Here is a 54,932-nt window from a genome sequence, read left to right as displayed (position 1 = left end):
ACCTTTTTTTACTCTAAAGGAGGACAATCTATCCTACCAGCTCTGAAAATCTTCAACGCCAAAATTATACCACAACTGACATTTGGGTCCCAAGTGGGCTCCAACGATAAATTAACTGAACTTGAAATAGTTCAGAATAGTTTCTTAAGATCTATAATGGCAGTTCCCTCATGTGTTCCCAATTGTGTGTTGAGATTAGAGCTGGGTGTTCAATCTATCAAATCTAGAATATGGCTGTATAGGATCAATACTTGGTTAAAACTTATTTTTGAACCGATAGGCTTAGCTCCCCTTATTCTAAGAGATAACTGTAAATCCATCTGGGCCAATGTGATGCAAAATAAAGTTCTAAAAATAGGCTTTTCTATACAAGCAATTCATGCTATGGATCTTGAAGCCGCTCGGTCTAATATTAGACAGCAGCTAAGAGACATAGATGTTCAACATCAGCGAATGTTAATAAAAAATCAAAGATGCAATTTAAGTTTCCTGAGGCCAATGCCATATATATCAGATTTAGCCATTCCAAAATACCGAAATGCTTTCACCTGGATGAGGCTAAATGTGCTTCCTTGAGCCCTACTTGACGGTCGATTTAACAAAATTCCATATAAAGAGCGATTATGTCCGTGTGGGTCCAGAGAAATTGAAACCAATGCTCATGTTTTATTTCGCTGTTCTTTTTACCACTCTCAGAGACTTCGTTTAATCTCTCCCCTCCTAGACCCTTTTTGTTTAGATCAGAATCTTTTTGGTTGGACTATCTACTTGATAATCACTCGCCAGAGACGACTTCAGCAGTTGGTAAGTATAGTTTGGCTGTACTAAACCATAGGAAAGACAAGCTAATCAATTTTGATTAGCTTATATTCCGATTAGGAAGTTATATTAAAAAATTTTAATACTAGTTTTAAATTTTAAGTCGTACCAGTTTTAAATTAGTTACAGCCATCATAGCTATAAGATTTATGGCCTAAGCTCTATACGATTGGCTCATAGTGATTTATTCTTATTTCCATTTGACTAGTTTGTTCGTAATATATGCTTTATACCACATCGCAACGAGTTTTAGGCTGTATCTATCTAAATCTATCTGTATGTAAGCAAAATGTATAATTGCTAACAGATGTTGTTTGTATTTATTTTTGGCTGGTCTTATGACTGTAATGAAGTATTCTATTCTAGAGTCGTCTTATGCAAACTGAATCCAAGGTCTCCTGCATCCCTACTTGTAGACAGGCTTTGTTCCGATTGTGTTACTTTTTCTGTGTGTGGGAATGTTTTGAGAGTTGTTTTGAAAGGCTGATGTGATGCAGTCTGGAGGACGGCCTGACCACCTCATTTGCTGTTCGAGAGAACGAAAAGCAAGCCTCCATCTATCTGTCTATTCATTAAATACACATTGGTCTGTTTCCACATCAGCTGTGGTGGGAGGTCTACTTTTGACATCAAAATCAACATCCAAGAGAGGGATGTTAAATCAGCATCCTGCCACCTCCATTCCTCGCTGTGCTTGGTTGCCTTCAGCTGCTGTCTTCTACCCTGGATTGCTGTCTGTCAGTAAAAGGCAGACAGAGGGAAAGGATCTTAAAGCAAAGCCACCTCTACCATTAGGCAGAGTGAGGTTGTTTCACATGTAGGTGTGAATCCCCACATGCGTGTATACTCACTGGGAACTCAAACATCACCCCGAGAGTGTAGCAGAACCTCCTACTGGAATTAAACCTGCGTGTCACTCTTACGTGTGTATGAATCCACTCTTAACCCCAATAAAGCACACAAAGAGTAACATAACGTTTGGTTTATTGAAAGAGGAAAAGGGAAAATAGCATTTTCAATTACAATTAATATGAGCAGCATCTAACTTCACCCAATCATTCATTCCCTAATGTTACAGACAGCATGAGACAGAGACCTTAAGCCTAATTACATTCAAAGTGGTATATTAATGCACTATATAAATAAAGAATAAAAGAAGCTAAGAGTGATAAGGTGGTTGAGGGTGGGTTTTGCTCCCCTCCTCCCATACGTCGTCGTTATGAGGTGCCTTCCAGTTGATTATTTGGAAATCAAAAGTAGACACCAGTGACCAGCTGCCCACCTTATAGGTAAACAGGCCGGAGCGTGTTTGTTAAACAACCCATTCAAACTCTTTTCACACTTTAACATCCCTTATATTAACAAACCACATATGGCTAAATAATAAACAAATGTATATTTTTCACAGTTACAAACATATCTGCAAACATGGTTATTTTTCAGAAACTCACCACCAAATGCAGTATAAATCAGTTACAATTACAGTTGCAGCAAGGTATGGAGATATTTCCAGGAATTCAAGATATTCACAGATGTGCAAAAGGTAAAGGGTGCCTATGTTGACACCTGTAAAAGAAAAAGGAAAGTGTATTTTCATTACACACTCTTTCTAAGTCTTTGGTCCATGCCCTTCCTTTGTTTTTTCTCCTCGCTGTCAATATTTAGATATATCCTCCTTGTGAGGACAGGTACACTGGCATCTTATTCTTCTAACAAAGAAGATATAATTTGAGTTTGCTTCTAAAGTACTTGTCCTGGACCTGGCTCACCATCCCCAAAACACCAAGTCAAGGTTCTTACTTTCAGGTAACCGAGAGATTTATTCAACAGGGCTCAGGGCAGGATCAGCAACAGGGAGGCACAATACAAAAGTCTAAGAGCAGAGTCTGGAATTCAAGACTAGAAGGTAACAACAAAGATGTCCCAGCAAGTCGCCACACCCTGCCTGCCTAGCTTTAAAAGAACAAGGTGTGGCAAGCTCATTCACATGATTCTCATCCCATACAAGAAGACTGCACTTGCAAGCATGCAGTTCTACGAGGGGGCTGCAACTGCTCATGCTGATAAAGGTGCTGCTGAGTTCTTGGAGAGGGAATTGTGATCTGTGTTGGGATTTATGGGATAAAACAACTATGTAGTTCTATGTGTAAGAGAGTAAAAATGGCAAAAAAATGTCTAGGAGAGTAAAAATGGCAAAATTTGCAAGTACTCTTGGATGAAACAGATTATCTTGACCCGTTCCAGTCTGGGTTCAGGCCTGGTTATGGGACTGAATCGGCCTTGGTCACCCTGATGGATGACCTTTATCGGGAGAAGGACAGGAGTGCGACTCTGTTACCCTTACTTGATCTCTCAACGGCTTTTGATACCACTGACCATGGTATCCTTCTGGGCTGATTTGTTGAGATGGGTACTGGAGGCATTGTTTAACAGTGGTTCCGATCCTATCTCCAGGGTCATTTTCAGAGAATAGCATTGGGTGATTGTTTTCAGCCTCCTGGCAGTAGCACTTTGGGATGCTGCAGGGTACCATCTTGTCCCCCATGCTGTTTAACATCTGTATGAAGCCCTTGGGAGTGGTCATCAGGAGATTTGGGGCAAGGTGTCAGCGGTACGCTGATACCCAGCTCTATTTCTCTGTAACATCTGAATCAGGAAAGGCCATGCAAGTCCTGGACCAGTGCCTGGACTCGGTGGTGGGCTGGATGAGGGCCAATAAACTAAGTCTGAATCCTAGCAAGACGGAGATGCTGTGGGTTGGTGGTTCCTGAGTTCAGATAATTGGTCAGTTGCCTGCTTTGGATGGGGTGGTACTGTCTCTGAAAGAGCAGGTCCATAGTCTGGGGGTGCTCCTAGATCCATCTTTGTTGCTAGAGGCCCAGGTGACCTCAGTGGCTAAGAAAGCCTTTTACCAGCTTCAGCTGGTAAGACAGCTGCGGCCGTTTCTGGACTAGGAAAGCCTGACCACTGTTGTCCATGCACTGGTAACCTCCAGGCTGGATTACTGTAATGTGCTCTATGTGGGCCTGCCCTTGAGGTTGGTCCAGAAGTTGCAGCTGGTGCAACCAGAGATGTGGAAATGTGGGGAACCAAATTTAACATTGGAAAAATGAGAGACTGAGTGAAACCAAAATTGACAGATTTGCCCATCCCTACTCCAGATGCAGCTAGCAAGTTCTCTGTGGTCTTTTCTTATAGAATCTGTGTTCTCAGAAGAAAGGACACTGGGTCAAGTTCAGTGGCATAGTCCAATGTTTTCTCTATTCTTTTCTTTGTAATATTTTTGGCATATTAGGTTTCTTAGCTTGCCTTGGTACTTGAGACAAACTTTTTCCACATATTTCTCAAATTTTTACATTCTAACTGAACATCATAAATGGGGAACCAATACACACTTAATCTTCAGAAAAGCAATCTTGTGAAATGACCTTGAATCTCTGCTCTTCTCTCTATCAGTATGGGAATTTGGGGAGGGGATGGTAACACATACCCAGTGGGATGACCTCCACTTCTTGATGCTTAGCAGCCAAATTAGTCAAGTCCTGAAACATATATAAACCAGAGACTCAGGATGGAACATCGTTATAGAAGTAGGATTATTTGAAATAAGGATATAGGAAAGAAAAGGAAGACAGGAGAAAATTAGGTCCCACCTGGGTTTGCTTCGTTGCGTTGCCGTTACTCTGCAGAAGTGTCCTGCAGAAAGTATCTCAGCTTGAACTTGAGTTTTGTAAAGAGCCCTGTCCTTAGTGTGGAGTCCTAGGGGAGCATTCAAGATCATGCAACTATAGTTCATGCAGGAAAATGTATGTAGGGTAAATTCTGCAAAACACACCAACTCACTGATCCTGTCGTCGCAAACAAACAACTCATGTTAAAACAAGTGGTTTTTTTATTGGGCTATGTTCTCACCATGGGTTAATATAGATTAGTTTCCACTCTGACAAACTGTAAGGGTTTTTTCTCCCACTCCTGGTCCTATACCTACACTTTCATAAAAAGAGATACTGCAGTCCTAGAGACTTTGACATAGAGGAAATCTGCACTCAGCTCAATGTGATTGACTATATAGTGATGTCCATCCATTCCATGCCATGTATTTTATAATGTGTAATCTTGGCTATTCTTCTAATTTCCAATACCCAATAAGGTAATAACATCTCTCTTGAAATGTTCTTCAGATCAATCCATGGAGAAAATCAGGCTCCTTCTTACACATTCCTCCATATTTCTACAAAGAACAGGGGTTGTCAAGGGACATAAAGAGGTAACTCAACTGTTTTTAAGCAAATACCAATTCTGGCTGGTTGCTTTTCCCCACCAGCTCCAAGCCCAATGCCCCGATTTGACCCAGTCGCTAAGATGCTGTGCGCATTCAGCAGTGCCATCTCTCTTGCCAGACTGTGCCTGACTGACAAAGCCCTTTGCCAGCCCAATCCCAGTGCTGAATCGAGCCCTCAGCTCTTCCAGCCCAGCTTGCATGAGCTGCTTGGCTCTTGTAGCAGCTCACGTTCTGCACTTGCCATCCGTCAAAAGAAATGGGAAACCAACTGAGGTTTACTGCAGGGTCCCTGCAATTATTAGCGGGAAGCTGGATGAACAGGGCTTGCTGCCCAACAGCGGAGGGAAGTTGGCAGAGTGAGGCCGGCAGTAACTTAGAAGCCCCTACATTGTTTATTTATTTATTAAATTTATATCCCACTCTTCCTCCCTGAAAGAGCCCTGGGCAGCAAACAAAAACACTAAAAAAGACTTTAAATATCTTTAAAGACTTTGAAACATATTAAAACAAAACATTAAATGCCCATGCCTACCAAACAAAGCTGTGTGGCACCTAAAGACAGCTTATTGTAGCATCCAGTTCCTCCTCCAAAGGTTAGGTAAAGTGCTTGGCTCCTGTGTCTGTTCAGATCCTGTGTTTGAGAAACTGGCTAGTCCAGATTCAACATGACAAAAATAAAGGGAAACAGATTTGTTGGGGGCTCCCTTCATGCACTGCTTAGCAAGAGACTGGAGAAGTTTGGCTTGTTGTCCTGCGGGGGGGGGGGTGCCTGGCAAAAAATAGGAAAATATATTTCAAAGGGGGAGAGGAATGCTGTATGCAGGCCATTGATTTGCACTAACCTTCTGGGTGACCTTTGAACAGAGCGGGAATTTTCACTTCTGTTACCTCCAGCCGTAGCTTTTTAGAGCGGGCAATAAACAAGGTTCTTCCCCTCCTGATATCCACCGTGTTAGAGTTTTGGGTAGATATAAATTAGAAATAACTAGTCTGTTAAGTCTGGTAGCTGAAAGAATAAAGAAACTTAAGATTTATTACTACAAAGACATAAAGTCATACATGCTAAAGCAGCTATGCAGCTTCCACTCAGGGAACTATGACTAATTCACTGGGAACAAAGAGAGGAAGAGAAGGAAGGAAGGCGAGGAGCAAAGTCTGCAAAAACAACAAACACTTTGGAGAAAGAATCAGTGGAGGAAAGAATACATTGCCTTTCTGTCTATCATCCCCACTGGTTCAGGTCACTTGCAACATGCATTGGTGGTGCTTTACTCCCAACACACCATAACCATTACATTTTGAGATGGGCATCCAAAATGCTTTAAAACGGGTGGGGGGCCTCCCACCTGCAAGCCAACCTTGGCCAACCAGGGGTTCCGATCTGGTCGTGAGGCCATTCTCTCAAAACCACACCCATCTATCAATCAACTGATGTCACTCAGATGGGAGGGCAACTTCAGCTGATGGGCAGGAGTGGGGTTGAATTCTGCTTTGACTGCATGTGCCAATTCCATGCAGGGAGCAGTGTGTGCAGCCAGTGTAGCAGGATTAAACCCACTGCTCATCAGCTGATGAGTGGGAGTTAAATCCTGCTCATTTTGGCAGGATTCAATTCAAACCGCCTCCTGATCACAAAGGGGGTTGCATTGAAACCGCTGCTAAAATGAAGGGTTTTAGCAGTACCTTGCTGCCTGTGAGGAGCTGTGAAGTCCCAACTTTGGGATTTCAAAGCCCCAAATCACAGGACATTACTGTGACATCAGGTGATTGACAGGTGGGTGACCCTGACCACATGTTAAATTTGGCCTGTCCAAGCAATCCTGATGAGGGTTTGGCCTGTGGAGCCAAAAAGGTTTCCTACCCTTGCTTTAAAATGCACAGTATGAATACACAGCTCATACCCATGACAGACCCAAAGAAGCTGGAAATGTCAGGAGAGGGATTTGTTAAGAATTTTGACCCAAGTTGTCAGGGCTTGTGCTAACGATTATGGGCTGGTCTCTCAGTGCAAAAAATAAATGTTCCCACACTGCATTATGTAACCTTCATTTTGTTAGAGGATCGCTGAGTAGTAGCTCAAAAGAAGTGGTCATGGGTTGTCTCACTGGAAGAGAAAAGGGGAAGTGACACCTTTCCCACCTGCCTTTCCCTGCTATAACTGAGATCTGCACATAAAAAGAACAACTTGTGTATGTGTAAATAAAAACAAATATTTAAAAGAGCAATTAGACTCCAATGATCTCTCTTTTAAAGAAAACCATACCCACTGCCCCCTGAAAGTTCTTACTGTGTAAGGAATTCTATAATAATCAGTGTTTGGACAGTTCGTTTTTAAAAGAAATGAGTTCCCATTCCAGTTTATCCTGTCCAAAAATCAACTAATTCCAATTCACCTTGTCCTTTCACAAAATGAACTAGGTCAGTTCAAGTTCATCCACATGAACTTTTCCGTTCATGAACCGATCTTCCTTAACATATTTCCCCAGCATTCACAATATTACAAGCTGCTGTGCTGAAGTGTAGGGTCCAAAAGTAAATCAGGGCCACTGACAAATAATAACGTATCTGACAGAAGGAGAGCAGGTGAAGCTTTCGCCATAATTGTATTTGAGACATTGAGACATTTGACTTTGACACAGTACAGAAAGCAATTTGATGGTCTTATAATCTTATAAGCCATTATCCCCTGATGAAAGCCTGCAGATAATAGGCTGAAACGTGTTGGGTTTTATCTATAATAAAAGTTCCTATTTTCCAGCATCTTGGTCTTTGACCCCTTTTTTGGATTCTTGCTTAATTTGTGCCAGCCACAAAGATGTTCTGGGAGGAAGAGTGGGATATAAATGTAATTAATAGATCATAAACGTTAAAGGCACAAGGCATCATTCACTTTGTTCCTGTACTTGTCACTGCAAGCTGCTCCTGTTGGAAGAGAGTAAATTTCTCCAGCAGGGAAGATATAGGAAATGCTTCACATTGCTTCTGATTGCTTAGCAATAGTGATTAAGTGACTAAGCATCCGCAGCAAAAGCAGCACATTCATGTCTTGCTGATGAGCCTTATAACAGGGATTTCCAAACTATGGTCCATGAGCTTCATTCAGGTGATCCATTTTATTTATTTATTTACTTTTATTTATTTATTTATTGAATTTATTAGTCGTCCATCTGGCTGGCTGCCCAGCCACTCTGGGCGACGTACAACATAGGCATACAATACATAGGCATTAAAAATCTAAAAACAATGAAGATAAAATCTAACCCACCCCAAAAGCCTGCCTGAAGAGCCAGGTCTTCAAGGCCTGGCGGAGGCTCATCATAGAAGGGGCATGGCGGAGATCATTTGGGAGGGAGTTCCACAGGGTGGGGGCCACAATTCAAAAAGCCCTCTCTCTAGTCCTCACCAGTTTGGCTGTTTTGACTGATGGGATGGAGAGAAGGTCTTTTGAGGCTGATCTTGTTGGGCGGCAGAGCTGATGATGCTTGGAGGCGCTCCTTTACATATACACATTGCAAAGCCAAGTAAATAGAGTGTGTTTGTTCTGTGGTAAATACCCAACGTGGAAGCAGCCTGCATCTCCCAAGGCACTGCCTTCCCTATCAGCTGCAATATACTTCTTTTTTCTTGGCCAGGAACAGGAGGACTTGAAGAATGTTGACTGGGTCTGTGCAGTCAAGTTTATAAGTCTATAACCGGGGTCAGTCCCAAGCAGTAATGTAGTGGCAAGTTCAGACGTTCAGGGTCCCTTCATGATAGTCATAGCCACATCCTCCCCCTTTTTTTCCTTTTGCTGCTGGGTGAGGAATGAGATCCTTGTTAATGCCTTCCCTCACAACAGACGCCCATAGGAGCCAGTCAGCAAAAAAGGGGAGAATGTTAGCTACTGAAAAGAGTCTTCTCAGTGGCTGACTCACCTCCTTCCACTCAGATTGGCTCCAATCAGCAAGGAAGGACAAGGAAGCAAGTTAGAAGATTATTCTCAATGGCTAATATATTCCTCTTTCATGCTGATTGGCTTGTAGGATGTTGGAGACATAGAGACCCTGCTCCCAAAAAAAGTAAAGGGTCTAAGATCCCCCAAGACCTGGATGACTACATTCCTGGACCCAAGCCAACATGACCACCCGAGGAGCATTCAACAGAATTCAAATTGTAATACAATAAAAAACAATATAAGAAGTAAAAGAAACAATAAAAATACAATTAAAAATAAAAAAGGATCTAGCATAGCACATTACAGTTGCTACAACAAGCAGAAGAATCATAATGTGGTCCATTAACATTTTTCAAGTGATCCGTGGGGGGGAAAGGTTCAGGAACCACAGCCTTAGAACATTGCCTCCACATTTTGCTTTCTAACTTTCTTTATAGATGTCTGATGGACTGCTTTTTTAAAAATGAAATCTAAGAGTCCTGGACTCCTCTGGGGTGGGGGAGGGAATAATGCGAATAAGAACTAGAAATCATTCAAAGTTCTTCTTCAAAATGAAAAAGGTTCACCCAGCTGTTATAGAACTACTTTCAGTTCTAATCCAGAGATTTTTTACCTCATTCAGTCAACTTCATTCAACTGAACTAGTTCATTCCAAGCACTGATAATATTCGTATTAGCTAATAACCTCCTGGTATGATGTAGCTACACACTGTTTTTTGTGCGCCCAGTCAGGGCCGGCGCCAGGCATGAGTGGGCCCTTGGGCACCAGCCTGCCCCAGGCACCCAGCTCCTGCCTGTTCCACCTACCTCTCTCTTTTTTGCTGTTGCTGCATGTGCTGTGCGTGCTTGCATACACAGGGCTGCCATCAACCAAGATAACAACAGAGGCTTCTCTAAGAGGCTGATGTCCCCACCACCATAGTGGTAGATGGCATGCATGTGAGGTACGCTACATACACACACATGCCTGCCATCAACCAAGATGGCGGTAGGAGCATCAGCTCCTTTAAAAAGCCTCCACCGTCATCTTGGTTGATGGCAACCCTGTGTGCACAGCCTCAGAAGACAGGAGAAAGAGGTAGGTGGAGCGAGCGAATGGGTGGGTGGCCTGAAAGATCCTCCCTGCAATCCGTGGAAGGGGAGTGCTACTCCCCCACCCTACCGATGGGCCCTCCTGGGGCCCCTTTGGGCTGCGGGACCCTCAGCCAGGGCCCAACCTGGCCACCCTTTGGCACCGGCCCTGGGCCCAGTAGTGTCCTGTATTACAGCCCCACCACACAGACACACATTAGAGAAAATGCTGGCTGAAGGCTAAAGATAACTGGTTAATATTTTCTCATTGGGAAGGCAACACTTGTCCTGCTTCCCAGGTAGGAGGTTGAAAGCTAGATTTGTGAATGAAAAGAACAATAGAAACATTGTTTTTGGAACAGAAGAAGAGAGAGCCCGAGCCTCAGATATAAAAGAACTGAGCTGGGAGCTAATGGCATCTGTGGTTGCAAGGCTGCCTCTCTCTGGAGATCTGGTGTGGGAAGATGTTCCAACAGAGTGTGTTTGTTTCATAGTTAATCCCCAGCGTGGAAGCAGCCTCCATCTCTCACGGCACTGCCTTTGCCTATCAACCTCAATACACTATACAGGCATACCCCGCTTTAACGTATGCAATGGGACCGGAGAGTGTACTTTAAGTGAAAAATGTACTTAAAGTGAAGCAATTATCTTCACTTGTACTGCATGCAATCACCACTAGATGGCATGCCAATAAAGTGTCTGTTATTGCAAAGCGCGCATACTTTAAGCGGGGTATGGTGGAGTATGGAGCATGTACTTTCGGGCGGGATATAAGCTGAATAAATAAATAAGTGAAGCTACTTTAAGCGGGGTATGCCTGTATTTTTTTTCTTGGACAGTGTGTGCCAGGAACAGGAGGACTTGAAGTATGTTGGCTGGGCCTGTGCAGTCAAGTTCATAATGGAAGTCAGGGGCAGCTTCAGTCCCTGGTCAACATGACTGCCCAAGGAGCAGCCACTCCTGGTCATGGCAGGACTGGAAGCTTCCAGCATCCAGGTGATCAGCCTGGAGATGGTTCAGCAGCTCTTAGGCAAGACCAACTCACTGTAAGGGGTCTGTGGTGTGGGTATCACCCAAACATGGACATGCTTGCTCAGAAGTCATTCCTATTTGATCAATGGGACTTAAGCAAGAATGCTCAGGACTGCAGACCATCCAATGCATTTATACTTGGAAGGAATCCCCACTCTGGTCAATGGGGCTTAATCCCAGATCAGTCTCAATAGCATTATAGTCTTACTTGGGAGAGACCTTTCATTGAATTCAGTGGGGTTTACTTCTGATTAAATGTGCGTAGGATCTTTCGGGAAGGGAAGAAGGGCCACTATCTCCATTACCACAGCCTAGACATATGAAAACTATTTTCAGTTTTATGCTCAATATTACTAACATGCGTGAGGATCTTTCCTGTCCACACACTGCTTTGGATATCTTGGCATATTCAGATATGTGGCTGAAGGCACATAAAGTCTTAAGTCTTCATCTCTGCTTTAAGCAACTCTATTGGGCCGCTAATGCTACCTGGTGTTGATCATCTGCTGCAGATTTCAAAAAGAGCAAGTGACCAGTAGGGCTGGGGGAGAAATTTGATTCAGTTTGCATTTAAAGTCGAATCTATCAAATCCACACTTTCCAAAACAATATGAGAGCCGAAGCACAGCCATCCTTTGAAATTTGCACTTATCCGAGTTTTGCAATGCAGTTCTCCAACTAGTGTTTACAAACATGCAGACATTACTTGAAAGTGTGCATAAAAATAAATATATGGGTGAAGATAATATACAAAAATGCATTGTATTAGGATAAATTGGTTGCAAAAATGTGTACATTAGTCAAAATTGCATACAAAATGTTTTTCTCAGGAGAAATTTGCACTATAAATGCTGAAGAATTTTCAAGAGGATTTTTTTAAAAAAAGCAGTTTGCTTTAGAAATGTGGATAACTGAATTTAAGATTGTAAAAATGAGAAATGGAGAAAAGTGAAATTGGTAGTGGCGTAGTGGTTAAGGTGTTGGACTACAACCTGGGAGGTCAGGGTTCGAATCCCCACATAGCCATGAAGCTCACTGGATGACCTTGGGCCAGTCACGGCCTCTCAGCCTCATGAAAACCCTATTCATAGGGTCGCCATAAGTTGGAATCGACTTGAAGGCAGTACATTTACATTTTCCCCCATCTCTGCTGACCAGCAGTGGTGCATAGGGTAGAACAAAAATGGTGCTGTGCCCGCAATGGTGGCGCTGCACTTACCAGGATGCAGATGGAATGCAGTGAGGTGGCAGCGAGGTCAGGGGAGCTTCAGGTTGGTGACAGAAGACCTGCAGGGGCACCTGCAAGGCTGCTACCACCACCAGTCTAAGGCTCTCTCAACCTTGCCATTTCACCCTGTCCCAGTGAGTGGCATCACCACCTGGAGGGCACTGCTGCCCATTATAAATGTATACACTTGCATAAGCAAATGAATGGAACCTCAGAACACAGGGCAGATGAAGGGAAGAGGGACCCTCAAGATTTTTTAGCAGAAAATGGTGCATTGACTGAAGACAAAGATATGGCTTTTCAAATGTTGGCATTTCCTGTGGAGAGGAGCTCCTCCTGTTCTGCAGATGAGCAGGCTGCTAGGTGTCTCACCGACAGGGCCAGCTCTCTTACTAGGCAGAGGGACCCTCAGGCAGCTCATCTGGGATGTAATGAAAGGGCAGCAGATTGTTAGTTATGTCATTTATTTTTGTTGCATTTGCATCGCCATGGAAGGAGAGAGGCACCATCTTCAGCCTCACTTGACCAGTCTCGGAGACTGTGCACCCTGAGAGGGGACACCTTTTGCTGCTCCATCTCAGGCAGCAGAAATGTCTTGGGCTCACCAAGGAAGGACTTTGCCCTCCCAGTCCACAAAGGCACTATTATCTTTCTCAGAGAGACGGGGAAGGGTTTTCAAGATGTCCTGCACACTCCCATCCACTGTCAAGACGGGTTGTCCCTGGAAAGGAAGTACAGGTGACAGTGACACAAAGACTGCATGGTACAAAAAAACAGTGACAAAAACATGGGTAGCATCAACGGAAGGTACACCAGACAGTATTCATGCCCCATCCATCAAAGGCAAACAAAGAAGCATTCTTGATAACTGCTCTGTATGAATGTGGATGAGGGAAGGGGTCTAATACAATATTATATACTTTTCACCAGGCCCAGCACCAGCCTTTGGCCAGGTTGGGCACTGGCTGAGGGTCCCTTTGCCTGGGGCTGGGAGGGTGGAACTCCTGCTTCGCAATCCCATCCAGCATCGGGTTGTGGGCCATGACCAGACAATGGTGCGGATCACAGAGAGGGAGGTTCACTCTCCCAAGCGACATCACCCCACAACAAACACAGCTGGAGCATGCTTAAATGTGTCCAGTTGCACCACCTCTTGCATTGTTGTATCAGTGCACTGTACGTGCATGCCTGCCATCTTGGGTGATGGCCGGCATGCACACTGATGCAGTGATGTAAGAGTTAGTGTGACCAGGCATACTTAAGTGGGTGTGCAGTCTGGTGCCCAGTGGCCTGTAGCAATCTGGTGCTGGGCCTGTTTTCCACAAGCTTTCCACAAAGCTTGGCTGTCAGCAAAGGCTCCTAGAGCTCAGCTAGTATTGTTCCAATTTTTATTATCCATTAGCGGGGATTTTTTTTCCAAGGGAGAGAAATTCATGGGAGAAAAGTCTGGTTTATGGCTGTTAGTCATGATGGCTATATAGAATGTCCTGCTTCAGATGCAATATACTCTGAATACCAGTTGCTGACGGGAAAACAGCAGTGGAGAACTATTACCCTTCATGGCTTCCTTGCAGGCTTCTTGGAAGCATCTGTCAGGCCACTATCGAAAACAGGATGTTGGACTCAATGGACCTTTGACCTGATTTACTTGGGCTCTTATGTTCTTATGACTAGGGCCACATTCGCACCATACCTTTATTCCACTATTATTCCACTTTATACAGTCATGGTGTCCCTCAAAGAATCCTGAGAAGGGTAGTTTGTGAAGGGTGCTGAGAGTCGTTAGCAGTGGTGTATTTGTGCCAGGGTGCACCAGATCAAAGTCCCTTTACTTTTTTGGCAACTGGAGCCCTATATCTCCTATGAGCTAATCGGTATGAAAGAGGAGCATATTAGCCACAAGCCACTGAGAACACTTGGCTTGCTAATAACATGCTTCCTTGTCCTTTCGTGCTTACTGGAGCCAATTTGGGTGAGTCAGCCACTGAAAGAAGACCACGCATCTCCTTTTTCATGCTGACTGGCTCCTAGGAATGCCTGCGGAAGACAAAGGCAAGCATGGAAAGGACACCAAAGATGACAGATAGCAAGCAAGGAAGGAGGTTAATCTACCATACAAAGTTCTTCCCCTTGCCCCATGTTCTCGTTGCAATTGCCCTAGGAGGTAGGGGTATGTGAGAGGGGGAGGGGAAGATGACAGCAGCATAGCTAAACTCTCTTTGTGGTTTGTTAACAAGTATTCCAATTTTCAACCCAGCAGCAAAAAAAGAGGGGGGAAGATGTGTGCTTTTGTTTCAGCCCAAAGCCAGAAGGAAACATCGCGGAACCCCTTGCCACCACACCAAAGAAGACTTGTGACATATATATGGAGTAATGTTATATTTATTAAAATATAACACATAATCAACCAGATTCAAATCAGCCAATTAATTATATAACAAATATTTCGGGCAGGTGAGGCTCAACCTATCTGTGAGGGAATAGACCCCCCAGAAGGCAAGTCAGTCACATCGGACTGTAACTCCCAGTCAAGGATGTGGGAAAACTTATCCCTCCTTGCTATTGGAGTCAGGTATGTGGTTGCAACCTCCGCATCCTGGCCCTGCCGTACAGGCGTTCATCATGATGCGCAAGCTGGTCCCACATGGACACTCCCCAGATCCACACCAGACATTACGCCCTGATGGTTCCCTAGGGAGTGCCCTTTACCAGAATGCCTCAGCCGCCTCAATATTTAACCCCAATTACCTCACCTGCCCGAATTCCATGCCAGCCAACCGGGATCACCACAACCCTTCCAGGCAAGCCAATCGAATCGAACCAAGCAGTATGGAGTAGGCAAAACCAAAGAGATTCTGAAATCAGGATCTCCAAGAAAAAAATCATACTCAGCCCCATTTGGCGACTAGCAGAGCCCATACTGACAAGGGAGGGAAGGTGGGTGCCGCAAGGCAAAAAAAGCAAGTTTTTAGGGAGGAGCAGACTATTTACAGCTGCTCAGCCCCTCACTCAATTGGTCAAATTCCCCACCTGACTACTTTGAAACCTTCGGGAAACTTCCTGAGCCTTCTCGACAATGGGGTGGCAGCAAACACGCCCCCGCACAAGGCGGGAACGCCATTCTCACAAAAGAAAAGAAAAAGAAAAAGCACTTAATGAGTCTTCCTCATCAACTCACTCATGGGGAGTGGGGCGTGGTTTCTTGCCTGCCTGCCTGCCTGCCTGCCCCCCCCCGCTAGGGAAACTATGGAAGGAGATTGTGAGGGCATTTATTTAATAAATTAATGATGTGTGGATCATTTGCATTTCTTCTGTAGACATGCAGTAAGAAGGGCTTGTGGGATTTATTGCCAGTGGTAGGTGTCCCCCTTCTTTCTCTCAGCCCTGTGAGTGTGAGAAGGGGGGGGCTGATGGAGGGAGCCTTTAGCATGTTGAAGAGGTCAGGCACTCTTGTGATTTTTTACAAAAGGGAGGATTGAGTTGCTTGGGGGGAGGGAGAGGAAATCCCTCGGCTAAAGTTCACCTGTTGTCTTATTTCCGTAGCTCCCTTCCCCTATCTAGATCTGTTGTTGCTCCAGGAGGACCTAATGAAAGAAACTGAAGCATAGAAGAGAGTTCAGAAGATGTGTCCATATTTTAAATACATGCTGAAGAACAGGAATGTGACAAGACTGAATAGCATAGTGTTGCTTCTCGTATCAGCTACTGTTACTTCCCATATCTTCCTTGTAGGCAGATTCTTCATTGCTACAATTCCCAGAGTGGTTTAACAGTCAATCTCTCTTCCCGCGGAACTCTGTTAACTGTGAAGGGAACAGGGGCCTCCTAGCAACTTTTGGCACCCTTAACAAACATGACTGCTTAAAGTGGAATAATAGTGCTGTAAATCTATAGTGTGAATGTGGCCCTAGTCCCACACTTGGCCGTCATTTCAGAATTCTCAGAATCAAAATATTTCTGGCAACATTTTGCCCCCAGAGACAAAGTGGAGGAAAGAGTCTATCCACACAGCAGTTTTCTTCTGGTTCTGTTCCACTTTAACCGCGATAGCTTTGGGTTCCCTCCCTACAATGGCCTTCTGGCAACTGGCCTGGCCTGAGGGCATTTAAATCGTTCTTGCCAGAAGCAAGTAGGCTAGATTTAATGTTCCCTACTTAGGCTCCCTAAACAGGTGAGAAGGAATGATCCCGTTCATTTCGCTAAGATTTCTAAGTTAATTTCCAATCACAGAATTGTTTTTTTGTTTGAATGGTATGCTCCTGTCACAACCCCGCCTGCCAACACTCTACATTTATTATTATTTCAGCATGCTTTTTTTTTTAAATAGAAACACCAAAAAGTCATTATCCATCCTGACCATTACTTCAGTGCAGGCCAAAGGAGGTTTATAATTTTGTTGCTTTTGTACAGAATTCAGATTCTGCCACAACAAATCACTTACTGTTTGTTTTCCCATGTCTGTCTGCACCCACCCAGGATGCAATGCAATGCACAGGATCTCATCTTTGGCAAATCCCAGGGACTGGCACCGTGTGAGCATATTTAGAGCAGCCTAGGAGAAAGACATACCAGAAGGAGGGAGGTGACTGATGCAACTAGGGTTGGAGGAGAAATTAGTTTAGTTTTTATCTTAATGAATGTATTTATTTATTTATTATACTTGTATACCGCCCCATAGCCAAAGCTCTCTGGGCGGTTTACAGTAACTAAAAACAAATACAATTTAAAATACATCTTTTAAAAAACAATTTAAAACACAATTTAAAAATTTAAAACAATATAAAACACATGCTAAAATGCCTGGGAGAAGAGGAAAGTCTTGACCTGGCACCGAAAAGATAACAGTGTTGGCGCCAGGCACACCTTGTCAAAAACATCATTCCCTAATTTGAGGGCCACCACTGAGAAGGCCCTCTCCCTTGTTGCCATTCTCCAAGCTTCCCTTGGAGTAGGCACCCGGAGGAGGGCCTTTGATCTTAAACGTAGTGTATGGGTGGGTTCGTATCGGGAGAGGCGTTCCATCAGGTATTGTGGTCCCAAGCCGTGTAAGGCTTTATAAGTCAAAACCAGCACCTTGAATCGAGCTCGGAAACATAAAGGTAGCCAGTGCAAGCTGGCCAGAATCGGTTTTATATGTTCGGACCGTCTGGTCCCTGTTACCAATCTGATTTGCACTTCCCAAACCCTGCAAATCCATCTGATTTGCACTTCCCAAACCAGTTTTAAACTGAAATGCTGCAGTCCTTTGAAATTTGCACTTCTAAATTTTGCAGAAGATTTTCTCAATCAAAACATGAGTACAATAAAGTATATATTAGGGAAAGTGCACGTGTCAGTGCTTATATTAGTGAAAATAATGTATAAAATGCATTATGTTAGAGGAAATTGATTGCAAAAATGTGCATATTGTACACAAATTGGAGACCACACTATAATTGATAAGGTCACCAGATGTTTTTCTCCCCAGGAAAGACCTGACCAATGCCTTCTTTAAGGTGGAAGGAATGCTGACCCTGTGGATCATGATAAATTGACTTCAAAACTGATAACTTTGCTATGGCTAGATTTTATTAACCAAAATAGGCAATAATTACGACAACATATTGCAAAGAGGACTTTTCTAAGACTTTTGTTGACACCCTTCTGTGAAGTTAAATGAAAGTCGTGTCCAAACTTCATATTTTGTGGCATGCATGTTGTAGGAAAATAAAAATTTCCCATATGCCACACAAAGACTACCAAGTGAAGCCCTCAAGATCTATCCTTCAAAATAGAAATGGTTCAAAATGATACCATGCTTAATATTATCAAAACCACAGGAAGATCTAAAAGATTCAAGAGGGTCACACTTGGCTCTGTCAGTCACCCAGCAGAGATAGCCAGGGCAACCAAAGCAGTTCTTGTCCAAAAATGGGCCTGAAATGACCCCAAGATAATCAGGGTCATCCAAGAATCTCTGGGGTTGTCCATCCACTATCTTCTTGAAAAGTTTGTCCAAAAAAGGCAGATGGAGACCAGTCCATAGATATTAAGGTCATTAGATGTGTAAATATATACTAATATATAAATATATATTTTCCTGGTCAGCGCCTCCTTCAAGGCAAAAGGAACATGGCCCTCAGATAATGATGAGTGATGACCACTAAATCAGTGTTCTTCAAATTGGGTCACCAAAAGTTGTTGGACTACAACTCCCATCATCCCCAGCCAGCTTAGCCAATGGCCAGGGCTAATGGGAGTTTTGTTCCAAAAACATCTGGGGACCAAAGGATGAAGAACACTGCACTCAACTGACCACTTTCCTATGATCACATCTTACTTACCAAGGTGGGCAAGTGTCAGCAAGGCATAGTTTGATGAAAATGTTGTCACTCCCCTCAGGTGAAGTTCACTGAAAATTCAACTTCAAACTTGGTATTTAAATGATATTTAATAGCCACCCCTTCACCCTTAGCAGCGCTGCTGTGTCCATACCTTGCTGCAACGGTAACAGATACCTTCAGCCTTATTCCACAAGAAGGCATCAGTGATGGAGCCACCCAAACTGCTTACATTGACAATGGCAGCTTTGCTGCAGCTCATCCCTTTCTGGGGACATTGCTGAGATGCTTTCCTCAGCAAGGGCAGGAATGCCTAGAGAAAGAGAGGGGAACAAATACATATCACTGCACACTGTGTGGAGAGGACTGGGCAAAGTCTGCAGTGTGCGGACAGACATGAGCCCGGCAGTTACTTGCCAGTGGCATGCCAGATTTCTCAGGTAGCTCGTCCAGATGGCAGCCACAACTCCTAGTTCAACAGGTGCAAACTTTGCCCATGATCTCCATAACTCTGAAGGCGGCACTGCTACATTTTGCTTCCATTCTCATGAGGCTGTTAAACGTTCTGTTCTACATCTTGTCTCTGTGAAAAGGAAACACCTAGCTATCACCCCATCACCAGGAAGCAACGGCAACCTAATTTCTAAACATTAGGAGTTCTGCAACATAGCGAGGCGTGTCTGTGAAGAAGGAACAATAGGATAGCCTTACCTGGCTCATCATCATGGGGCCAATCACATTGGTTCTGTACACCTCAGACATGTCTTCTGGGTTCTCTGACTCTAAAGGGTTTAGCTTTAAAATCCCAGCATTGTTTATCAAAAGATTCAATCCAGCTCCTTTCAGCCGCTCGGTGACTCTGGCAGCAGCAGCCTGGATGCTGGATGGATCACAAGTGTCTACAGCAGCAAAGAGAAGATCTTAATAAATCCTATTTTTCTTGTAAGCCTCTTTCTTCTTGTCACAAGTCAACATCTTATAAGCCTTTTTGTTCTTGTAATATATAGAATATATTATAATATATTTAGAATATATATGTACTATTTATTAGAATAACATTTAGAAGGAAGGACCAGTTTTGTAGTGCTTATGTATAACTCAATTGAATCAATCACAATCAGACTATCTATAACCTTTCCTATAGTTATTGTCTTCTCACTGTCCAGAGCTCTGTAGAAGTTTTTGTATGATGTCAGTCAATGATTGGTATATACCTATAGCCTCATTAACATCAAGAGATGACCTAATATCCTAGTTACCAAAGTTAGAATTAAAGCGGGGCAGCTACAAATTCATGAACGATAAGGCTATCAATGTCTACTAGCCACAATGGCCAGGCCCAGCACCAGCGGTTGGGCACTGGCCAGGTTGGGCACTGGCTGAGGGCCGCTGTAGCTGACAGGGGCCCCTGCTGCTAGGGCTGGGTGGATGTAGCTCCCACTCTACAATCCGCACTAGCATTAGGTTGCAGAGCATGTGCCCTGTGCCCCAATGCTGGGGCGGAGGGCGGAGCGGAAGCCACCCCTTCAAGCATCAACCCCCCCAATGCCAGCACAGGCTAGCTGCACCACTTCCTGCATTGTTGCATTAGCGCACTGCAAGTGGAAACACACTGACACAGCTGGGCCTATTTAAGCCTCCAGCACCAGCAGCACTGCCTTCAAGGGCCCGCAGCAGGGTAGTGCCAGCCCTGATAATGGCTATGTTCTCCCTCCACAGTTGGAGGCACTACACTTCTGAATATCAGTTGCTGGAAACCACAGCTGGGAGAGTGCTCTTGTGCCACTGTGAGAACAGGATGTTGGACTAGATGGGCCATTGGCCTGATCCAGCAGGGCTCTTCTTACGTTCTTTATCTTCCAAGCTTTTGTTCCATCTAGCTTTTATATTTATTTAATTAATTAATTAATTTATATCTCGCCCTTCCTTCCAGCAGGAGCCCAGGGCAGCAAACAGAAGCACTAAAAACATTTTAAAACATCATAAAAACAGATCTTAAAATACATTAAAACAAAACAACGTTAAAAACATTTTTAAAAAAAGAGAGAGCCACTGTGGCGTAGTGGTTAGAGTGTTGGACTATAACCTGGGAGACCAGGGTTTGAATTCCCACAGCCATGAAGCTCACTGGGTGACCTTGGGCCAGTCACTGCCTCTCAGCCTCAGAGGAAGGCAATGGTAAAACCACCTCTGAACACCGCTTACCATGAAAACCCTATTCATAGGGTTGCCATAAGTCAGAATCGACTTGAAGGTAGTGTTAGGGGTGACCCAGGGGTCAGGATGTTGGAGAATTCTGCAGTAAGTGGGTAAAGAAGCAGAAATTTCTGCAGTTCAATGTTCATCAGTGTTCAGGAATGGAAATCAGTCAAGCGAATACAATTGGTATTTGTTTACATCTTTTTTTTAACTTTGCAAACAATATGTAGGGAATTACTTTTTTTCTTAACATTGAATTGGCATTTCCTTTAACTTAACATGAATGGCATGGAAATAATTATGTCATTAATCATGTCAAATTTATAACTTACACAAAGTACGTAAAATAGCACAGATAGTGAGGCAGGTAACATAGTATTTGTCAGGAACCAAACTGCAGCTGAATGGAAACAGTGCTGATTGTGATGAATATAGGTCAGAATAGAAATCGCTGCCTTCTCACATCCCTCCTGTCATGGGTCCCAAGGAGAATCTCTGGCAAGTTTGGGAGGATGGAGAAGAGGTTATTGACATTGGGGAGGACATTGCCAGCACTGATGAAGGAAATGAGGGGGTTACAGAGAATGTCTCTCTAGAAGCCTTTAAGGTGGCTGCTGGAGTTATTGAGGAAGGCCTTTTCTTGTCTCAGCTGGCTGGTGATGATTGTCTGCCAGCACCAAAGCCAAGTGTAACAACAAAAAAGATAAATGCTAACAAAAAGACTGGAACTTCTCAGGCAGGGGAAAATGAAAGTGACTCAGCAGAGTCAGAGACTGGCATGTCTCCAAGGTCATGGAGGTTAGAGAAGAGAATGTTACAAGTAGCCGAATTTCATCCACCACCTCCGTCATAGCCCTTGCCTTGTATCTCATGCTGGAAGGAACCTGAATTAATTCATAGTGTCAAATGCCCACCCCTTTTCTGTATATATAGAAGCAGCATTGTTTGTATTTGCTATTGCAACAACTCGTCTGCTGTTGCTTCCAATGCCCAACAAGCCTACTCCTGTTTGAATCCAGTTTTAGGCCTAGCATGAGATACTAAATCCCTGTTCTAATTTCTGGAATGAAGATTTATGCAGAAAAACCCAGTCACCGAGTCCTGAGTCTGCTTCTCTGGTTGGGAGCCAAGACACCTTCCTAGGGGGCTTGAACCCTGTGCCACCCCAACCAACCACCATCTTAATTTGCCCAGAGGCAACTATATATATATAAATTAGTATATGCAAACGTATATCATGAGCCTATGCCCTAAGTCTTTTATGAACCTTGGAACACTCTTTCCACTACCACCCTCCTATTTCTTGGAGGCCCTGTTTTGCTAGATAGCTGTCAACATTCATGTCCTGAAGTTGCTATTAGAAGGAGTGAATACAGAGCTTATTATTATTTGCTTATAATGCATACTGATTCATGGAAAATATGTATACCAAACAATGGAGCAGATACTTTTTATGGATGTGCCTGGAAGACTGGGCACCTCCAGGCAAGCTATTTATTGAACATTCATCCTGATTTTGTTTGCAGGGAGATGAGACAATGTTGGCTATTTAATGAGCATTGAGCCTGATTAGTTTGCAGGGAGGCTAGATGGTGTTGTATCAAAGCATCATCCCACAATTTCCACTGCATTTTCCCATCACTTTTGTTATTGCAAAAAGTCTGATCTTTTGGAGAGGCAGGTTTCTTGCGGAAGAGCTCTAAATCAGCTCTAACTGAGCAACATGAATTGGCCGGTATGTGATTGAATTGCACCCCAAAATAGCAACACTCTGGTAGTGCCCAACATTCGCTTTCTTGCTTTAATAGCAGGATCCAACCATTTTATGTCTTTATTATTAAATTTATATCTTGCCCTTCCTCCCAGAAGAAGCCCAGGATGGCAAACAGAAACACTAAAAGTACTTTAAAATATATTTCATGTATGTTGTGAGTTCTGAAATTCTAACTATGCACCCATAAATGGGAAACAAACATTAATTTGAAAAGAAAGGAAATTTGTGAAATGGCTTTGATTCTCTGCTCTTGTCCTTATCCATGTGGGAAGAGAGAATTTAGAGGGGGGGGCACACATACCCAGTGTGATGATCTCCACTCCCTGATGCTTGGCAGCCAAATTCTTCAAGTCCTGAAAGATACACAGACCTAGGATTGAACATCAAGTCCTGGAGGAGGGGATTATTTGAAATGGGATAGGAAGGGGAAATGGGAGAAGATTAAGTCCCTCCTGGTTTCAGTTTTTAGCATAGGGGGTATTTATTGCATTGGCATGGATCTGCAAAAGCATTCTGTAGAAAGTATCTCAACAGGAACATCAATTTTGTGAAGAGCCCTGCTCTGAATAGGGAATCCTAGGAGAGTGTCAAGGTTATGCAACTATATGTTATACAGGAAAACATCTGTAAGGAAAATCCTGCAAGACTTCCACCTATGCAGTCACTAGTCCTATCCTTAGAATCAGTAACCCAGCTGAAAATCAGTCTATGTACTTTAGGATAAGTTTTCACAATCATTTAAGACAGATTAGTTACACTTTTGATAAGCTATAAGAGCTTTTTCTCCCACTCTTCCAATGTGATATAACAAGAATGTACATTGCAATACTAAGCTTGTTGACCCAGAAGATATCCTCATTGAGGTTAATGTGATTGACTATTTGGTGATATTGGTCCTGTGTTATGTATTTCATATTATTTGATCCAAGTTATTCTTGTAGTTTCTAGGACCCAAGAAGGTAATCACTTCTCTGTTTCAATGCTCTTCAGATTAATGGATGGAATAAATTAACCTCTTTCCTACTCATTCCTCCCTAAGGCTGCAAAGAAAATGGCTATCAAGGAACATAAACAGGTATCTGAACTGTGTATAAGCAGACAGACACCAATCTTGCCCTGGGAATGGGAACCGTAGCAAGGCTTGCCCTGGACTGGGGATGAGGAAGAAATTCCATTCAGTTTGCATTTAAAGCCAAATCGATCAAATTGACCGAAACAATATGTGAATTGAAACACAGCCTTCCTTTGGAATGCACACTTCTACAGATTTTGCGACGCATTTCTCCAACTAAACAAAGTTTACCAAAATGCACGTTAGGGGAACGCGTACATAAAAATGAATATATTACCGAAGATAACATACAAATGCATTATATTAGGGAAATTAATTGCAAAAATTTGTACGTAAGTCAAAACTGCATGTAAAATATGCATATTGGGAGAAAATCACACTAAAATGCTGGATCACAACTTTCTGCAAAATGTGGGAGAACTGGATTTAAGATTGCAAAAATGAGAAACGGAGGGAACTGAAATGGGCAGATCATTCCATCCCTGCCTGGACACATGTTCTTTGGCATGACACCCATTTCCATAGCGGAAAAGTTCCTTTTTTGAACTACAACTCCCATCAGCCCAACCCAGTGGCCATGCTGGCTGGGGCTGATGGGAGTTGTAGTTTAAAAAAAGTAACTTTTCCAAGCTCTGCTCATCCCAATGTACACCTTGGGGCTCACCTGGGCATGTGGTCCATCTGGATCCCGGCAGGTGGCAAAGATCCATTCTGGCCGGTTGCTTTTCTCCACCAGCTGCCTGACCAGCTCCAGACCAATGCCCCTATTTGACCCAGTCACCAAGACGCTGTGTGCATTCAGCACTGCCATCTCTCCTCCCTGCCCAACTGACAAAGTCCTTTGCCTGCCCAACCCTAGTGCTGAAGCTAGCCTGGCTCTTGTGTCAGCTGACACAAGCCTGGCTCTTGTATTAGCATATATTGACAATTCGGTGCCATGTAAGGGCCAACAGCAAACAAAAAGGAAGCGAAGCTGGGGTTTATTGCAGAGTCTCTGCAATCACTAGGAGAAAGCTGGAAAAATGGGTGAGGGAAATTGGCAGACTGGATCAGAAGCTCTCATCTGCCGACTCCTGACTAAGAAAGCTCTGTGGCACCCAAGGATAGCTCATTCTAGCACCCAGCTTCCTCCCCCAAGGGTTGCAAGAAGTGCTTGGTACCTGTGTCTGCTCAGATCTTGAGCCTGAGAGGCTGAAAATGGTCCAGACACAAGAAGACAAAAATAAAGGGAAATGTGTTGGGGGCTCCCTTCATGCACTGCTTAGCAAGAGGCAGGAGAAGTTGCTAGAAGAAGGGTTGGTAGAAGACAGAAAGGGGTATTTTAGGGAGAGAGAGGCACTACTGGTGGCAAGCCATTGATTTGTACTGGCTTTCTGGATGACCTTTGGACAGAGCAGGAGTTTCCAGCTCCGCCTGTTATGTTCCAGCTACCTTTTTAGAGCACAAAGGCTGTCATGGGAGGTTCCTGATGTGCACTTTAACCACCACATTTTGCGATGAGCACCCAAGATGCTTTAAAATATATGGTACATTTAGGGAGGTTGGAGAATTCTGATGGAAACAGAAATGAGAGCACAAATTGCCAGTGTTTGTTTATTTGTCCCATGTCTGGAAGGGAAATCAATCCTGCAAATACAACCTGTATTCACTGTTCTTGTTGATGTCAATCCACACAAAATATGCAGCTGATTTTTCCCCATTTGCATTTAGCTTCCTTTGCATTAAAATGAACGGTGGGGAATAACGCAGTGATGATGTAATTCATTACTTAAAATTCCGCCACAGTAGATAATGAGGATAATCTTGTAATTTTTGTCAGAAGCTGAACTGCAGCAGAAGGGAAACAGGATACTTCATTCCGTTCCCCCCTCTCACCCCCAGAAGTCAACATTTCATGGCCACTGAGCATGCTCAGTTCTCATTGTGCTGTTTGTTGGGATTTCTCCCCTGAAGGTTTTTTCCACCTAAATATTTTTTTTCAAGCCTTCTGATCTTCCCTCTTGTGCATGGAAGGTGTCACTTTGGCTACAAAATGGCCAGCACCTGGAGAATTGTGATCTCTTGTTCATGTGTATGACTAACAAGCATGTGTATTCTGTTTTAAACCAAAAAAGAGAATGGACACAATGATCCAACCAAAGTTCAGCTTTTTCATTAGTCATAGTTTTATTTTCCTTACCATCATTCACAAGAAATGTAATATTTCTCCCTTTTTATTATTATTGTTTTCATTAGAACACAAGTTTAAAAGCAAAAGGATTAAAAAAGTTATTTGCTTACACAAACTCTGAAGGCCAGAATGAATTACTCAGTGGCTAAAGACATTGCTGAAATCACATATGGAGCGGGGAAAGAACCCTTTTGGGGGGCAAAACGGTGAGATTAGAAGAGACAGTTTCATATTCATGACTCAATCTGAGCAGTGCCACAGAATTTAGACTGGACAGCCAAGAAAGTTGCTGCTGTGTTACAACTGTGATTATTTTTTTTTAATTATGCTTGCCAAAATAATTGGTTTTTAATAAGGAAGGTATTGTGTTCTTGATATTCTGCTTCTGCCACTAGTTCTGGTACAGAATGAATTTATCTGTTTAATGATATTATACTGGGCTGACTATTATTTAGTTAGTTAGATGAGAGCCAGTGTGGTGTACTGCAGCATTTCCCAGCTTTGGGATCCCCAGATGTTGCTGGACTACAGTTCCAATAATTCCTGACCATTGGTCATGCTGGCTAGGGCTGATGACAGTTGTAGTCGAGCAACATCTGGGAACCCAAATGTTAGGAAAGGCTGGTGTGGTGGTTAGAGTGCTGGACTGGGACCTGGGAGACCAAGGTTCAATTCCCTGCTCAGCCATGAAGCTCACTGGTTGACTTTGGGCCAATCACTAGCTTTGTTTGCACACCACCTTGAGCTCCTTGGAGAAAAGATGGGATAGAAATGTAATTATGATTGCTGTGTTTGTTGCTGTTTTGTTCCTTCTGACTCCCACCGTTGTCAGGCCGTCATTCTGATTTTTATTATATGTTTTGCTTTTATTTTCTGTGTTTCTAGCATGTCTTGTGCTTTGTGAAGGCCTGCCCCTAAAAGACAGCATCACAATACCTCCAATAAAAAATAAAAGGCTGCTGAGCAAAGTTAACGAGATACATTCTAGGCCGGCCCCACCACTAGAAAGAGTGAGGCAGTCACCTACGGTGGCAGACTCTTGAGGTGGGGTGGTGATGGCAGCCCTCTTGCCATTTGCCCTGGTCCCCTAAACTTCCCTGCCTGCACCCCCTAAGCTAGTCTGTTGCCCTCAGGTGTGTCAGAGCTAGACATGAAAGAAATTATTTCCCCCCGCATTTTTCACTATCTAAACTATCAGAATGGGGGTCCTTCCCATGCAGCAAAAAAGGCCTTGGCCCAACCCTGGATGTATCAAAGTAGTTGTCTTCTGCAATTGTGTGATTTATGATTATTGCATTTTTCCTGCCAGAAAAAGAGAGAGAGAGAGAGAGAGGCACATATGGGCTTTTTTGCCTCTGGTGCCAAGATCACTAGACCAGCCTCAGGGATTGTGCACCCTGAGAGGGGGCACCTTTTGCTGCTCCAGCTCAGATGGCAAAAATATCATGGGCTCACCAAGGAAGGGCCTTCCCTTCCCAGTTCACAAAGGTACCACTGTCTTTCTCTGAGAGACGGAAAAGGGTGTTCAGGATCTCTCGCACACTCACATCCAGTGCCAGTGGGGCCTGTCCCTAGAAAGAAAGGAATAGGTGACTGACGCAAGAACGCTTTAATTCACTTCAATTGCTCAAACCTAAACGTTCCAATATGCACTTGAAACCTTCCTGCCAAGTAGTGATAGTCCTGAGACACCCTTTGACTTTCACCTCTGTCAACAGCTATCAGCCACAACAGTGAACAAAAGAACATCCGAGTCTGTTGGGAGTAAAGCACCAGCGCATGTTTAACATCTACATGAAGCCCTTGGGAGCAGTCATCGGGAGATTTGGAGCGAGGTGTCAGCAGTATGTTGATGATACTCAGCTCTATTTCTCTGTAACATCTGAATCAGGAGAGCTCGTGCAAGCCTTGGACTGTTGCCTGGACTCAGTGGTGGGCTGGATGAGAGCCAATAAATTGAGTCTGAATCCTAGTAAGACAGAGGTGCTTTGGATAATTGGTCAGTGCCTGCTTTGGATGGGGTCGTACTACCTCTGAAAGTGCAGGTTCGTAGCCTCAGGGTGCTCCTGGATCCATCCTAGTCACTAGAGGCCCAGGTGACCTCAGTGGCTAGGAGGGCCTTTTACCAGCTTGGCTGGTAAGACAGCAGTGGCCATTTCTGGACTGGGATAGCCTGACCACTGTTGTCCTTGCACTGGTAACCTCCAGGCTAGATTACTGTAATGTGCTCTATGTGGGGTTGCCCTTGAGGTTGGTCCAGAAGCTGCAGCTGGTGCAAAATGCGGTGGTGCAACTGCTCACTGGGGCAGGGTATCATCAACATGTCACCCCAGTGCTGAAAGAATTGCACTGGCTGCCCATTAGCAACCGGGCCAGATTCAAGATGTTGGTTTTGGTGTACAAAACGCTATACAGCTTGCGACCAGGATACATGAAAGACCATCTTACCCGTTATATACTCAGTCGATCACTGTGCTCTGCAGGTGAGGGTCTCCTGCAGATACCATCATATCAGGAGGTCCGTTCCACACAACATAGGAAGTAGACCTTTAGTGTTGTGGCACCTGCCCCTTGGAATTCCCTCCCCTTAAATATTAAACAGGCACCATCTCTGTTATCTTTTCCATGCCTACTGAATATCTTCCTCTTTCAACAAATATATTAAGTAAAGACCTTATCCCAGTCTACATATGTGTTGGAATTGCTTTTTTAAATGTTTTTAAAGCTTTTTTTAAAAGATGTTTTGTTTTAATACATTTTTAAAGATGTTTTGTTTTAATATATTTTAAAGTCTGTTTTTAAGATGTTTTAGAGTGCTTTTGGTGTTTAGTTTGTCACCAGGGGATCCTGAGAGGAAGGGGGGGATATAAATTTAATCAATCAATCAACAAAATGTTACAAGCAACCTAAACCACTGGGGGCAATAGTCAGAAAGGCAATCTATTCTTCCCTCTGCTGATTCGTCCTCTAAAATGTGTATTGTTTTTTGCACCCTTTGCTCTTCCCTTTCCTCCCTTTTCCTGTGTTTGTACTCAGTTACTTAGTAATGGTTCCTGGGTGAAAGCTACATGGCTGCTTCAGCATGTGTAACTTTACTCTTTGTAGTAATAAACCTTACCTTTCTTTATTCTTTCAACTATTAGTCTTGACAGACCAATTACAATATTTCTGCACTCATCTGCAATGCATATATTCCAAAAACTCTAACACTGTCCAGACAATGTACCTCTGGGAACAAATAACAGAGAATGGTCATCATGACCTTCATATACTGCTTTTTAAGCTTACCTTGAGCATCTTTTTGCAAGAGTTGGGGATCCAGAAAGAATACAGCAGAGAGTTGAGATTTTGGTTTAATCCCACCTAATATCCTGTTGGATTATAGCTAGCATGTTCACCGCCCAGAGAGCTATTGCTAGTCGGGCGGTATATAAATTTAATAAATAAATAAATAAATAAAAGCATGTGAGACTGTATTTCCTTGCTAGATTGGACCATCAGATCAATGGTTTTTGTTATCTTTTCAAAATTATTTCTAGAAAGGGTATTTTAAATTTTTGAAATTTTGAAAAGTTAATTAACATAATAATGTGTTAATTATTATGCATCCTGACCAGTGTAAACCAAATTATTTAAATAATTTTATGTATGGAGTTCAAATTTTGCCACAGCAAATCACTTACCACTATATTTCCCATGTCTGTCTGCACCCACCCAGGATGCAATGCAATGCACAGGATCTCATCTTTGGCAAATCCCAGGGACTGGCACTTGGTGAGCATATTTAGAGCAGCCTAGGAGGAAGACATAACAAAAGAAGGGAGGAGACTGATGCCACAAGGGATGGGGGGAGGAATTCATCAAGGTTGTACTTTAATGTGAACACTTCCTGAACTGATATTCAGTATGTAAAGGAGCAATCCTCTAAACTTTGCACTTTTTGTGAGGCAGTTCTCCATCCAAAAAAATGAGTACAAAATGCAACCTTTTGGTTCTCTCCGTTTCTCATTTCTCTAGTCTTAAATTCATTTCTCCACATTTATGCCGCAGATTTTTTAAAAATCCTCATGAAAATTCTTCAGCATGTTAGTGTAAATTTCTCCTAATAAATACACTTTTGTATGCAGTTTTGACTAATGTACACATTTTTGCAAGCAATTTCTCCTAATATAATGCATCTCTGCATGTTATCTTCACCAATTTATCCATTCTTATGCACATTTCCCCCTAATATAAGCAATTTTGTCAACATTGCTTGGTTGGAGAACTGCATTGCAAAATCTGGATAAGTGTGAATTTCAAAGGATGGCTGTGTTTATTGTTTTGCAAAGTGCAAATTAGATAAAGTCAGCTTTAAATGCAAACTGAACTGCATTTCTCCCTCACCACTAGTGCTGGGTGAACCTGAGCACAAGTGGCACTGGGAGTAGCTCTGGTCAGGAATGGAGGCTGAGGTCGGTTATCATTTCCCTTCCTTATGGAGTAAAAATGGAAGAACTGAATATTGTTGTTACAAGAGCTGAGCTATTAGTTTTGCTGAATGCTTGAAACTGATCCTGAGGTTTTAAACAACTGCTGCCCAGTAGCTAGCGTGGCAATTGAATTGTGGGGTCCCACAGGGTTCCATCTTGCCCTCAATGTTATTTAACATTTATATAAAGCCACTGGGTGGAGTCATTGGAAGCATGGGGCTTGGCATCATAAGTATGGGCATTTCATGTCCCCATCTGGGGCTTGAAACAAAACTGCAATAGAACCAGATGATCAGGTTCATCTAGTTGTTTGGCAACTATCCTCTCAAGCATCTTGCTGCCCCAAAACCAACAGATTGGAGACCAGGCGAAAATTAATAAGGTTACTGCGGTCAACATTTTTTCCCCCAGGAAGGGTCTGTCCAATGCTTTCTTCAAGGTGGAAGGAACATTGACAGCTAATCTTAATACTCTGGATAATGATGCAATGACCTCTAAACACTCTGCTATGACTGGCTTTTACTAGCCAAAATGGGCAAGAATCAAGAATACACTGTGAGATGGACTTTTCAAAGAACCTTGTCAACACCCCTTGTGTGACATTACATGAAAGCCATGTTCAAATTTTATATTTTGTGGGTTGCATGTTGTAGCAAAGCAAATCATTCTTCCTTTGTAAGAGGCAACTTCTTCTATATGCCATAGAAAGATAGAACATACACAAAGTGGGGCCTTCCAGCCCTACCCCCCTCCAAAAGGGTCTAGAAGGATGTCATGGTTGCTATTAACAAAAATCACAGATTCAAACGAGGGCAACCAAAGTAGTTCCATGTCCAAAATGGGCCTAAAATGGATCCAAATAATTAGGTTTATCCAAAAGTCTGTGAGATTGTGCAACTACTACATTCTTGAGAAGCTTGATCAAAAAAGGCAAATAGAGATTGACCCATAGGTATTAAGGTCATTTACCTGATCAGCACCTCCTTCAAGGTAGAAAAAACATGCCCCTCAGATAATGCTGCATTGACCATTAAACCAGTGTCCTTCACCTTGGGTCCCCAAATGTTGTTGCACTACAACTCCCATTACCCGTAACCAACTTAGCCAACGCTCAGAGATGATGGGAGTTGTATTATTTTTTTATTGTATTGTATTGTATATTGTAGTCTTACAACATCTGGGGACCCAAGGTTGAAGAATACTGCACTGCGCTGACTTCTCTCCTAGTGCCAAATTTTACTTACCAAGATGGGCAAGGGTCAGAGAGATGTTGTGGGATGCAGTTTCTGAGAGCCTTATCAGAATCCTCAGATGAAATAAACTGAAAACTGAGCTTTATATGTAAATGCTATTAAACAGCCAGCTCTTTACCCTTTGCGGCACTGGTGTGTCCGTACCTTGCTGCACCGGTAAGAGACCTCCTGTGCCACATGCCACATTAAGATATTTGTGATGGATCCACCTTCACTGGATACGTTGACAATGGCAGCTTTGCTGCAGCTCATCCCTTTCTGAGGACTTTCCTGGGATGCCTTCCTCAGCAAGGGCAGGAATGCCTGGAGAAGGAGAGGAAAGAATTAAATAAGGATGCACACTCTGTGGGGAGTACGGAGCATTCTTTCACCAATGCAAAGTTCAAAGTGTGGGGACAAACATGAATGCAGCAATTATTTGCCAGTGGCATGTCAGAGTTCTCTTGTAGCTTATGCAGATGGCAGCTACAACTCCAGGTATAACCTTCCCTCCATAACCACAAAGATTGCGCTGTTAAATTTGGTCTCTCATGGAGCTGTTAAAAGTTTGGTTCCATATCTTTTCTCCATGAAAAAGGCACTCAGTACAGTACCCAGGAAGCAATGACATTGGGCCACCTACTTCCCAAACAATAGGGGTTCTGCAATATGGCGAGAAGTGTCTGGGACGAAGGAACAAGATAGCCTTACCTGGCTCACCATCATGGGACCAATCACATTGGTTGTGTACACCTTGGACATGTCTTCCGGTATCTCAGATTCCAAAGTACTTTTCTTTAGAATCCCAGCATTATTTATCAGAAGATTCAGCCCAGCTTTCTTCAGCTCTTCAGTGACTCTGGCTGCAGCAGACTTGACACTAGATGGCTTAGAAGTATCTACAGCAGCAAAAAGAAGATTTTAATAAATCCCATTTTCTTGACTTCTTGTCACAAATCAACATCTTATGAGCCTTTTTCTGGTTCATTTAGAAGAAAGAACCTTCAAAAGATTATTTAGAAGGAAAAATTGGGATACAATTTGTACTGAATATTGTTCCAGTTCCACCGACTGGGATTCAATTACCAAATTGTCACAAACTGGGGGGAAATGGATATTAAATATAAGAATCCCATGTTGGAAAATATTTAAGAACCATATCTGAATGCAAAGATATTAAACAAAATAAACTACCACTGGGCAACCTCAACTTTTAGGGTAAACAGTGTGAACTGAATTAGCAGAAAACCCAGTAGAAAACTAGTAGTTCTGAAACAGTGGTCCCTAGTGGCTCCATGTCAGTGGGGCAGTGGAATCTGCTTCGGGTTTTAGTCTGAACTTTCAGGGATCTGTCCAAGGTGCTAACATAGGTTTAATACACTTAAATTTGCCCTTTGCTCTTTTCCTTAATGACTTACACATTTAGGTGAAGTATCTTTTGGATGAGCTTTCAGGGCATAATCTACACTGGGTGTTTTATCTTGATCTTACCTCCCGATAAGACAAAACCTATTTTGTAAGTTAATTAACTTACTTTTAATTTCCTGTTGTTTCCTATCTGAAAGAACAGCAAAGGAAGATATTCATTCCTCTTCTGTTGGTTCTATCCAGTCCTGAGCACCCAAACGTCAAATTCTCCAGAGCTGACGGCCATACAGAACTTTAAGGAAATGTGTGCATGAAATCAATTCGTTCTGAGTTGCTGCTCTTTCACCACTAGGAATCGTCAGAAGTTCATCCCATCACCATGATTATCAGTAGGAGTTTGAGATCTGGACAAAATACCATTACACTCTGCCTTCCCTTTTTTAAAGAGAAGAACTTACTTCTTCATCTTCAACATACCCATTTAAAAACTAAATAACTTTTCTTTTCCATCAAAGAGGGAATATTTTTATTTCCCAAAGTTAAAAGCATCCTTAATGGTGACTCCTTACCTATTAACCTCCTAGTTGTCTTTAAATTAGTAAAAGCCAAAAATGAGTCTACAACATTTTTAAATGGTGTTTAACCCTGCTCATTTGGGCAATGATCTCTGGAAAGGGGAAAGATTGTGCATTGCACAACATGCTCTTAATACCAGCTTACTAATTTGCAGAGCATTTTTTTATTTCTGGTCAGTTTGTTGTTATTATTATTATTACTGGACTTCTGTCTCCCGCTGTTCACTAACATTCAGAATCAAGAATAAGCTGGTCAGCAAATTCAAAAGTCTTTCTAGTGACATAATAAAAGCAACAACAACAACAACAATTTATTATTATTGTTTAATTTTATATCCCAGTCTTCCTCCAAAATTGGACACAGGGTGGCAAACAAGAAGTGATAAAACAAAACAAAAAGAGCTTACATTAAAAACCATTCCAATACAGATGCAAACTAGGAAAGATTTCTACTTAAAAGGTTTGTTGGGAGAGGAAGGTCTTTAGTAGATACCAGAAAGGCAGCATGGATGGTGCCTGTCAAATATTGAAGGGGACGGAATTCCAAAAAGTAGGTGTCACAACACTAAAGGCCTGATTCCTATATTGTGCGGAATGGAGCTCCTGATAAGATGGTATCTGTAGGAAACTCTCACCTGCAGAATTTAATGATTAAATGGGTATAAAAATGGTGAGACCATTTTTCAGGTATCCTGGTCCCAAGTTATATAGGAGTTTACACACCAACACCAGCACCTTGAACTTAGCCCGGTAGCAAACTGGTAGTTAGTGCCATTCTTTCAATAGCAGGGCAACATCTTGGCAATATGTGGGCAGTTATGCCACCGCATTTTGCACCAATTGCAGAGCCAGTGTGGTGTAGTGGTTAAGGTGTTGGACTGCAACCTGGGAGACCAGAATTCGAATCCCCACACAGCCATGAAGCTCACTGGGTGACCTTGGACCAGTCACTGCCTCTCAACCTCAGAGGAAGGCAATGGTAAACCACCTCTGAATACCACTTACCATGAAACCGCTATTCATAGCGTCGCCATAAGTCGGAGTCAACTTGAAGGCAGTCCATTTCCATTTTGCAGCTTCCAGACTGACCTCAAGGACAGCCCCACAGGGAATGTGTTATAATAATCTAACTGGGAGTTACCAGTGCATGGACAACAGTGGTCAGGCTATCCTAGCCCAGAAAAATCAGAAGCTGATAAAAGGCACTCCTAGCCACTGAGGTCACCTGAACTTCTAGCAAAAGGTGGATCCTGGAGCACCCCCAGACTACAAAACTGTTTTTTTCAGGGGAAGTATGACCCCATTCAAAGCAGGCAACTGACCAATTATCTGGACTTGGGAACCGCCCACTAGTGATGGGCGAGAAATTTGATTCAGTTTGCATTTCAAGCCAAATCCCTCAAATTCACACTTTCCAAAGCAATGTGAGAAGTGAAACACAGCCATTATTCAAAATTCACACTTATTTTAATTTTGCAATGCAGTTCTTCAACCAACTACTGTTTACAAAAATGCTTATGTTAGGGGAAAGTGTAGATAAAAATGAATATAGGAGTAAAATAACATGCAAAATGCATTGTATGGCAAGAAATGGCTTGCAAAATGTGTACATTTGTCAAAACTGCCTACAAAAATGTGTCCGTTAGGAGAAACGTGCACTAAAACGCTGGCAAATTTTCATGAGGAATTTTCTAAAAAAGGAAATTGCTCTAGAAATGCAAAGAACTACATTTAAGAGTGGAAAAATGAGAAACTGAGAGAACTGAAATTGACAGCTCTTTCCATCTCTACCACCAACCCACTGTGCCTCCGTCTTGCCAGGATCCAGAGTCAGTTTGTTGGCCTCCATCCAGCCCACCACCAAGACAAGGCCCTAGTCCAACCTACTGTTTGTAATATTGCAGCACCATCTTTATTAGAACACTTCAGTCATTTTGTTTTTAGAGGAAGGAGGAAAACAGTAAAAGAAACCTGATGATTAAAAATGGAAATGGGCTACCTTCAAGTCAATCCCAACTTATGCCAATGCTATGAATAGGGTTTTCATGGTAAGCGGTATTCAGAGGGGGTTTACCATTGCCTTCCTCTGAGGAGGAGAGGCAGTGACTGCCCCAAGGTCACCCAGTGAGCTTCATGGCTGTGTGGGGATTTGAACCCTGGTCTCCCAGGTCGTAGTCCAATACTCTAACCACTACACCACACCAGCTCTCAGGAGCCTGTGTAGGGAACATTAAATCTAGCCTACCTGCTTCTGGCAAGAAGGATTTAAATGCCGAAGAGAACCCAAAGCTATCGCAGTTAAAGTGGAACAGAACCAGAAGAAAACTGCTGTGTGGATAGACTCACACACACACACACGGTCTCTGGAGGCTAAATGTGGCCAGAAATGTTTTAATTCTAAGAATTCTGAAATGACGGCCAAGTATGGGACTAGGGCCACATTCACACTATAGATTTACAGCACTATTATTCCACTTTAAGCAGTGATGCTTGTTAAGGGTGCCAAAAGTTGCTAGGAGGCCCCTGTTCCCTATTCACAAGGTGCATCCCCAAGAAGCATGCTGAAGTGTTGCCTCTGCTGCTATAAACTTTTATAGTGGAGTAAATTCAAAAAGGTACGTATCTTACAGTCCCAGGGCCAGTCAGAGGAAGGATCCTGTGTAATTGGACCCATGTGAGAAAACAGAAGCCACTGGAATCCTGGCCAACATAGAATAAATACAATGCATGGTTTCCCAATGGCAAGAATCCCAAAAAGCTCAGTTTCCTGGCAGCCGCGTGAAGGGTTGGAAGCAAACAAAGTCTGCTGTCACTTGCCAGAGACCCGGGACTCTTTGATTTAATATCAAGAAAACACATTTTCATAAAGTATTGCAACACCTACAAATTACTTATAAGTTCAGAGATGTGGTTTTTGCACAAGGTATCTAGATGTGGAATAGTGTGCTGTATAAAATGAAAATTATCTCGGCAGTCATTAACCAAAATGGGGACAATAGCATACTTGAAAGATCGTCTTACCCCTTATATACCCAGTTGGTCACTGTGCTCTGCAGATGAGGGCCTCCTGCAGAAAACATCTCATCTGGAGATCCATTCCACGCAACACAGGAAGTGGACCTTAGTGTTGTGGCACCTACCCTTTGGAATTCTCTCCCCTTAAATAATAGACAGGTGCCGTCTCTCTTATCTTTTCAGTGCCTATTGAAGCGACCTTCCTTTTTCAACAAGCCTTTTAAGTAGAGACCTTATCCCAGTCTGCACCTGTGTTGGAATTGTTTTTAAATATATATTTAAACTTTTTTAAAAAATGAAAGATGTTGCTGGCTGTGTTTCAGTTCTCATGTTGCTTCAGAAAGTGCAGATTGGATAAATTTGGCTTTAAATGCAAACTGAACTGAATTTCTTGCTCATCCCTAACTGAAGGTGCCATATTGCTTAGTCCTGGTAAGTGAGGGTTAAGCGGTTACTACTTTAAGAATGACCCAGATGCGAGAATGACGGTGTGGTGTACAGTATTACCCCAGGTGATGGATGGGAAGGGGAGGGGGAAGAGGAGTTGGAAATAGCCAAGGTGAAAGGCAGATTGCCAAAACAGTTCTGTTGGGTTTTTGACAACTCCTGTTACTGCCAGGCTGATTGCTAGTGATGCTTTGTACAGCTGGTTTTTAATATCTATGCAGAGAGTTTGATTTGATTTTTCTTTTTATGAAAAGCTATTATGAGTTGTTATCAAGTTATTATCAAGATATTATCGAATGCTTGATATTATGTTAGAAATGTATTGTTACTGGAATGCTTGTTTGTTATTGTTAATGTATGGCTACTGTTACTGATTGTTTAGCTCATATACTGTGAGCCACCTCCAAACACAATTTCCTTTGTGGGAAGACAGCATATAAATTAAAGTCTAACCTAATCTACTGAACACTGGTGATTCCTTGCCCCCTTTGTTCATATAAGCATGAAAAAGCACTTCACATGAGCTTGCGCTGGATCCCTTTGGGGATTCAGTTAATCACTTACATAATATATATGTTACAGTAATTAACAAAATAGAGATTTTATTTATGCAGCAAACTTTTTGGCTTCTGCCTTCATCAGCTGCTCTGATGAAAATGATTGAACACTGTTGACAAAGTGGCAGCTATAGAGTTTTGAGGACTGAATGTTCAGAAGGGCTTCAGCTGCTGAAGCGAAATGATGTAGGTAATATCGTCCAGGTTGAGGCCATGTAGTATTAGTGGGTCCAAGTCTGTACATCTAGAAGTTTTCTCTCTCTCTGCTTAAGTTCTGGATGTACACACTGTACCAAATCCAAAAATTATCCAAAGACTATTTGACTGTTTAAATTCTAACTGAGCCCCACAAATGGGAAACAACACACATTTAATCTGGAGAAAAGCAGACTTGTGAAAAGCAGACTTGTGAAGTGACCTTGAATGTCTTGTTTGTATCAATGTGGGAAAAGGGAATTTGAAGGGGAGGTGACAACACATACCCAGTGGGATGATCTCCACTCCCTGATGCTTTGCAGCCAAATTCTTCAAGTCCTGAAAGATACACAGACCACAGTTAGGACTGAACATCGAGTCCTGAAGTGGAGATTATTTGAAATGAGATAGGAAAGGAAGACAGGAGATTAAGTCACTCCTGGTTTTGATTTTCAGCATAGGAGGTATTTGTTGTATTAGTGTGGATTTGCAAAAGGGTCCTGCAAAAAGTACATAAGAAAGAACCCAAATTTTGTGAAGAGCTCTGTTCTAAGTGGGCAGTCCTAGCAGAGCGTACAAGGTCATGTAACTATATTTAATACAAGAAAACATCTGTGGGAAAGATTCTGCAAGACTCCCAACCACACATTCACTTGTCCTATCCTTACAGTCGGTAACCCAGATGAAAATCAATGTGAGTCCTGCCTGAACACTCTGAAGTCAGCCACAAATTAGGAACTGTGCTTTTCTTTAGTAGGTTTAATAGAAGTTTTACGTTCAGAGAGCTTTATGAATCAGCTTACAGGTTATACAGAATTCAGCAGCATTACTAGGACAGACTAAACATGACTATACTGCGGTAAGACGTTGACACAGCAGCTAGACATGCCCCTTCGCCCGGCTTAAGTAAGGATGGGCGGGCACCCTACATGTGTGAACTGAGTGTCACTGTTGGGAACGCGTGTGCCCCCGAGCACTCCTCCTCAGAGGGGCCGTGGGGGTGCACTGAACTTGTCAGCGCATGCCTCCATGTGAGATGCAAGGACAGCTGCTCTACATCAGTGGGACCCTCCCCATTGGAGGGAGGGGGGCTGTGCTGACGTGGCAGGGAAGAGGAGGATCATCGGGCAGAGTGGCAACTGCCTGACAGGGTCAAGCCTCCTTGTGGGTAGGGTTGCCAAGTTCAGGGCCTGAGAATGATTCTGTATCTTTAAGAGAAGAGAAAATTCAGCCAAGTGCAGGTGTTCTTGCAACATTGTAATGGGAAAAACCACAAGGTGGAATTCTCCCTTCCCCCTGCACAACTTTTAAAGATAAAGAAGACCTCTTGGAGTCTGGGCCTGGCAACCAAGAGGTCTTCTGTATATTTAAACCTAGTGGTTTCTCTTCTCTTAAAGATACAGAATCATTCTCAGGCTTTGAGCCTGGAAACGCTACTTGTGGGTAGCTGGAGCCATGGGGGGGAACTATCACTGTCCATGGTGAGAGAGTTCTCAGAGTCCTGCATGCCAGTCAGCCCATCATTGGAACTGGCATCCCATTCCAAGGCCTCCTCCTCTTCTTCCGCAGTCTCGCCAATCGACCCCCGTTCTGCTGGGCTCATGACAGTGTGTTATTCTTGAGGACATGTTCTCACCAACAGCTAATACAGATTTGTTACCTGTCTGACAAGCTGTAAGAATGGTTTCTCCAACTCTTCCGATAAAACTTCATGAGAACATACATTACAATCTTTATCATGTTGACCCAGAAGAAAGCCTCACCAAGGTTAATGTGATTATTTAGTAACATTCATCCTGTGTTATGTATTTCAGACTGTTTGATCCAAGTTATTGTAGTTTCCAGGACCTGATAAAGTAATAATTTCTCCCTTTAAATGCTCTTCAGATTAATGGGTGGAAGAAATTGACCTCTTTCCTATTAATTCCTCCCTAATTCTGCAAAGAATATGGCTGTTAAAGCACATAAGGCGATAACTAAACTATTACATTAGGGGTAAGTGTGCATAAAAAATATATTTAGGAAAATGGAAAAATGCATTATATTCAAGAAAATAGCTTACCAAAATGTGTACATTAGTCAAAGCTGCACATAAAAATATGTTACGATAAATTTGCACCAAAATGCTGTTCAATTTTCATTTTACAAAAAACCCTAACTGCTGCAAAATATGAAAGAACTGAATTTAAGACTGCAAAAATAAGAAACTGAGAGAACAAAAAATGGACAGATCCTTCCGTCCCTACCTGGGCACAAGCTCCTGGGCATCATCCTCATTTCCATACTCACCCCAATGTACACCTTGGGACTCACCTGGGCACGTGGTCCATCTGGGTCCCTGCAGGTGGCAAAGATCCTTTCTGGCCGGTTGCTTTTCTCCACCAGCTGCCTGACCAGCTCCAAGCCAATGCCCCGATTTGACCCAGTCACCAAGACACTGCGTGCATTCAGCAGTGCCATCTCTCTTGCCAGCCTGTGCCCAACTGACAAAGCCCTTTGCCAGCCCAGCCCCAGTGCTGAATCGAGCCCGTCACTCCTCCAGCCAGCTTGCGTAAGCCACTTGGCTCTTGTATCAGCTTGTGCTGCACTTGGCAACAGTCCAGTGCCATGTATGCACCCACAGCTAAAGAAATGGGAAACCAGCTGAGGTTTACTGCAGGGTCCCTGCAGTCACTAGCAGGAAGCTGGATGAACAGGGCCCGTTGCCCAACGGGTGAGGGAAACTAGCAGAGTGAGGCCAGCAGTAATTTAGAAGTCCTTAAAAACCAGAGCTTGGAAAAGTTACTTTTTTGAACTACAACTCCCATCAGCCCCAGCCAGCATAACCACTGGATTGGGCTGATGGGAGTTGTAGTTCAAAAAAGTAACTTTTCCAAGCTCTGTCCTAAAGCAGCTCTGTGGCATGCCAGGAAAGCTTATTTTAGCGCCCAGTTCCTCCCCCAAGAGTTGTGTCAAGTGCTTAGCTCCTGTCTCTGCTCAGATGATATGTCTGAGATAGTGGCCTGTCCAGATACAACATGGCAAAAGTAAAGGGGAACAGATTTGTTGGGGGCTCCCTTCATGCACTGCTTAGCAAAAGGCTGGAGAAGGTTGACTTCTTGTCTTGCTGGGGCAGGGGGCTTGACAGAAGAGAGAAAAACATATTTTATAGGGGAAGGGGAAGATTACCTGCAGGCCATTGATTTTTTTTTTTTTGTAAACACTTTATTTTGTTTTCTGCATGTATCAGTTTTTCATGTCACAACAAGATTTCTCATACATTACATTCGGATACCAAGTCAATCAAACACATGAACAAAATGTAACAACAAACAACCAGAGAAACTGAAGTTTCCAAGATACATGTCTGAGACCAAATTCAATGTAATGTCCATCTGGCGAGGAAATGATTCAACATGTCTGACCCTGCAATAATGTCAAGATCTATGCACGTCTCCAAATCTGCCAGGCCTCCACTGATGGACGATGGGCAGATGAGTTCACAGAGGTGTATTCAATAAATGCATGACAACAATATAGAAGGAGTCCGGTGTTTCTTGTCCTAGTCTTAGCATTAGATCATGAGTGATCTGCAGGCCATCGGTTTGCACTAACAGAAGTATTGTTTCCAAATCACGTGAAGTACTGGTTCCACTCGTTTTGGTACTGGTTAGGGCTCATCTTGAGTACTGAGTCCAGTTCTAGAGACCACACTTTGAGAAGGATGGAGACAAACTGGGACAGGTTCAGAGGAGGGCAACCCAGGAATGGCCACAGTGCCCACTTGATGTGCCTCCGTTCCGATTCACTCAGTATGTCTTCTCATGTAACCATCTGTACTCGTATTATTGCCATTTTAAGCCTACCCTTTCTCTAAAGAGTTTGTGGTTGTGATAATGATTCCTTCCCCCTCCCCTCAGAGGGAGATCAGTAACTGCCCCAAGGTGTCAAGAACCGAGGACCACTGCCCCATGTGGTGAGCCACGTAACTGAAGTCTCTTTGGAAAACCTTCCAGATATGGCCTGGCTGGCTCTACCCATTCAGGCTGGCACTGGCTCCTCCTGGGCAGGAACAGCAAGGAGATTAAAGCACTTCCATTTCCAGCAACAAAACCTACCAATTCTAGCATATTTTGCACTTCTGGCCTTGCTCCTGACTTGGTCCTACTTTCTGGTTTGTCCTCTGATCCTGATTGCTCTGCGGTCCTGACTCCTGGCTTGTTCTCCAGCTGTGCCTTCAGAATGCCCGTGCATCCTGGCTCCAGTTCCTGACTCTTTCCAGAACTCTGCCATTGGTCCAGCCCTAACACAAGCTTTATACTTGAGGGGTGATTTACATCTGGATCTCCTTGTCCTAAGTTCAACGCTTAGGCACACTGGCATTAGAAGGAAAGATACCAGTGACTCTACTCAGCTGCAGCACTGGGGGACTGGAGAAGACCTGCCCTGGGAGTGAGTACTTGAGCATCTGGGCCTTGCTTGCTCCTCCTCTGGGCTGCTGTCTCTCAAGACAGCTGAAGTCCCTGGTAAGTGCTGCAAGGACTGGGACTCCCTGCTCGACCCTGAATCCTGAGAGAGGCTGCAATCAATCTTGTAGCCTCTTGCATCAGCTCCTAGCTGGGTCAGGGGGCTTAAAAGCCTGGCTGCCCTTGGACGGTGGGTCTGCCGCCAGTGGGGTAGTCACCAAAGGGAGCCCCTTAGGGAGTCCTGAGGGCATGGGCACTACCACTTCTATTTTTTTCAAACTAGAGGAGATTGGTAGTGGGGAGGGCATATGGCTCATGTTTAGTTCTTGAGCAGGGTGAGAGCCTGTGCAGTGAACTGAATAATAGGAGAAAGTCGCCAGATGCCTTCAAGGTGAGAGTCTGTAACTGGCAGAAGACTGGCCCTTTCTGGGTGTGAGATGGTTGGGAATAGATGTGCCCTGTGTGAAAGATATTAAGTGGGTTTGACTGTTCCCAATTCTGTCAGAGACCTACTGGGATAATTGGTTCAGGTAGGTTTTGTTGGTGGACTTTTGTTGGGTCCATATCAGGTATTTAGGAGGAGTTTTAGTAAGGAGGGACATGGTGATGCCACCCCAGTTTCAGTGATCATGGGTAGAGGGAGGTATAGCCATGGGGAGGTAGTGAGCTACCATAGAAGTCAAATGCAAGGCTATCTATGCCTTGTTCCTTGCTACCACTCTTCCCATGGACGAGCTCCTCATTGCTCATCTGCTGTGCCCACTGGCCTGTGTGTGCTGTTTAATGCCAGATCAGTACACAATAAGCCCACACTCATCCATGATTTGATCATGGATGAGGGTGCCAATTTGGTGTGCATTACCGAGACCTGGGTGGGTGAACTGGGAGGAGTTGATGTGACCCAGCTTTGCCCACCTAGATACTCGTTGCAACACCAGCACAGCCTGCAGGGTGGGGGGGAGGGGTTGCTGTGGTCTACAGAACTTCCATCTTTATACCCAGAAAACGACTCTGTTTTGGAGCTGGCTGTGAGGGCCTGTACCTGGTGTTGGACCAAGGAAACAGTAAACTAGGGTTGCTGCTGTGCACCCTGCTGCCCAGCAGCTTCTTTGACTGAGCTGGCGGAGGCCATCTCAGCTGTGGTATTGGAGGAGCCCAGAACAATAGTCCTAGGTGATTTCAATGTCCATGATGAGGCTGCCTCTAGAGTCCTGGCTCGGGACTTCATGGCCTTCATGAAGACCATGGGGCTGTCTGAAGTTGTCACTGGCCTGACACACAGAACAGGGCATACCCTCGATTTGTTTTTGCTCCAGACAGAGGAAGGGGTAGTTTGGAGTTGGGGCGGTGGAGGTCAAAGCCAGACCACTTCCTGGTGAAGTTTAGACATACAGGTCTGATCCTTCCCTGGAGGGATGGTGGACAGATTAAGATTGTCGTCGTCGTCCCCCTCAGAGACATGGAATCCACTGGATTCCTGAATGCCCTGGAGGAGTTTCCAGTAGATAGAGCAGCTGACCCTGTTGAAGTCCTTGCAACAGCAAGGCGCATTGGGTTCTTGACACGATTGCCCCCGAGCACCCTCTCTGGCATTGTGGAGCCCAATTTGCACCTTGGTACACCAGTGAGCTAAGGGCAATGAAAGCTTGCTGAGGGGGTTTGACCAAGTGGATCCAGGGTGTGGTCAACACGTCTGTGGTTCCAGCTGCTCTGAAAGAGGCGGTGATCTGACTGCTCCTGAAAAAGCTCACCCTGGACTCATTGGTTTGTAACAACTACCACTGGTCGTAAATCCCCTCTTTTTAGGGAAGATGATTGTTGTGGTGCAGCAATTGCAGGTACTCTTGGATGAAACAGATTATCTTGACCCATTCCAATCTGGGTTCAGGCCTGATTATGGGAATGAATCAGTCTTGGTTGTCCTGTTGGATGACCTTTATCGGGAGAAGGACAGGGGGAGTGTTACCCTGTTATTCTTACTTGATCTCTCAGCAGCTTTTGATACCATTGACCATGGTATCCTTCTGAACTGACTTGTTGAGATGGGTACTGGAGGTACTGTTTTACAGTGGTTCCCATCCTACCTCCAGGGTCATTTTCAGATAATAGCATTGGGTGATTGTTTTTCTGTCCCCTGGCAGTTGTGTTGTGGGGTGCCGCAGGGCTCCAACTTGTCTCTGATGCTGTTTAACATCTATATGAAGCCCTTGGGGGTGGTCATCAGGAGACAAAGCCCTCTGAGGAGAGATGGAAAGAACTGAGCATATTTTGCCTTGAAAAGAGAAGACTGAGGGGAGATATGATAGCACTCATCAACTACTTGAAAGGTTGTCACAGAGGAGGTCCAGGATCTCTTCTTGATCATCCCAGAGTGCAGGACATGGAATAATGGGCTCTGTTACAGGAAGCCAGATTTTTGCTAGGCATCAGGAAAACCTCATAACTGTTGGAGTGGTACGACAGTGGAACCAATTACCTAGGGGGGTGTTGGGCTCTCCAATACTAGAAGCACTCAAGAGGCAGCCAGACAGCCACCTGTTGGGTATGCTTTAAGTTGGATTCCTGCATTCAGCAGGCCCCTTCCAATTCTACTATTCTATTATTCTAATTCATTAGACAGGCAAATCTACTTTATTGGAATTCAAAAGGAATAGCTTACAATATCAGGAAATTGCAAATCATCATAGTCTTTGTTAATTCCTAGAGTTCTTTCTGAGCATGCCCAGGCTTATTATTGATTCCATGTTAAATTTCTTAAATAAATTAAAAATCAGCCAGGCATTTTTAAAAAAACGTTTAAACTGCAGAAGATGAAGGTCAGAGTATGAGGCAAGGTCAGTAAAAGGTTACAGATACTTTGTGCACATGGCTGATTCGTACTTAATTTCAACAAAACATGACACCACTGACAAAGAAGTCCAACGGGGTCTGGATTTTTTTCACTCTCGTTTTACACTGTGAACTCTTGATTCTCTGAGTGTTTTGTGTATCGTCACGAAAACAGAAGGTTGTTAAGTAAGCATTTCTAAGTTCAAGACTATAGGTTTTTTAAGGTTTTGTTTTGAAATGAGCTTATGGGATAGCAGCAGAATGGTATGGGGGGTATTTTCAATTTAATATTGTGGAATGCAAAAAAATCCATGCTAGCTATAGTATACAGCCACTCTTGTGGCTGTATTAATAAGAAGATCCTGCTGAGTTAGGCCAATAACCCATCTAGTCCAGCATCCTGTTCTCACAGTGGTCAACCAGATGTCTATGGGAAGCCTCTAAGCAGGACCTGAGTGCAAGAACACTCTCCCCTCCTGCAGCTTCCAGAAACTGGTTTTCAGAAGCGTACTGCCTCTGACAATGGTGGCAGAGCACAGCCACAATGTCTAGTAGCCATGGCTAGCCTTATCCTCCATAAATTTGTCTAATCTTTTAAAGCCATCCAAGCTGGTAGCCATCACTGCTTACTTTCTGCCAAGTGCTTAATAATGTGTGCTATCCTTTCTTATCCTGTGCTATGCTGGAAGTGGTAGTCCAAAACATCTAGAGGCCATCAAGCTCACAAAGACTATGTTTGGTGATGCTTTTCCACTTTGCTAAAGGTACATTCACCTGAAGGACCTAACATGGTGATACAATTCTGTATTCTTGAAAATGAAAATGGACTGCCTTCAAGTTGATCCTGACTTCTGGAGACCCTATGAATAGGGTTTTCATGGTAAGCGGTATTCAGAGGAGGTTTACCATTGCCTCCCTCTGAGTCTAGTCCTCTCCAGCTGGCTAGCCCTGCTCAGCTTGCCACAGCTGAACAAGCCAGCCTTTCCTTGTCTGCAACTGCCAGATGGGGGGCAACTGGGCTCCTTGGGACTATGCAGCTTGCCCACGGCTAAACAGGTGGCAGGGCATGTAACCCCTGAGCCACTCACTGTGGGGGTGATCTTTAGCTGGCCCTTGACACCCAGGAGGCACGAGCGGGGATTTGAACCCATAGACTCTGGACTCCCAGCCAGGCTCTCCTCCCCACTGTGCTATAGCAGCTTAGGTCTGTATTCTTAGGGTAGTGCATATTTGCAGAAGTAGATTTCCCAGGCCTTTGGCATACTTTTGGAGTGAAAAGGGATCAGGCGTGGCTCCCTAGAGATATGAGGCGTCACTCTACCATAATTGTGAAAGGGATTGCAGAGAGGGTGGAGGGAGTGCAAGGCAGCCCCAAGACATTTTGCTGCCAGGGGAAAAGGATGAGATGGCACCTCCCCTATTCATTGCACAAAAGCCAACCAGAATGACAATTGACTCTATCTCAACACTGGCGATGAGACAGAGTTCTCCACCATGCACCAGGCTAAATTAGAGGTCACTGGGCAGGCTGCATGGCTCACATAGCTTTGTCCACTCTCTCCCTTCAGCACCTGCTGCCTCACTCTGCCTAATGGTAGGGCCAGCCCCAAGAAAAGAACTTACCAAAAAAAATCCTGCCTTATACCATGTCTGACCATTGATCCATCTAGCTCAGGGGTTCCTAAACTGTAGCACATGGACCACTAGTTGTCCATGAGCTTCATTCAGATGGTCCACCTAGTGTCTTTAAAAATATCATTATACATCATACAGCATCGAGCACAGTGCATCACATATGTGACAGCAGGCAGAACAATCATTAAGTGGTCTACCAAGACCCTCATAATTAAATTGTCAACCAAACCCCTCAGCAATTTACAAGTGGTCCATGGGGAAAAATGCTTGGGAACCACTGATCTAGCCAAATATTGTCTATACTGGGTGGCAGAGGCTCTACAGGTTTTCAGACAAGGGACATTCCTAGATCTATCTAAACCTGGGACCTTCTGCATGCAAAACAGATGGGGCCCTTCCACAAAAATCTCCATCAGATATTGCAAATATTTAGCCATGATCCTACAAATGCTTTTGCAGGAGTTGGAGGACTATCTCAATGACTGATTTAACCTTCCCCCACATACCAAAATCCCAACCAAAAAAAACCCCTCTCCAAGCTTTGGGGGCCAGGGAAAGGGGGGACTGCCCACCCACCCATCCAGCTACTGAATGTTATTTGAATTCTAGCTATTTGAAAGAAGGGTTGCTACTCCACTTGCTGCTTGAAGCAGAGCAGCATCCACCAGCTGTTGCTAAGTCACCCATGCCTGGAAGCATCCACAGTTTGTGTGCAATGAAGGTTAAGTAGCACCCTTGCTGCCAGTATCTTGAAAGTGTGAATACAGGAGTGATACATGACTTGCAGTGTCATCATCTCCACCACCACCACCTGCGCGCAAAAAAAAGACAAACAAATAAGGTTGCACAAGTCACAGAGTATTAGTCTCAGTACATAGCGCAGTTAGGAGGAAAGTAGGTTACAAGATTTTTTTCAGGAGATGTACTTTCTGAAAAGAAGAAGGCTTGGCTTCTTGGATGTTTATATTGCCCATGATGATGCAGGGTTCCTTCTGCAGTGCAGGCAAGCAAGTCGTTTGGTGTCTCACCAGGGAAGGACTTTGCCATCCAAGTTCACTAATGCACCATTTTCTTTCTCAGAGAGACGGGCAAGGGTGCTCAGGATCTCACGCACACTGAAGTCCACTGTCAGTGGGGGCTGTCCCTGGAAAGAGTAGAGCTTGGAAGTTACTTTTTTGAACTACAACTCCCATCAGCCCAATCCAGTGGCCATGCTGGCTGGGGATGATGGGAGTTATAGTTTTAAAAAGTAACTTTTCCAAGCTCTGGGAAAGAGAGTAGGCAAAGTGAGACAAGAGTAAAAAATCATGGGTTACATCAACTAAGACCACACTGGACAACATCCATGCGCAGTCAGTCAAAGACAACCAAGGGTTACGAAAAGCAGCCTACGAAAAGTAGGACTGAGTTTTTTGAAAATATGAACATAATTTTGTGCAATGTTTTTGTTTAAAAAAACTGGTGCCAGGAGATACCACAAACACTTGTAAGTGCTCACATGAAAAACAATTGCTTCATATAGGTGTCACAGGAGCAAAATAGATAAATTTGGTACCATGTTCAAGCTTAATTTATCTATCATTCCTCCTTGGGACATCTGCATTCTGACTCTTCCTTCAATGTAGGCTGAACAATTTAAATAAGTTGATGGTCTTTATGTAGAGTTGAGAATCTGCCATTAATCACCTACCAGTTTATTTCCCATGTCTGTCTGTAACCATCCAGGGTGCAATGCAATGCACAGGATCTTGTCTTTGGTGTAGCCCAGGGACTGGCACCGTGTGAGCATGTTCAGAGCAGCCTAGGAGGGACCAGGAAGAAGAATGATGCAAACCAGTCTCGCAAGATGGCAACAGGTCAAAACAGAGACCTCTGTAGTACTGTTATTTAATGTTCTCCCCACAAACAATTTATTCCATTTTTACTGAAAAGTGCAGAGTCCTGAAAAAAGCTTGCCCTGGCAGAAGTTTGAGTTCGATCGCTACCTAACAATCTGATCCGCAACAACAGCAAATAAGCGAATTAATAAAAGATTCAGTACCAAATCCAAACTGGGCTGAATTCTAGTACATCCCTAGGTGCTAGTACTGTTCTTTTTGTTGTGTTGCTAACATTTCGCTGTGATCTACTTTACAGAGTTGTGGTGAGGATAAAAAGACTACAAAACTGTTTGGCAAATTTAAAATGCTATTACATAAAGTAGGATGGTGCAGAGGATGATTCAGATGAGAACTTAGCGTGCAGGTCTTATATGCAGTATGGGAGGAGGGCTTCGGGTGAAAATGGTGAAGGGTGAGTCTCTAATAGCTGCTCCTGGCCTCTGCTGAATCCCTCTTAATCGTCACATTACATTCATCGTACTTACCATCTTCAGACAGATGGTTCTTTTTAAACATATTGCAGTACTTTGACTCTATTTTTGAAGGAAAAGCGATAGTGTGAGGTTTGGACTGATAAAAAGCCGGCTGGTTAGCCAAAGACCTTGAATTCCAGCAAACAGAACGGCTGTCTGGCTGAATGCCATAAATAATTACATTAAGGCATGTAAATAAGTCAGTATTTATTAATGGCACTGACAAGAAAAGGGAGGAAAGCCTTAAGGACCCCCCCCCTCCTTCGAAAGCCTGCCAGCAAGGAAGCCAAAGAGGAGGAGGAAGGATCAGGAAGTAGTTACTCCACTCCAACCGATGGCAGATAAAGCAAAAAATAGCCAGCAAAAAATCACAAACTATTTCCCTATCACGACCCATCAACAAAGCAAGACTAATGACCTGTCTCTAGCTGCCCTTACTTTGGACTGGTCTATCACTACTAAGGGTGTCTCGCAGGGAATTACGAGGGAATCTCCTGCCTTAAGTTTGGCTGAAGAAATAGCAATGGCCAAGTGCCAAAATGCAAGCAGTCCTACATCCTCCCAAGGAACCAGCGGAAAGGCAATTACAGCAGACACCCGAGAGTTTTCAGCCGACAACCCTGAGAAAGACCGTGCTGATTTAATACAGGCATCTTATGCAGATCTGGGAGTCATTCCATTAGATGCAACTGCATGGGGCTTTCACCAGCAAAGAATCCTGAAGTCGAGGAGAACCCTAGCCCTTCCCTGGTATCTCCTCATCAACTCTCCCAAGCAGATCCTTTAGGACAGAATCTTCCCCTAAAGGGATGGCTGTTCATGCTGGCGATGGAGTTGGAACATGTGAAAACATTCCTAAAGGAATGTAACCAGCTATTAACAACATTAGTGGAGCTACAACAAAAATCCTCAGCTCCTCAACCATTATCTTCTGATGAGAAGTCTTTTATAACAAATGTTCCCTCAACAGTTCTCCCCCCCCCCCAGATCAAATCTAAACAACTGAACATCACAAACCTGAGTAAAGGTAGACGGAGCGCAATTAACGTTAAAAAGAGTAAAAACTTAAAAACTCAAAAGCGCTTAAAAGATAAAAAAATGAATTTCAAGAGGCTGTTTGACCTGCTGGATAAAACTACAACAGAAAGTCCAAAGAAACCAAGGCTTTCCCCAGCAAAGAAGTCAACCAAGGTTAATACATCCACTTATTTAGGGGATGCCACTAATCTCTGTCCCCCCTCTTTCTCTTTGATGGCACCCAGAAATAACCCCATCATTAGATCGGGGGGCTATATTCCCCACCAGGACCCGTGGCATGACGCACTTGTGGAAGATCAGGCAAGACTGCCTAAGGTCTCCACAGTGGAATCTGGTATTGAATGATCGCAAGCTGGTATTTGCAAATTACCCTAAACCCAGGGGCGTAATTTTGCCTGAAGAGAGAAAACGCCATCTCATGAAAACGCTACAAAATGCCCTGTCTTTGCCTTTCAACTTTCATGATATTGTACAGATTGAATATCAATACTATAATGGCTATAGAGCTCGTGCCGTGGTCACCTTTTCTTCACAAGAAATTGTTAAGCACATCACGCACAACAAAGAGGCTCTAGCTAACCAGGGTTTAGTTGCACTAAGATTTTTCGAAAATCAGGCTCCTCCTGCGAGTTTAATACCCTGCTTACAAAGGAAAAGCCCGCAGATAGATGAACAGCTTACCTCTAGCTTATTGATTGACCTGGAGCCGATGGAATTACTAAATAGGAAAGAAGATATCTTAAGTCCTTTGCAACCTCAGACTTCTTTAGTCGATGCATCTTCTAGTTTATACTTACAAAATAAAAACCCTCAGCCGATGCCTACTCTAAATCTGATATTCTGACTGGCCTAGACCCCCTGGAATTATCTACCAGGATATTTGACCCGAACATAGAAACCTCAATGGGTCCTGTGAAGAGCCAATCACAGGATGGACAACAAACTGAAGGACTAGTAAATGATTCCATGGACAACGAGGAACAATTGTTTTTATATTCCTTTGGCTCTCTACCTTTCAGTGAGAGGAAGGACATTTTAATAAGATTCGAAAATCTCACTGCTCGATTACTTGATATTCACAAGCAGAAGTACTTGAAGTCATCTATTGCACCCCATGAAACTGTTGATGGGAAGAATAAATTGGAGAACCAAAGAAAGACTAGCAATGGACTGGACAAAGAATTACCATCATTATCACCACCATTACAACAACTACAGGATTTACAACAACATCAACAAACTTCTTCCAGAAATTCCTTGCTGAATAAGGACAAGAACAAAGATCTTTTAATAAGTGTTCACTCATCTGTGGATCATTTGCCAGAGGGGACTCTTGACCCTAGCCTCAGTATAGCTGTCAAACAACTACCAGATCTCCATCCAAATGACCAAGATGGTTTCATATCGCTACCCCAACAGTTTCCTTTAAGACCAATGGAACAGCTTTGCGAGCGTTATTATGATTATACCAATTCGGCTCCACAACCCTATGACTGGATAGCTGTACAGTATCTGGAACCACATGAGATCGGCTTGCCAACTAGACCGGCCAACCCAACAATTTCAATTACTCCGTCGTTGATCCCCTTAAAAGCCTTGGATGCTAACTGCTGTGTTGCACCGCCATCCCTAACAAATGATATTCAAGAGTGTGACTGACTTAGTCGCCCTTTTCTTAACCATTCCTTGAAAATTCTCTCATGGAATATAGCGGGGTGGAAATCTAAATCCAGAGAACCGAGTCTCCTGGCATACTTAAACAAATTTGATGTAATCTTATTCCAGGAGACCTGGTGTATGGACCAGGTTTGCATAGATGGTTTTGTTACTTTTAGTACTTCAGCCCTGCCTAGAGTTAATAAGGGGAGGGATAGACAAGGCCTGAGCATCTCGGTCTCGTCAAAATTAGATGTAAAGCTTACTGAGCTCACTGCTTTCGAGATGGGGGGAAATGGTTTTATGGTATCAACTCTACATATAGAATTTAGATCTATAAAATTGTCTATATTAATATTTAATGTGTATTTTATCCCCTCCTCGAATAGGGAAGACATTTTGTCAAGCTGGATCACCTTCGATTCTTTATATATTCATTGGACGTCCATATACCCACAAGCACACCCAATCTTGGCTGGGGATTTTAATGCAAGATCAGGATCCACAATCCGGCTTTCTGGTAAATGTGGATAGGAAGCATTTGAAAAGCAAGGCTCGCCAATCGATACTTTTTTGAACTTAGCTGGAACTGCTCTTCTCCAGTTCGTTTCCAAACATCATTTATATATTCTAAATGGCTCCCTTGAGGATGACCGGGGGGAATTTACATTTCACTCCACCCAAGGATCCAGTGTTGTAGATTACATAATAATCCCTTTTAAAAAGGAATACTTAGGCTATCACTTTAGAATAGCCGACCGTACTGATAGTGACCACTTGCCTTTAGAATACTCTTTCACCATTAGAGGTGAAATCTATCTAACAATCCAGCCTGGGTTATACCCAAATTTAGCAACTACGGATATTTACAAGAGAGTTAAGTGGTTTCCTCAACTTACTCACAAATTCCTTCAAATAGTAAAATCCTCCCAAGTAACACATTTGTCATCTCAAATGGCTACGACTGGGTCATCAACTGAAGGCCTGGTTACTTACGAGCAATTGATAAAAATAATCCTTTTTGAGTTATATGGATCTAATAGAACTGAACTTGGACACCTAAAAGCCCCACGAAATCGATGGTTTGATAGGGACAGCAGAAATTTAAAGAGGAAGATCGCTGCAGTATATCGCCAATATAGGAGAAATAACGAACGTTCTCTCCCAAATATATATTACATCTTACGTAGGGAATATAAAAATCTTATAGCTAAAAAGAAGAAGGAGTCAATGAGGGAATCTTGGCGCCTCCTAGAGGCCGCTGTTGCTTCTCGCAGTTTAAAGACATTCTGGCAGATAGTATCAGGTGCTTTTCCTAAACAAAATGCTACCCAAGATTGTCTCATTTCTGCGGATACTTGGGAACAGCATTTTCACGCAACGTTTAACAACGAGGACGATGTAAATATTTATTATACACTCCCAGATTTGACAGATATTCCTGAATGGGACCCTGTGGATACAGACACAATTGCTGAATTAATTTTACAGTTAAAAAACGGAAAAGCTGCCGGTCCGGACAGTATTACTCCAGAATTACTCAAAAGTAACATCACCTGGTGGGCATCTATGCTTGCTTCCCTTTTTACATTAATTAATAGCTCCAGAAGAATCCCAAATTCCTGGTTTAAGGCTTATATAATTCCAATTTACAAGAATGGCCCAAGGAATATTCCAAATAATTATCGCCCTATCAGTCTCTTGTCAGTGGTGGGAAAGGTTTATGCCAGTTTCTTGAGTAAAATCCTGAACTTATGGGTCAACACCAACAATATCTTGAGCCAAGCTCAGATAGGATTCAAGCCAGGGCATTCAGCACTGGCCCATTGCCTGTTATTATCCCAGCTCTCATATAAGTATACTAAGCCAAGCTGAGGTAAACTATTTGTCGCCTTTATAGACCTTAAAGCCGCTTTTGACTCCATCCCACGCGGCCGGCTATGGAATAAATTAGAATCTTTCCATATTGACAGAAGATTACTTCGGTTGATAGCAACATTATACAACAATACTACGGTTCGGGTCTGCTGTAACCATGCCGGACACCTTTCACGGGAGATATGCTCCACACAGGGAGTGAGACAAGGATGCGTCCTTGCCCCAATGTTGTTCAATCTTTATTTGGCGGATCTTCCTTCTGCCCTGGATGAAATTCAATCTCATGCTCCCAAAGTAGGAGGAGAGAGGGTGCCTATTCTGCTATATGCGGATGACATGGTGTTATTATCTCAAACACGGATAGGACTTAATAGATTATTAACACGTTTTAAGACTTATTGCCGGGATAACTCTTTAATAATAAACTATACAAAGACCAAGGTCATGATTTTCTCAAGGAAAAAAATCAGATTTTCATGGCACTTAGGATACAACAAAATAGACCAGGTTAATTCATACAAATATCTAGGGCTATGGTTCCAAGAAACGGGATTGTGGAATTCTCATATTGTCCATCTAAAAGCGAAAGCAACAAAAAATATGGGTGCGATTGTCCGATTTTACTTCTCCAGAGGCAGAAATTGTATTCCTGCAGCTATACGTCTAATTAGATATAAAATTATACCGATGCTGATGTATGGAGCTCCTATCTGGTCTCCATATTATAAAGGTCGATTAGATTCTTTTTTCTTTGATTTTTAGGTTAGCTCCCCCACCCATAATTCCAAACCTGGCTCCCCTCCTCCATTTCAAAACAGGGGACAGCCAGCCTGGAGAGAGACTTTTTATTTGTTCATTCCTTATTTATTAGCATTGCGTTTATATCCATTCCACCTTTCCTCCAAGGAGCTCAAGGTGACGTTCATGGGTCTCCATTTCCCCATATTATCCTCACATCAACCCTGTGAGATAAGTTACACTGAGAGACAATGACTGGCCCAAGGTCACACAGTGAACTTCCGGGCTGATTTTAACCCTGGTCCACAGGCCCTAGTCCATTTAATATCCCTCCCCTTAAATATTAGACAGGTGCCATCTCTGTTATCTTTGGCGCCTACTGAAACTGTCCTCTGTCAACAAGCCTTTAAGTAGAGACCTTATCCCAGTCTGTGTTGGAATTGCTTTTTAATATGTTTGTAAACCTTTTTTTAAGTTGTTTTTAAAGCTTTAAAAAAAATGTTTTTCAAGATGTTTTGTTTTAATATGTTTTTAAGGATGTTTTGTCATGATATCTTTTCAAGCGTGTTTTCATGATGTTTTAAAGTGTTTTTAGTGC

At 43.3% G+C, this 54,932-nt stretch overlaps 3 protein-coding genes across 4 annotated transcripts; all 3 read right to left on the bottom strand.

The window, feature by feature from the left end:
• Nucleotides 1-12,813: 12,813 nt before the first annotated feature.
• On the bottom strand, nt 12,814-24,582 carry LOC133369041 (C-signal-like). 2 transcript variants are annotated; one of them, XM_061593873.1, is made up of 6 exons: nt 24,396-24,582; nt 22,961-23,012; nt 19,398-19,585; nt 18,841-18,999; nt 16,808-16,918; nt 12,814-13,087 (listed from the first exon to the last, which is right to left on the bottom strand). In XM_061593873.1, the coding sequence occupies exons 1-6, from the start codon at nt 24,540-24,542 to the stop codon at nt 12,968-12,970; spliced, it is 777 nt and encodes a 258-aa protein (XP_061449857.1). In that variant the 5' UTR covers nt 24,543-24,582; the 3' UTR covers nt 12,814-12,967. The 2 variants fall into 2 exon arrangements, with proteins under 2 accessions (XP_061449857.1, XP_061449858.1); XM_061593874.1 differs by lacking the exon at nt 22,961-23,012 and having other exon boundaries at nt 24,396-24,543.
• A 1,311-nt stretch (nt 24,583-25,893) lies between these two features.
• On the bottom strand, nt 25,894-40,267 carry LOC133368993 (C-signal-like). The gene is made up of 6 exons (XM_061593757.1): nt 40,076-40,267; nt 38,050-38,101; nt 32,317-32,504; nt 31,771-31,929; nt 29,585-29,695; nt 25,894-27,472 (listed from the first exon to the last, which is right to left on the bottom strand). The coding sequence occupies exons 1-6, from the start codon at nt 40,220-40,222 to the stop codon at nt 27,353-27,355; spliced, it is 777 nt and encodes a 258-aa protein (XP_061449741.1). The 5' UTR covers nt 40,223-40,267; the 3' UTR covers nt 25,894-27,352.
• Nucleotides 40,268-47,508: 7,241 nt separating this feature from the next.
• Nucleotides 47,509-49,084, bottom strand: LOC133368961 (C-signal-like). Its single transcript, XM_061593679.1, has 3 exons — nt 49,037-49,084; nt 48,362-48,472; nt 47,509-47,815 (listed from the first exon to the last, which is right to left on the bottom strand). The coding sequence occupies exons 1-3, from the start codon at nt 49,037-49,039 to the stop codon at nt 47,696-47,698; spliced, it is 234 nt and encodes a 77-aa protein (XP_061449663.1). The 5' UTR covers nt 49,040-49,084; the 3' UTR covers nt 47,509-47,695.
• Nucleotides 49,085-54,932: the final 5,848 nt, after the last annotated feature.

The sequence above is a fragment of the Rhineura floridana genome, chromosome 13 (genome assembly GCF_030035675.1).
Source record: "Rhineura floridana isolate rRhiFlo1 chromosome 13, rRhiFlo1.hap2, whole genome shotgun sequence".
NCBI lineage: Eukaryota > Metazoa > Chordata > Lepidosauria > Squamata > Rhineuridae > Rhineura > Rhineura floridana.
Note: the sequence above shows the minus strand (reverse complement) of the source record. Positions and strands in the feature narration are given on the sequence as shown.

Coding starts and splice junctions, on each gene's coding strand:
- LOC133369041 (XM_061593873.1), bottom strand. CDS start 24,542: ATGGCAGTGCTGAATGCACACAGCGTCTTGGTGACTGGGTCAAATAGG. Junction 19,586..22,960: donor AGTGGAGATCATCACACTGG/GTATGTGTGCCC, acceptor TTGCTGCTGTAG/ACACTTGTGATCCATCCAGC. Junction 16,919..18,840: donor TCTGTTACCGTTGCAGCAAG/GTATGGACACAG, acceptor TCTTTCTCCTAG/GCTGCTCTAAATATGCTCAC.
- LOC133368993 (XM_061593757.1), bottom strand. CDS start 40,222: ATGGCACTGCTGAATGCACGCAGTGTCTTGGTGACTGGGTCAAATCGG. Junction 32,505..38,049: donor AGTGGAGATCATCCCACTGG/GTATGTGTTGTC, acceptor TTGCTGCTGTAG/ATACTTCTAAGCCATCTAGT. Junction 27,473..29,584: donor CAGACATGGGAAATATAGTG/GTAAGTGATTTG, acceptor CTTTCTTTCTAG/GGACAGGCCCCACTGGCACT.
- LOC133368961 (XM_061593679.1), bottom strand. Junction 47,816..48,361: donor CAGACATGGGAAATAAACTG/GTAGGTGATTAA, acceptor TACTCTTTCCAG/GGACAGCCCCCACTGACAGT.